General features: G+C 39.6%; 4 protein-coding genes across 4 annotated transcripts; 1 reads left to right on the top strand and 3 right to left on the bottom strand.

Annotated features, from left to right (window-relative positions):
• Positions 1–22,033: 22,033 nt before the first annotated feature.
• ube2h (ubiquitin-conjugating enzyme E2H (UBC8 homolog, yeast)) lies at positions 22,034–45,789 on the bottom strand. Its single transcript, XM_063500852.1, has 7 exons — positions 45,528–45,789; positions 30,438–30,514; positions 29,361–29,435; positions 29,231–29,270; positions 27,826–27,878; positions 25,833–25,961; positions 22,034–25,671 (listed from the first exon to the last, which is right to left on the bottom strand). Exons 1-7 carry the CDS (start codon positions 45,578–45,580, stop codon positions 25,547–25,549), a joined length of 552 nt encoding a protein of 183 aa, XP_063356922.1. The 5' UTR covers positions 45,581–45,789; the 3' UTR covers positions 22,034–25,546.
• Positions 45,790–46,467: 678 nt separating this feature from the next.
• Positions 46,468–50,420, bottom strand: zc3hc1 (zinc finger, C3HC-type containing 1). Its single transcript, XM_063500985.1, has 10 exons — positions 50,279–50,420; positions 49,648–49,750; positions 49,374–49,524; positions 49,147–49,230; positions 48,901–49,028; positions 48,585–48,724; positions 48,207–48,477; positions 47,836–48,033; positions 47,367–47,579; positions 46,468–47,260 (listed from the first exon to the last, which is right to left on the bottom strand). The coding sequence occupies exons 1-10, from the start codon at positions 50,410–50,412 to the stop codon at positions 47,186–47,188; spliced, it is 1,497 nt and encodes a 498-aa protein (XP_063357055.1). The 5' UTR covers positions 50,413–50,420; the 3' UTR covers positions 46,468–47,185.
• A 1,767-nt stretch (positions 50,421–52,187) lies between these two features.
• On the top strand, positions 52,188–62,825 carry klhdc10 (kelch domain containing 10). Its single transcript, XM_063460503.1, has 9 exons — positions 52,188–52,401; positions 55,210–55,431; positions 55,565–55,719; positions 55,836–55,984; positions 56,468–56,552; positions 58,623–58,689; positions 58,778–58,825; positions 58,967–59,106; positions 60,621–62,825. Exons 1-9 carry the CDS (start codon positions 52,311–52,313, stop codon positions 60,828–60,830), a joined length of 1,167 nt encoding a protein of 388 aa, XP_063316573.1. The 5' UTR covers positions 52,188–52,310; the 3' UTR covers positions 60,831–62,825.
• A 536-nt stretch (positions 62,826–63,361) lies between these two features.
• On the bottom strand, positions 63,362–71,851 carry cax1 (cation/H+ exchanger protein 1). Its single transcript, XM_063460586.1, has 20 exons — positions 71,773–71,851; positions 70,832–71,005; positions 70,475–70,605; positions 69,107–69,221; positions 68,871–68,981; positions 68,730–68,791; positions 68,390–68,566; positions 68,004–68,195; positions 67,498–67,591; positions 66,703–66,844; positions 65,981–66,164; positions 65,786–65,885; positions 65,573–65,691; positions 65,353–65,390; positions 65,133–65,260; positions 64,263–64,396; positions 63,993–64,087; positions 63,792–63,870; positions 63,596–63,704; positions 63,362–63,447 (listed from the first exon to the last, which is right to left on the bottom strand). Exons 1-20 carry the CDS (start codon positions 71,849–71,851, stop codon positions 63,374–63,376), a joined length of 2,337 nt encoding a protein of 778 aa, XP_063316656.1. The 3' UTR covers positions 63,362–63,373.
• Between the last annotated feature and the right edge of the window lie 238 nt (positions 71,852–72,089).

Below are 72,089 nucleotides of genomic sequence, written 5' to 3'. Positions count from 1 at the left end.
AAAACCATTAAAACCAAAATCTAGGCAACCAGGTTTCAGTGTGAGTGCCTGCGCTCCCTCCTGGAGGTGATATGTTTAGTGGTGGAAAAGCTCTCAAAAGAGAAGAGGCAGCGATATTGATTCTCCCCCGTCGGCAGACTAGGCTGCAGCACGAGCTTCAGTGGCCCAGCTCCACAGGGGGCACTGCAGGGTGTGAAGGGAGGGGTTGGTCATTCTTGTTGCCTGGAGTCGTGCAAGCAGACTCTGGGGCAGAGCTTTAATCTCCACTAATCGTTTCTTAATACGTGCATCCCAGGCCCTATGCCCATGCATGCATGCACACACACATACACACAGGGCCATGCACACATATGGGCAAACTACTTGCAGTCCAAGCCCCCGCTTGCTCTAACAAGACATAATCTCCTACCGCTTGCCCATAGGGCTGGACCACAACTTGAGAATGCATCTCTCATCAAGTCGATGAACTCAGTAACCTGCCTTTGAGGTGCTCCTTAGGGCAGGGAACCTTGCTTTTGACCTATGCATGCTCCTCTAGTGTAAAATGGAAACTTTTCTAATCTGTGGAAATGTAATCAACTCACTCTAAATCAATTTCAATTTAAATCTAGGCGTCTTGCCGACATGTTGCTGATGAAGCGTCTTCCCCCATAATGTAGTCTAATAGTCTAATAATGGCCTCCTCACCTTCCCGGCTCACACCTCTGTCCACCTTCAACCCAGACACTGCGTAAGAACGATGATAATCTCATTTCACTAATGCTCAGTAGCCTGCATTAGAACACAGGAGAAGCACTGTCTCAGCTCAACTCTACCCACCCAGGAAACCGTGTGTGTGTGTGTGTGTGTGTGTGTGTGCGTAACAGAAAAAGAGAGAGAGAAATAGAGAAAGGGGCCAGGGGGGCTGTGGGATAGAGGGGGCACTGAAAAATGCGGCGTAACCTGAGCTGCTCGGTCCATCTGGAGAAGGCCTTGAATTGACAAGGGTTATCCCTCAATGCACTTTGCTGCAAAGAAGATCGTTAGACGGAGTCTGACACAATGGATCGGTCTTTTAAAAGTATTTATTTGCATCACACACAGGCAAATATGTATGCTAGATAAACAACTATGCATTTCAGTGATGAGTCAGCAGGTGTGCACACACAATTAAGAACATGTCAAATCCTTTGATTCATGCCCAGACAGTTAGGCGTTATACGTGCGTGATATATCTGTAACACGAGACAAAAAGTGCAGTTAACCTGAATCAGTTGCCCAGAAAATATCAGCCAAAGCTGAGATCCTTTATGTCAAGTAGTATGTATATCGCCACAATCTAAGCACTTACCCACTCTCTGTTTTAATGGCCAATCAGCACAAAAAGCAAAAGAGCCTCTGCAAAGGTCCAATGATGACATCCACGTAGATCAAATATAGCTAGCCTGCAGGCAAACAATACAAATCATATTAGCTAAAGCTGAAGTGTAGGCTATAAAGCAGGATTTAAGCAAAGGCAGATAAAGAGGTTTTAATCCCCAGATCCCCCTGTCACCTACATTAGCAGACCCTGACCCAGATATATGAAGCTCAGTATGGAGCTTGCTTTTTGCGCCAAACTGTCAATGGACTGTTACAGCAAACCAAACTAACATTTGAAAGACTGCCTCACTCTCCACCCTTTCCATTTGGGGAAGGGAGGGAGGAGGGGAAAAGGCTGCACTGAAAAGAGAAGGGTAAGATGACACCGCACGGTTTGCCAATTATGCCATGGAGCTAAGAGAGGAACCCCCTGATGGCTGGCTGAAGGCGGAGGAGCTGAACCTCTAGACATAAAGTGGAGCACTTCGTCCCTCTCACACTGCAGAGCTGCACTCATTTGTCCACTTGTCAAAGACTGACTGATGAACCATTATTTTAATTACATTATCTGCATGGAACAAACTACGAGCTATCAGTTTCTCCATTAAAAATCATGTTTGTCATCATTATTGTTTATTCTCCTGTCCCCCCCCACAAAAAATGATTCTGAAAATCTCAGCTTCTTCTTTTTTTCTCTGATCTAAACTAGTCCAAATGAAATAGTAAGCTGAATATATGCTTTGTTGTCCAAGTACTCAATCCGCTATAAAATGTTTGAACAATTATGCGGTAAAACTGTCAGCCCGATCTTGTGAAGTGGAGAACAAGGTAATACTTTAGGATGCAGTGCTAGACTTTTTCATTGATTGCATTCAAATATCTTGTTTCAAGAAAACACTTACATTGATTTTTTTTCCTTCTTGTTTTTAGAGGTGAAACCGTCTCCCAAAGCTAAAAATTGATTTCTACTTGCCCTTCCTCCTGCATGTCATCTTTTCTGAATTAAAGAAGCCAAACACTTTGGGAGTTTTATCTAGATCCTGATTGTTCTTTAAAATTGCTCGTAAAAAGTTTATACCAAGTCACTGGAGTTTTGAGGCCAGGGTGTGCAGGGGAGGAACAGAGTCTCACCCCACCCTTCACCACCGTCAGCCACTCACTCATTGACTTAAATGAGCTTCAGATGCTTCTCTGCTTGGGGCTATTTTTTGTCTCCGCATTGTTCTCAGCTGGTGGATGCTCTCAGGCAGTAGTTGGCAAGTCTAGAACCACCGGATCCATCTACCTCACCAGTGTGAGTTCTACCATTGCCAAACACCACCTGATAGCTGTAGGGCCTCTTCTTACAAAGTGAGCCATAAACATGGATGAAGCCACTAAGACGAGATGGCATTTATCTGAAGCTGAAAAGCATAGAAAGAAGTGTTATTTTTAAAATAAAAAGAACAATGAAACGATGTGAAAAATAAGCTGACTGTTTCATAGCCCTGCTGTGCTGATATCATCCTCCGGGGTCGTGGTTTAAGACAGACTAGAACAGAAGTGTCAGCTCCATATCCGCCAAAATACATGAAACCAAGGGAACAGCAATGAGAATTCAGAGTTCAATCATCAGCACATTTTAAATAATAAACACCAAATGTATCAATCCACAATTGTGCAAAAGCGATGGAAGTCTGTCTTGTCCTATATTGGCACTACACATAATTGCTCAAAGTATATATACAGAAGCAAAAATGTGCTAGTGCCAAAATGGGCAAAGAAGAGGAGTGGCTGGGGCATCCAAATGCAAGCAGTTGTTGTTATAGAGACACCTAAGGACAGAAAGATGCTGAAGCAAGATGAGCGCAGCACAGCTCATGCAACCGCACCAGAGTCATTACATCACATTCACCCCACCCACAAGCACAAGAGAGAGGAGCCACAGAAAGTAAGCCGCGATAGACGGGCATCGTCATCAAGTGGTTCTTTCTCTGCTCTGTTTATGGCCCTATGGTAATTCACTGATAGTGAGCTCTCACAGTGAATTCTACCAGTGCCATACACAGAACAGGAGTCATTGTCACCCCAACACCAAGGGACAGTCATCAAAACTATGCAAACTAGACCACCAACCCACAAGAGCAGAGCAGATGCAACAGCCTGGAGAGAGAGAGTGAGAGAAGAGAAAGAGAAATGAGAGCAAGTGAAGAAATTATTTTAGAACAGCCACAGCCTTCAATATGTCCGTAGTGTTGCAGTGACGCAGCTTAGCTCAAGACTGACTGCACTGCAGTGGACTGATCCACACACTGAGTAACAGGTCAAAGCCACTGTGCCTCAATGTGAGCAACTAAATATAAGTCTAGTCAATCCTACGAGTGAGCAAACACCCTCTTCTACCTGTTCTCGTCTAATCACCTGTACTCCCGCTTTTAGATTTCTAGGAACAGAGGGCTAACCCTGACAGCATACGTACCTGATAATTACATATAAATAAGCATGTTATGCAGTTATAAATCAACTATTAATGTTTTTTTGGTAAGTCGGATTTTATGTTGTTGCTTATAACATATCTAGAGGACATTTTACAAGGTTTCGTGCAATACTAACCCTGAATCTCAACATCTTACCCATACACAATCAAGCCAAACAAAACGCTTGATGGATTTTGCTCTCTTTAATTTTTTTTACTAAACAGTCAAGCAATTAATATTTGGGAGTGAAAGTCCAAGATTTTTCAGGAGCAGGTGCTGTTTTTTTATTCACACAGAACTCAATCAGAATACCACTTGGATAACACTGACAAAATACATTAGCCACTGCTTTTTTGCTAAGACCAAACAAGGAAACACGTATGCACTTCACTGCTCAGTTATCAAACCCACCGATGTCTTAAACTTAAGTTTGGCACATAAATGACCCTTACATAGATTGATCAGTAATCCCTTTACATCCTGGCTTCTGCCCTCCCCCTACACAATCAACCTGCTCAAAGTGTGACACCTTTAACAAACCTCTTAATTTGCTTGCTGTATTTGTGTCGAGGTGCATCAGTTATGTTATAACGACCCATTCATTTTAATCTTTAAAATCTGTGATAAAATAAATAAAGTTTTCATCATTGTTGACGTTCTTGTTATTTCAAGAGTTTACATGTAACTAGTACAAGTACAGGTAAAAGCTGGCTTGCAGGTTTTGTGTCAGTGAAATGAAAATAAGGATAAATTCACATATTGTGTGGTGTATCTGTGATTTAAGTCTGATCTTTAAAAACAACAAATCCAGAAAACGGCTGCAGTCAGACTAAGATATCAGCAATGAAGTAACTCAACTAATTCAAAATGTCTGTCAAATAAATATGCAAGGCTTCTCTTACAAAATATACAAACAACTGAGCCTATTTCTCTTTTCCTTCACATCGAAATAATAAATAAAAGGGTTTAAATCATGATACTGCAGCTGAATCATAACCTTCAAACCATCTCCTGACCTTGGATATGTTGTCAAAAGCATCTTTGCGCCACAGATAATCCGAATCAGAGAGAAGCTAGCTGTCCTCAGCGCTGTCCTGGCAGGGCCCAGACGCCCCACCCTTGGTTCAGCCATTAGCTTCCCTCACCCTGGGCCCTGCAGTGCGCAGAGCTCCCATTGATTCCAGCGATCAAACCATGTACTAAGTGATTCTTCAGACGCCCAAATGGCTCCCTGAGCTAGACTCCCATTGCCATTTCCTGGAGAAATCAATACCACTAAAAAGCCAAGTCCGAAAAAAAAGAAGAAGAAGAACCTGTGTCCTTTAGAGGTTTGCCTGTGTTATTCCATACCTTAATTAGTTAAGAAAGGAGCTTCATGAGATTTTAGTAATATGTTTTTAAATGAGAGCCTCTTACTCATGGAAGTAAAACAGAGGAAAACAAGGACAGTATTTCTGAATGAAAATGAAATCAGAGAAAACATTACTTATATAATTTTGTTCAATAATTTATTCAAGACATGCAAACCTGCTCTTGTTAGTGATAAATGTAGATTTATCTGGGAAATAAAAAACAATTTAAAAAGCCATCTTGTTTTGATGTGTCGTGAAGACCAACTGTCAAAGGAAAAAACATATGTGAGGTTTGTACATTTGCAATAATTAAGTAGCTTTTCTCACAGACGAATTCCTGATGTCGTCTTTGACAGTTTAATTTAAACCTAAACATGGCGCTATAGTTACATTTCATGAATTCAAACATAGGCCAACTTGTTAAAAATCCAAGATTACATGAGAATATTACCTGAAATGATGTAACACGTCCAAAGGGATGTTTAGGAAGCGCTCATAATTCCCTTCCTCATGATTAGACACGCTGTATATTTTTGAAATGTTAACACTGCAAAGTCCGGACTTCCTTTTCGTTCTGTCATCGTTAATTTAACCTCAAAGCTGCTCCAAAGCCCCTTGTTAATCGCATTTGTCTGAATAGGGAGTCTACAAGTCCTCAACTTCACGGTTATTTCAGGAGGATTTATCACTCCTCTAAGTCCTGCAACAAGATCTAAATTCAGTCTTATGACCTGAAACACACAAAAATCTACTTCAAGTCACATCCAAGTACTATATATATTTTTTACGTTTATATTTTAAGGACCCCTCCCAACCCCCCCTTTTTTGGCCTTATTAGGAATATTGTCCTGTTTCATAACACCACACACCCTGTATACAATCCTAATTACCCTCAGTGTACATGGATATTTTTTAAAGGGAAAGAAAAAAAAGAAAAGAAAAGAAAAGAGAAAAAAATTTCAACATACCCAATTCAGTATTAATCCGCAGGATTAGGTTGAGGTCTTCACTGTATTCTCTTGGTATTGGACGGAAATAGAAGCAGGTGCAACGTGATTACATACCGCAAAGCTCGAGCATCACCGAAAATAAAAAAGAGCCTATTTAATTATCACAACTGCATTAAATTGAACATTTATTTAAATAATATTTTATCAGGTGGCGGTTAAATTTCGCATTTCTGGTATTTAGTCTATTTCATATTAATTTCGACCACGTTTAACGGACTATTTGTGCGGATTTTTTTTAACCCAGAAGAGGTTAAACAAAAGTAGTACCTTACATTAAATTGAATTAATAGCAGTTAAAGTTTTTAAGTTGAAGTATTCGAATAGCCAGATTTATAAAACTACTGATCTGTTAGTAGGGCATTAACCATTCATCTTTAAAGAAAAAAAACAAAGTAAAACAAATTGCAATATTAGCCAAGTATTTTGGTAGGTAACACGGCCTCCTCGCCCATCTTTTCTCATTTGATGTGAACCCTCTCTTTAAGCTAGCCTGTTTATTCGGCTGCTTTATTTAAACTGCTAACCTGTGCGTTTAAAAAACACAACAACAAAAAAGCGAAATATTGTTCGTACCTTCCTCTCACTCCATCGTCGTGCGTCACGAACCGCTCAGAAGTCGGACCCAACTCACATTTTAGTCCTTAACCTATCATTATCATTTAAGGATTTTCCGCTATTAACATTGTGTGGAAGTGACACAAGCCTCCCGTCTGTGTTGCCCGCAGCAGGACTGCAGAATTACAATGAAACAAAAGAAATCCAAGCAGACTCCTGAACTTCCTGAGTATCAAATGTCAATTTCAGCCCTGCGCTCCTCTCTTCTCCTCTCTATCCCTCTCTCTCTCTCTCCTACCGGTTCCCTCTCTCCACACTGAAACCTCCTCCCTTTTACCTGCGCGTCCCGGCTGCACACTTACAGAAAAATAGGTGCCCCGTGCACCTTTTTAAAGGCGCAGACACACAAAGCGGCAACAACACTCGACAAGAATGGAACTACAGCCACTGAAATTCGCCAAAGTTTTAATATTTACATTTTCTGAAACGTCCTTTTGTTTCAAATCTTTACTTGAATCCTACTTTTACTTACAAATTTAGAGCTATTTCTGTGTGTGAAATATGAGACAGGCCCCTACCCTTTAAATGGCATGCGCAAGGAACCGAAAATGGTACAAAACGCACCTCTGTTTGGCCTACCTGCATTCATAACAGTGGACTTTTTAAAAAAATTTTTTGTCTAGGATCAAACCCAGCTTCTATCCAGTCTCCCTCCTCCAGGTTAGAGTTGTGAGCACACATGCAAGGAATTGCCCGGTAGCAAATAAAAACACATTTTTCAAGCATCTCTTCCCACGAATCAAATAATCCAACCTTCACGAGCCTCTCTTTGCTCTGCTGCGTTTGGGGGCCTCTACAGTCTTTTTAAGAGTGGATCTCTCCGAAGAGGAGCAGACCTCAAACAGAGCGCCGTTTTTAACCCAGGGACTGCTGCACTCTGAGTGGATGAGGATTGGTTTTGTCTCCGGATTAAACGATTTCCTGACAAATAATTTGGACCAACCCCCTCTTCTGACTGGGCTAACCCGAGAAAAGGTTGTGTCGGATTCTTCTCCAGCTGGAACATGGAGATTATTCTATTTTGTCCCACAGCCCGCGTGGATTTTAAGACATTAAAATATGTTTAGACAGTTAAAAAAATAGGAATGAGAGGAAAATTGCAAATTTAAATTGGGCCTTTCTGACCACATGATAGGAATTAACATTTACAGAACCTGACTATTTTTTCTGCATCTTAGCATTTTTCTGCAATCTTAATGCAAACACGTGGGCTAAATTGATTTTAATCAGCTCTTTCGTCCTTTATACATTGTAATGTGAATTTAAAATTCAATATTTATTGTAGGCTATATTCGAAAAGTAGGATATTCCTCTGTAAATGCTTTTTAAAAAATCAACTACACGGTTCCTCACCGGCCTGGTGCCTGGCTAATGGCCTGCAGGCCTGGGTTGCTATATAGATCAATGGTGCACCATCTTTTCGAATCTTTTTCTACCTTTGCAGCACATGCAGACCACATTACTTTCCCAATGAGAGAAAGAGGGATAAAATAAAGGCATAAAGCAGTGCATCCGCTTCCTTTTTCAGTGTTTCACATTCTGTTAAAAAGTGAGCACAATAAAGAAAGTAACTGATGTACCAAACGTAAGATTAGGTGCTGACTGACATGGCCTGTGATGCATTTTCAGACATAAAGCAACCATGCATCAGATAGACTTTTTGGGACATCTATCCCAGCTCCACCAGCACCCCCTCCCACACACTACCACCATCCCGGGATTAGTTTTAGTCGGCTGAGGCTGCAGTTCTTGGGGTCGAGATGCTGTAAGATCAAATGACTACGTCCAGATGGCTAATGATTATCAAACACTGCATTTAAAGCCTGCACTGCCGGTTACTCTGTGCAGATTGCGTAACATTTCCTGTCCGAGGATAGCAAGAAAAATGCCTTTGCTGTAACACCACTGTAGGACATAGCAGGTTCTACTTTTTTCTTTTCTTTTTTTAGTCACCTACATTATAGTTGATTTATAAGTTTCTATTTATTATTCCTTCCAGTGAAAACCATACAACCTGGCGAACCTGATGTGGGCCTGGTGTCTTGATGCATCTCTGGGCCTTTAGTGGGCCTCTGATGTCGTCCTCATCCTCCTCCAGGTTTTACGCAGAGCTGCACATCACTGGAGTGTCCTTAGTTCACTCTTGGATGCCTAATATATGAGGGCCAGTACTACCCATCGTCCTCTCCGATGGCCATACAGAGTCCATTTACCTGCTGTTGATAATGAGGCAGATAACGAAGCAGACAAAACTCGTCTAATATTTAGAGGTGATGGAACTGGGTCTGGTTACACTCCTTTCAGAGTGAGTAGCGACAGTGAAATTAATCCTCGGTGACTCGTCGTTGGTGCTCAATTGATGGAGAGCATGAGCACGGAGCCCCTCACTGGCTTGAAGTGGTTTCCACCTGGAAATTCTGAAATTGGAGCCCCGGATCATCTGTGTGCGAGGTCGGTAGTGTATACAGGAGACGAGCAGCACTCGATGAATATTTAAAATACTCATTTGGTTCTGTGCTGTCGTGCCGAAGCCAGATGAAACAGGTGCCAGCGGAGGGATCGGATGGAGGGGTCTCTGTCGCCTCCCGTGAAGGGATTCGGGCCATAGGATGAAATAATAATAGGGCAAGATTTAGTCTGTTGATCGAAAAATAATAACTGAATAGATTAAAATCAGGATATTATCTCTCTCTCTCTATATATATATATATATTTTTTTTTAAAAGTGTGTTACAGGAGAAAATGCTGATTGATCTTTTATATCATATACAGTCATTGCAATTATTGTTTTTTATCTTTATTTGCTGGGTATATTGGATACAATAATTACATCTTAGTGATATAATTGCATTTCAATTATATTAAATCATGAGGATTATGACAATGATTTGTTCATTCTTTTTGAGAAAATATGAATTTTCAACCTAATTGTTCAGATGGGGGATCAAAGCATGCAACATCATTATTCGGGAAAATGTTAATAACCCGAACAAAAGGTATATTTTTGCAGGAATGTTCAGTTTTGCTTAAACAAACAAACAAACAAACACAAAAGCAAATTGCAAAAAAATAAACTGGCTTAGATTTTAAGTCCTGCTATTTTTTTTAATCATTATTATTATTATTTATAGAAAGTAGAATGTACTGTTATATCATCTATATATATCATCATGTATTTGCACCACCTGTCATCACTAGCACTGTTTCTCTGCTGTCTTCTCCTGCTTTAGGCTCTGCAGAACAAGCAGGTGGAGGTGGTGGTGGTCTTGGTTGGGGAGGCGTGTTAATCAGCGGCTCATCTATTAGTAAAGACCCAGCAGCATCATTGTACTGCTTGCTGCTGTTGCACCGGCATCACTGCCACCTCGTCCACCCCCTGCCGTCCCAGTGAAACAGAGCTTGTAACATGAGAGAGCACTGCCTGCTACCTAACACCAACACGAGAAACCTGGTACTCTGGCTCAATTTATTATTATGTGTATGCTTTAAAAAAAAATCATACATGAAATCTAATACAAATCTATTCATGTTACAGCACATAACAATACAAATTTCTGCTCTTGCCTGTGAACTTATTTAACCATAAAGCTGGAGGCCTAAAGTCACAAAAAAGCATACACTGTCTCTTTTATACACATAGATTGGCTGAAATTGCCTTCGTTAGAGAATGTACACACAAGGCAGGTTCACTGCTAAAAGCCTTGCTATGGAAAGTGCTGTAGCCAACAGTGATTGATCATAACTTGGAGCAGACAGTCATGAGTCTAATGTGAAGCCTCGGGGCATCGTAATGCCTTAAAAGGCCACAGAGGCACAGGACACCTGACCACCCTGCTCAGCGTGGACCAATCAGACAGCTGGTGAATGGCTTTGGCATTACGTCATGCAGGCCGCAGTTTGTCTTGACCAACGCACTGCGGATAAAACAGAAGCTTTAAATATTTCATTGAGGATCTCAGGTTGCTGGACTTCTGGAGGTCAGGGCTGTGTGGAGACATAGCCTCGCCCTCTTCTCCCGAGCTGCATCCTCCTCCTTTTCTGATGCAGGAAAAGGGTGTCGGGCTTTAGAAAGAGGTTGAACAATACTCCTTAGCCATATTGCATAAAATGAAGCATGTAGTGTGTGGGCCTGTCATCATTTGTCATCAAAGCTACTGTTACTTGGAATGCCCAAATTCAGATTTAAACTAACACATCCTAATTACCAGACATGCAAATATGCTGCTACAAGATGTCAGATTTTCACCCTGTCAATTTTATACATAAAGGTGACATTACTCATCACTATTACTCATAACCTTGACAAATGTCACCTTTTAGTTTAGACTTCAGATTTGCATGTTTTACAGACTGTGGGTGTGTTTAAAAGATAAGGTTTCTAACATGCAAAGATGGCAAAATGAGAGACACAAGTCAGTTTTAGAAGCTTTTGTTTTTCAAGATTTACTCAAACTAGGGATTACAAGTAAGGTCAGCTTCTGTTGCCCTTTCTTTTCTTTCTTTTCTTTTCTTTTTAAATCTTTAAATCTGTCATGTAGCTGAAGTGCAGTAGCCTATTCATTTGCTGCAGAACTCCTTGATGACAGTCAGGATGTGGAAGACTTGGCTGCTCACCAGGTCTTCCCTTATTACAGCAATCTTTGTGTGGCAGAATCTTTTTCATGTTTTCTGGCTGTGCTGGCACACAAACACCGACCTGTTGATCACCTGACTGACATTCCAGGCCAAGATGAAGACCCTCTAGGGCTCCGACACGCTGCGGCTTGTGGCCTGGCACTGAATATACAATACAGGAAAAGAGAAGTGTATGCAGGATGTACTGTAAGGCTGTTTGTAATTTATAGTTTGTTTCTACATAACCTAAAGAAAGGAAATAGATACAGCAAATTTACAAAAAGAAAAATGAACACAGAACCATAAACTGGAGAGTAATTTCGTGGCTCTGCACTGCTACTGCAATAAGGACAGACATGAAGGGAGAGCAGATTGCTGCGTGACAGAATACATTTTTCAGAGGAGAGAGGATTAAACAGCCTTATGTCACAGCATTTATTTTCTCCTGCTGTGATTATACAGAGCCGGTTGCAACTGAGGACAAAGGATGGAGCAGGAGGCGGCGCCCTCATCTGGCCTGTTGGCGGACACTGCACTGAACTTTGAGACTGCCGTAATAGCAAGGTTAATCGCTCAAAGTTCAATATCTCCCTTCAAAATAAAACCCCAATCACTATAGCTCTAACATTCTTAGCAGCTTTTGCACAGATCAATTAAGTATTTAATACTAACTGATTTACACAACGAAGCCAAACCTCTCCACGTCTTCCTAAATTTGAAAGAGACTGATTCTTTACCCATGAATAGCATTCTTAAAGGTAAACATGCTCCGTAGATCAAGTGCTGTGTGTCTGAGGTCATTCGGCAAGACTGGGGTAGTAATGTGAGTCTCAAGTTTCACAGTACTCACAGAGACTATGACAGACTTTAAGTACAAACATGATGGGGGGTATCAGACACAGGAGTGCAGTTCGACACTGACACCTAGTGGAATAAGTTGATAGTTAAAGTGGACCTGTTATACTATGTTATATTCTATTCCAGCTTAGGCTCTACTAAAGTGACTTAGCATGGTTCACAGTTTAAAATGAGCCCTCTTTATCTTATAGTGTTCCTTAGCTCAGCCTCTCATCTGTTCCTTTAAGTCAGCCTTCCTCTGATTGGCTGCCCCTCCTAATCAAAAGGTTTGGCAATTTGTCCAGAGCTGAAGGTAACTGAAGGTCTGGACTTCCTAAAATACAGTTAACTATCAGAATAGAGTTACCTGGGATAAATGTGAAGTCATGTCCTCACTCTGAATAATTCAGACCCTTCCTGTTTAAAACTTACTACTCTCTTATGTTGGTTTTAAAACTCACATAAATGCCAAATAGAGGCAAACTTCTTCAAAATCTAAAACAAACTAAAATCTAACACTGAGAAATAATTCCTGTTGAAAGGCCTTGTTCGTGTTTGCATATCCAAGGTTCTTGTACCTATTCCAAAGCCTTCCTATCCATTTATTATTGTCGTTGAAAAACACTTTTCATTCCCACCTTTAAGTCAGATGCATTGCTTTATATCCAGGACTTTGCGATCCAACCAAAAAGCAGCAGTTTTTATGATCTGCTTCTATTGAAACCTTTGATCTCCCACTTTGTTGCCATGTCTTATCATGTCAAGTGGACCTTGAGAGGAAAACCTGAAGTGAGAGTCTTAGACGGAAAGAAAGAAAACCGAAAACTTGAATCTCATTCTCCTGTGCACGATAGATGTAATACTGATGAAGTTTATAACCAGCCTCAATGATTATTTGAAGTATCCAGACACATCTGTGCCATAAGATGAAAAAAATACTGTTTTGAGGCTTACATATTATGGTGTTTAACCCCAGATGGACACGATGGGCTAGATGGAGACAAAGTATTCTTTTTGTGGCTCTTCAAATTGTCTTCTGTTAGTATTTGTATAGGATACAAAAGGAAAACAGGGGTAAGACATGCAGCAAGTGGCCCACGGTGGACTTGGAGCCTGGATGCCTTATTGCGGCTCCTCCAACCTATGGCCGCGGCAGGCTAAACATGAGGACACAGGTGACGCGCAACAATAAACGCATAAAATACACTCCTGTAACATTTGCTCCTTTATTCCACATGCACCGTCCAATATACAAATCAGCACATGGGATCAACTTCTAACCAAATACACAAATGCACAGGCTGCACAAACAAATGACTGCAACTCACAATGATGGCACTAACTACTATGCCAAACTAAAACTTTTCTTTGGCATCAATTAGTTCATAACCATACAAAACCATGAAGTTACAGACAAAATCTATCAAATCGCTCAAGTTGCGGTCAACAGAAAGTTTTGCCCCATGCTCACCCTACCTTTCTGCTCATCAACAGCAGGTGCTGTGAACAGGTGAGTGCAACCACATTTATCCTCTACCACACCCATGAGACACGCCCCGCACCCGTGCACCAATAAAGTGAATCTATTTAAACCAACCCACTTAGACAGACAAAGAGCAACTCATATGGCTCCTACATACCGGCCCCTAATTATTTTAGAGCAATAATTACCTCATACTTACCATGTAGGAGACATATTGATAATCAAAATCAATCCTTTATCAAACGTTCAAAAATACAATTTCAATTCAAAAATAATGAAATACACATTAATACAAATAGACATTTGAAAAAGTCAATCTTCATGACTCTTCTGCTTCCTGTAGAAGACACACTTTAGTGATCGGCCTGTCCAAACAACCAGTCTTTGTTTTAACACGAATCCGACGTACAAGTCCTTTACCGTCAGAAATTGCTTCCACAACTCTACCAGTCACCCAAGAGTTACGAGGCGCAGAATCATCGACAACGATAACCACATCTCCAGGAATGAAGTTCCGTCCGATTCTCTGCCACTTCTGACGCTCTTGAAGCTGGGGCAGGTACTCCTTAACCCAGCGCTTCCAGAACAGGTCAGACATGTACTGTACTTGCCTCCATCGACGTCGTCCATACACGTCCCCCTTCTGGAACACTCCTGGTGGCATCAATGGCTTGGTCTTAAGCAGTAACAGATGGTTAGGAGTCAAGGCCTCCAAATCATTAGGATCAGTAGAGGCTTTGGTTATTGGCCTACTGTTTACAATAGCCTCTGCCTCACAAAGAACTGTACAAAGGCCTTCATCATCCAAGTTCTGCATTTTCAAAACAGAATTTAACACCTTCCTGACAGACCTTATGAGACGTTCCCAAACACCGCCATGATGGGAACCAGCAGGAGGATTAAAAATCCACTTTATGCCCTTTTGCAGCAGCATCTCATGAGTCTGTATCTGATTCCATCCTTCCACTGCCTCTTTCAACTCACGTACACCACCCACAAAGTTCCCAGAGTACACTTCTTCCATTGTAACCTCCAGGTCCAGTATTATGTTATTTCCTCTGGGAATATTCCTGTCCTGTTGCTGTCGGTTGCCACCAAACATGAACTCAGAATCACCAAAGAAGCTGGAGAAGATATTACTGTGAGAGCTGTGGTGACCCACTTTGAGCCTGTGCTCTCCATACATGTCATACCGTTTTCTTTTCTCCTTATGTAAGAGGACCTCATAGGCTGCCCCCAAGTCTGCGAACTTGTCCTGGGCTTGCGGGTCGTCTTGCTTTCTGTTGGGATGTAACTGCAAAGCCAGCTTTCTGTAGGCCTTCTTGCTGTCCCTGATTGATGCACTCTTGTGTTCATTTGCATCAACAACATGAACTAAAATGGCCATTTTAATCTCTGGATCGTTAAAAGAGATCTTTCCAAAATCAAGGTTCACTGGCCAGTTAATTTCTGGTTCAGTGAGAAACTTTGGCCCTGTTAACCAGGAATCATCCTTGATAAACATCCGTTTAAGGCTCATAGTTCGCTGTTCTACGACCTTCTTATTATTTGGCATTTTTACATGATTGCACCTAAAAGGTAAACCACCGGTATAATGACCATCAACCAACTCAGAGTCCATCACTGACTTCATAAACTGCTGATCTTCTCTAGACAATGCAAACTGTTCATCCTGAATACATTCTGGAAAATCAGCCTTCATTTGACGTTCCCACAAGTCATCCAATCTTGCCACGGAAATCCTATTGACACTCACATCAAAAATGTCAGTCTTACGATCCTCTCTGAGAGGACCATTCACTGTCCAACCCAGCATAGTTTTTACAGCATAGGGACCTCCGTACTGACTTCTAACAACCTCCCATGGCTCTAAAGCCTTGGGCACATTGGTCCCGATCAATAGGTCTACCCCGGAATTTATCTCCAGTATGTTAATATAGCGCAAATGTGGCCATCTATTGAGATCTTCCTGTCGGGGAATATTGCATTGATGAACAGGCATGCTTTTCTGTGTAAATAAGTCAGGCAAGTCACAGTAGTGATCCAAACCCAAACCAGCTACTTCCAAATCTGAGACCACATAGCTACTGACCATTTTCTCCTGACCCATTGTCCGCAACAGAATGCCGGTTTTCCTTCCTGAAAGATTCAGCCTGTTCATGAGCCCTTCAGTACAAAATGAAGCTGAGCTCCCAGGATCTAGGAAAGCATAAGTTATCAGTGACTGATTACCTTTCTTGGACTTCACTTTAACTGGTATTATGGCTAGAGCACTATTTTGCTCACCGGCCCCAGTAACACCACTGCTTTGCACAGCACATGAAGGACCTTCATCTGGTGGTTCTCCCCCTCCTATAGTTTGCACCGAAACACTTACCCTCTGCTTGGAGTGGATATGTAAGAGTGTGGGGTGTTTCTGATTACAGACTTTACACAAGAGACGTTTCCTGCAGTCCTTGCTTCTGTGCCCAATGCGCAGACAACCAAAACACACACCATTCTCTTTCACAGTGCAACTTTCTTTCAAATGAAGGACACGAATCCAACATATGTCCTGCTCCACAAAACAAGCAAACCTTGGTCACAACTGAACCACTCTCTCGCCTCAACGCTGGCTCAGTCTTCCCTTCCACCTTGGCCACTGTAGTAGCAAAACTACTCTTCTTAGCCTTAGGGTAAAACTGAGACTTAACATTCCTTGCCTCTTTTCTGATGGCTGTTGGAGGATCCTGTATATCTCCAAACAATGGGTCACTTGCGATCTTCACTTGCTTTTCAACAAACTCAACAACATCGCTAAAAACCACTTTACGTTGAAACCTCTCCTGCAGATCGCAGGCAACATTCCTCCATTTATCCCTGAGCTTATAAGGCAACCTTTTTATAACTGCTTGCATATTAGCAGAGACATCCAACTCATGCAAGGACTCAACGTCTCCCATTGCATTGCAACATTGCCTTAATAAAAACCCATATTCCTGCAAAGCCTTCACATCATCAGATTTTATAAGTGGCCATTTATTGACCCTTTCAATGTAGGCAGCAGCAATTTTCAACGAATTGCCAAAGTTCTCCTGGAGCAAAGATTTAGCTTTAGCATATCCATACTCAACAGGCATATACTGACAGCTTCTGACCATTTCTCTTGGATGGCCTCTAGTGTATTGCTCAAGAAAATATAAACAATCCTTAGCACTGTGAGCTTGACTCTCCACCATGTGCTCAAAAGCTCTCATAAATGTTTGATATTGCAAAGGATCACCATCAAAGAACTGAATGTCACGCCTTGGTAGCAAAAACAGAGACTGCTGCTCAGCCAATAAAGTTGTAATTTCATTTTGTTTCTGCAAAACGGTGACTAGATGATCATGACCCTCACTACCTTGCTCTGTATGTCTAAAATGTTTTGATTGTGTGTGAGACTGCGACATCATCCGAGTAGTCGAAACTACACCCGGAAATACTTGTGGCTTCGTCTCTGACTGTTCCAATGAAATGACCTTGGGCTGAAAAGTACTTTTAACCTTGGGCCTTACATCCAAAACCGGCGCTTGATGATCACTTGCATCAACACCCTGATAGGGTTGCTCTGGTAACACAGGTTTGAATGTCGGAGCATTAGGATTTAAAACACCTAAACGCCCCTGCTCTCGTTCTAAGTACGAATTCATTCCATCAGATTTATCATTAACGGCACTTGAGACTCGGGACATCTCAGAAGCTCTCAAAACATTCACCTTTGCTGCTGAGGCTGCTATTTCAGTTTCTAAGTCAAGCAGCTCCTTTCTTTTCTTAAGCTGTATTTCTTGTTCTTCCAAAGCATGCTTTTCTTTCAACAACCTCTGTCGAACAAGAAGGGCAGCCATGTCAGCCTCTGCCGTTATGCGTGCTGACAAGGCAGATGAAACCATTGAGCCACTGAGTGATGATTTGCTTTTCCTACAACTTCTGTTTCCAACATTAGAGATGCTATCACTTGGATTAACATCATCTATTGCAGCACCTTTACCAGCATTGCCGGCGTGCCTAGAAGCAGGTAATACATCAGAGGAATCAACACCAGGTGGATTTAACTGAGGCAAATCAAGCTCAGACACTTGATTTTTACTCTGAGAGTTTCCCTTTGCATCATGAAGCCATTTCTTTATCTCCTCCATAAACTCAGTATTATGTGCTCGCACACTTATGAACCAAGCAGTTTGTTTTTCTTGCTCTTCTTGAGGAAGCAAAGGAAGCAAGGTTTCATGCAGACAAGTTGCCTCATTAAGCAACACAGACAAATTCTCTAACTGAGCCTGAACAGTGGAAACATTATCCTCAGATTGTTTTAATTCTTTAATCACCTTTATGACCTTTTTAATTTTATTAATCTTAGTGTGACGTTCTGTTTGAAGCCTTTCAATCTGACTCTCCAAAGCCTTAGCAGTCGGTTTCAGCTGTCTTTTCTTTCCATCTTCATCAACACATTGTATTAATTGGTGTGTCTCCATTTTTCATCAAAGCATTACAAAATCCAAACGCTGAACTGCATCTATGCCACACAGCTTTATTCCACTTGATGACATTCACCTCATAAAACCTTGGACACACACAATTAACAGGAGCAATATCCCCCACTATCTGCCTATTAAACCTAACTAACTCACCCTAGTCTTCCGTACATACTAGCGGTGGGTATTTATGTACCTCCATACCGTCAGCTGTGAGGAAGACAAACTGTCTTAAACACAAACTGCGGCGGTACTCCCAAGCCAATGGCTTCAGCCGCCTGATGCACAATAACTAGAAAGCAAACCAGTACAATGCCTAATGCAGCTGTACTACTAAAACCTAACAGGGGAATAAGACTCCTAAAAGAAATCTGTTTTGTGTAGCCAAAGGCTTCATCTAAAAGCTGCGTGAACAAAGGCAACTGCAAACTACAAAACTCTCATCAATAAAACTCATCTATATATAAATAATCCAATAAAATCTACAAACCGTTTTCTGTTGACAAATTATTGCGGCTCCTCCAACCTATGGCCGCGGCAGGCTAAACATGAGGACACAGGTGACGCGCAACAATAAACGCATAAAATACACTCCTGTAACATTTGCTCCTTTATTCCACATGCACCGTCCAATATACAAATCAGCACATGGGATCAACTTCTAACCAAATACACAAATGCACAGGCTGCACAAACAAATGACTGCAACTCACAATGATGGCACTAACTACTATGCCAAACTAAAACTTTTCTTTGGCATCAATTAGTTCATAACCATACAAAACCATGAAGTTACAGACAAAATCTATCAAATCGCTCAAGTTGCGGTCAACAGAAAGTTTTGCCCCATGCTCACCCTACCTTTCTGCTCATCAACAGCAGGTGCTGTGAACAGGTGAGTGCAACCACATTTATCCTCTACCACACCCATGAGACACGCCCCGCACCCGTGCACCAATAAAGTGAATCTATTTAAACCAACCCACTTAGACAGACAAAGAGCAACTCATATGGCTCCTACATGCCTCATTATCCTCACAGCGTCTGGGTCATCTGCTTGAGCTTAACAGCACACTGTTGCACATCCATGATCCAAACCACAACTCCACCACAACCCAAAGGTGCTCTAGTAGAGTGAGATATGGTGATTGTGGAGGTGAATTTAGTACAGTGAACTCAGTGTCATGTTTGTGACACGGCTGCTGGAAGCACCATGGAACAGTTTGGGCATACATCGATGGACATGACCAGCAACAATAGTCAGGTAGACTGTGGCATTGGAACCATGGTCAGCTGGTACAGAAGGGTCCGATCATTACACCACCAGCAGTCTGAACCAGGAAGGATGGATCCACGCTTTCCTGTTGTTCACGCCGTAGCCTGACCCTACCCTCTGAAATTAATCAATGAAATCTTTATTTTGAACCATTCTGTGTGTTAATCCATAATGAAAAACAATTGTTGATGCAAATTTAGGATCAACAAAAATGATTTTTTTTTAAAAAAAGCACCATATTCCAATGATTTTTTGCACCTTTACTGTTTGAAAAGCTCATACATATAATACACTCATCACACCACACTGGCGTCAACAATCATTCCACGTTCAAAGTCACTTACATCACTTTTGTTCCTCATTCTGATGCTTAGTTTTAACTTCAGCAGGTTTTCTTGACCATGTCTACATGCCTACACTGTGTGCACAGTTATTAGGGAAGTGAGTATTTTGGCCGTATTATAATTTTTATGCATATTTTCCAACTTCAAGCTGTATAAACTTGTGTGCTTATTGGATTTAAGCATATCAGGTGATGTGTATTTGCGTAATGAGTGAGGGTGTGGCCTAAGGAGATCAACACTCTATATAAAGGTGTGCATAATTTTTAGGCAGCTTCTCTTCCTCAGGCAAAATGGGCCAAAAGAGAGATTTAAAGGACTCTGAAAAGTCAAAAATTGTAAAAGTTCTTTCAGAGGGATGCAGAACTCTTGAAATTACTAAGATATTGGGGGATGACCACAGAACCATCAAACATTTTGCTGTTTTGCACCCAGATGGATGGGCCCGTGGCTGGATCAGTAACAGACACAGAGCTCCACTTCGACTCAGCAGGGTGGAGGTGGGGTACTGGTATGGGCTGGTATTATTAAAGATGAGCTAGTTCAGGGGTGGGCAATCTCAGTCTACGAGGGCCGGTGTCCCTGCAGGTTTTAGATGTGTCCTCCAACCAACACAGCTGATTTAAATAGCTAAATTAGCTCAACATGTCCTGAAGTTCTCCAGAGGCCTGGTAACGAACTAATCATGTGATTCAGGTGTGTTGACTCAAGGTGAGATCTAAAACCTGCAGGGACACCGGCCCTCTTGGACTGAGATTGCCCACCCCTGAGCTAGTTGGACCTTTTCGGGTTAAAGATGGCCTCAAAATCAACTCCAAAACCTACGGCCAGTTTTTAGAAGAGACTTTCTTCAAGCAGTGGCACAGGAAAAGGTCTGCATCTTTCAAGAAGACCATGATTTTTATGCAGGACAATGCTCCACCACATGCATCGAAGTACTCCACTGCAAGGCAAAGGCGTTTAGGATGAAAAAATAATGACATGGCCCCCTTCCTCACCTGACCTAAACCCTATTCCAGGGGTGGCAAACTCCAGGCCTTGAGAGCCGGTGTCCTGCAGGTTTTAGATGTGTCCTTGATCCATCACAGCTGATTTAAATGGCTAAATTACCTCCCCAACAATAATCACCCTCAGACAAAGACCATCTATACACATTGAATGTTTTATTAAAAAAGAAGTTATAACAGTTTATTTTATACACAACTATTTATGAGGTTATAAGCCTATTAATAGAGAGCATCTGTCATTTTTGACAAGCATGCCCACTTCACAATGGAAAAAAAAAACAAAAACAACAAACAAAAAAAACATGAGGGCAGAGAAGGGAGAAAAAAGTAAAACAAAGAATGGATTTACTGAAACAAACCAAAAAAAAAACCAAAACCCTTTTGACTTTTAAACCCTCGAGTATCACACACTAGGTACCAAATACATAGTTTCTATTAAAACAAAACTGCTGTTTTCCATGCTGCGTGTGCCTGCTAAATCCCCTGACGGCAGCAGTCGGCCAGCGCAGGGAACAAATCCACACAAGCACAAGACAGGATGGGAGGTGAGCCTTGACTCCACACCAGAAGCATGCAACTGCTCGAGGAGATACAGTCAACACATGGGGGAGGTGACTTTACAGGATGAGGGTTCCTGTTCTTTGCAGTTGTGCTGATAAAATAGAGAAAGGGCCTTGGAAGTCTTGTCTACAGATGAATAGACACTTCACTCAAATCCTTCATCCTTATTGTATGCAGCAGGTTCTGGGAGAGGATTGTGGTTATAGTTGTAGGACTGTAGCCCAGCTCTGGACTTCCTGTGCAGGTTTGCAGTCACAATTGTGAGGCTCTGTGAATCCTAGCATTTAAGATATAGATGTGCGGAGTCTCTGTTTAAACCTGCAAGCTTGTTGTCTGAAAGAAGTGAATAGGGAAAAAGCCAAAAGGATATGAAATAAAAGCAACATAAAATGCTTTAATCTTTAAAGAAATAATCTAGAATTCAAGTTGCAGTGCGAAGTGTAATCATTCACTGGCTTTAGGATGTCTTCTTTAGTTCTTAAGTTAAAGATAATTCAAATTTTTAAAAAGGCAGCTATCAGTAAAATAAGACTGGCCATTGAGAAGATTGTTTACCAGAGGAACACCAGGCCACAGCCGAGTATATCATCAATTTATTGCAAATAATCCTGACAACCAATCTTATGATTTTTTTTTTTTTTGGGGGGGGGGGGGGGGGGGCAAAACAAAAGAAGATAAAAAATTAACTGTTAACTCCCTGTAGCACTGCTGCATCATAATGTGCCATTTTTATTACAATTGTCACCTTGGATCTAGTACATTATTAGTACAATACTGCACAGATGTCAAGTAAAACAAGATTTCTGAGTTGCTTGTTACAAAAAACCCCCAAAAACTCTTAACATGAAATTCTTATCAGTGTAGCTGAACCATAGCTCAACCAACAGGGACCAAGTTTAAAACCCTAAAAAAAAAAAAAAAAAACCAAAAAACCCCCCCAAACAAACAAACAAAAAAAAAAAAAAAAAAACGTGGGTCCCTCTCTGTTCAAATACACAATTTTTCTTTTTTCTTTATTTTGCTGTATGGGGGGGGGGCAAACAAACACACAAACACACACATACACACCATGGGTAAGGTTTAGCTTTTGATGTGCATCACAAACCTCACCACAAAATAATGTATAACATTCACTTTGCTTTCAACTGCCTTGAATGTGTCAACTATAGCAAAGGTTAGCTCTGCCGAGAGCTACCCCAAGCTGACATTCAAAACTTCCTCAGGGCGGATTAAAGAAATAACAATCCCGGGTTCAAAGCGGTCAAACTGATCAGATAAATTAAAAACAAACCATGGAGGCGTCTGCATTCAAAAGAGCACAGAACTATGTTATAGATCATGCTTATAGAGAAAACCCAACGTCTTGAAAAGGGCTGAACCACACTTTTGATTTCAGTACAGTTAGATCTATCAGGCTCACTACAGGTCATCCTAGATTGAAATCTCTCTCACACTCACACACACACACCCCTGTACAACTCTGAATCTGAAAGACGATGACGAGCAGGCATGTTTATGGGGCATCTCACATATAACCACAAAACAGACTAAGAATCAGATGACGCATCAATGCTTTATCAGGTAAGTATACCAAACTATGTAACGCTATCTGTAATACAGCCATGTAGCAAATGTTTAGTTGAAGTCGGTAAAACTAACTATCGTGACATGTCAAAAACACTGCTCAACAAACATTAGCATGATTTCCATCCTTTCAGTATCACCTGGGTGAAAATGTTAATCACTATCCAAGATACAGCCCAACTAAATTTCAAACCTGAGCCATACAAGTCTAACAATCCTACATTAGCACAAATAAACCCTAATGCAATTCGCAGCCCTGGGTAATTCCCCTAATTGTCAACAGACTGAAAATTTAGACGTCGAATCAAAAATTGCACAGGATCAAACCGCAGAAACAGGAGAAGACTGTAGGTTAAAGCGATGTGCCTTTCTAATTTTTAAAAGAATGACCTTCATGGCTTTTTGAAGATGTGGTTTTTGTGGACTTCCTTTTTATGACGAGGCACAGAAGAGGGAGTCGAAATCAGAGGTGATGAGGTGACCTCCCAAGTGAAATTCTGCCTTCAATCTTTCACTTGGGATCCACAATCCGCCACAAAGCGACCAGTGATTCTTACTGCAATCTACGAAGTGAATACATTTCAAGGTTTTCTAGGTAGTCCGTCTGCTGCGTTAGCCTCCGTGAGCAACACTAAGTCAGTGTTTTTGGGTTAACACTGAATTTTCATGAGGCTACAGAGAGGTGTCTTTTTACTGTACAAGGTATATGCTGTACAAAAAAAAAAAAAAAAGATTAAAAAACAAACCAAGCGCGCTGACCACCCCCCAACTGGGGGGAAAAAATGGCAAGAAATTAAAGTACGGAAAGGAAAAAAAAACAAAAACACAAAAGTGTCAAAACTCAAAAATGTGACTGCAATTCCTTTCCACGCATCATAGATGGACATCTTCATCCGCCACAGTGAGTAACACAAGGTGTGTTCCTTTGTTTGATTTTAAAGTTAGGAACTCAGATCTGTACAGTTTAGTTATCATGTACAGGGCTCGTATTTCGTAATCCAAAAAGAGATTCTTGTAAGCAGACAGTCCACTCGACACCACCGGGGTTACGTACCAGTCAGACCAACATGGAGAGCATGCATTGGAGCAAATCCCGAGTAACAGTGGAATGTGAGGAAGACTGATACAACACTAACCTCAATAGGGAGGGGGACAAATTACTTTTAAATTTCACTCAGATCCACTCAGTAACCATATGACCATTTTTGTTGCTTTTTACTGAGATTAAAACAGACTTTAGTGCTGTTCTTTTTAAAAAATATTTATATAGTCAGAAAAGTTCCTTAGGACCAATAACGCTACTAGAAATGTGTTTCAAAAACACAAATACAGCTGATTGTAATACAGAGGCCTCCCTTCACAATGACACAGTCTGGTGCTTGTGTGTTTGAGGTGACTCCTGATGTGGAGTATAAAATGCATATGCACGGTCAGATGGTTAAAGTGTAGCTCTGGTCTATTTTCAGTTCCCAAAATACCAAGAGAGTCTGACCAGAATGCCCACAAAAGAAAACCTATATTAGAGCTACCTTCTGTCTTCACTGCCTGTGTGCACTGATCTTACATGTACAGTTTGTGCAGCTAGCATACATTGTACAAAACAGATCTTTAGTATTGTTGCTTATAATGCATTATGTTGGATTCTCACATTAAACATGTAGTTTCACATAGTGAGGACATTACATGAAAAGCCTGCTCTAAATGCTCGCTTTGATACGTTTTTGTTTTCCTACTCTTGGCTCTACATGATGTGCACGGCTCTGGCTAGGAGCACAAGAAGCTCCGCCTGCTGTTTATCATGGGCAGCCAATCATAAGGAGCCTGACTTAAAGGGAGAGCAGCTAAAACAGGTCAGCAAACATATACAGGCAGCTGCAGGTCAACAGAGTAACAAAGAGCTATGTAAGAGTAATGTAACAGTCCATGTAGAATCTGAACTGAATGATAAAAACCCCCAAAACTATTTCATATTCTCATAATATGTTTTAAGAGATATGCTTAAGAGGTATTCCAGGTTGATTTGTTAGCGTCTATTGGCACTGCACTTCATATAAAATGTGCTCGGACACTTGTGTGTCAGTGTGTGCATTTAAAAAACAAAACAAACCCCCCAAATATGTGGTGATGTACACCAGAGAGGGCAAGTAAGACCTAACCTGCTCTGATGGGGACCAACTAACAAAAATGGTCAGAGTCAACTGGTATTATGGGAAAAGAAAGGAAATTATATGTCACTGAGGTCAAAAGGGAAGTTTTATGAAGTGGATTTGTGTAGAGAAATCAGATGTTCACATGGAAGCTTCTTAGATGACGCACCACACAAATGAGCAGACTGACAGGCAGAGAACGTGGATGCGTGTGAGGAGAAACAGCTACAGAATGGGAGGGGAGGTCAAACACACCAAAGGCTATATATCCATAAAAATCCTTGTTTAGTAGTAATAATAATAATAATAAAAAATCAAGTTGTTTAAATATGAATATTATAAGTCTGCTTTCTCATGGTTAGGAAATCAAATATAGTCTCTGTGGGGGTTAGGGGGGGGGGCAGGGGGCAGGATAGGGGAACCCTCCTATTACTACAACTCCATGTCCTGGGCCTCGTCTTCTGAGAAGTCAGACATTGAGCTTTCAGATGAAGAGTCGCCTGCCCCCTCTTCCTGCTCCTTCAGAGCCTCCTCTGTTGCATATTTCTGAATGTACTCTGCGGAAGAAATAGAGAAAACAGATTTAAAAGGTGAGATGGCTGGTCTGCAATAAAAAGGAAAATACCTCCTGAAAGGAAAATACTTCTACAAATTTATATTCTGCTGGATACAAAAAAATATGGATTGCTGCAGGCAGCATATTTTCATTAGGTTGAACCTTTGATTTTCTGCTTGTACTCCTCTGGCCGATGAAGGTACATAGCAGCTGCATCTCCGTTCAGGGGATCAATGGGGTTTGGGTAGGCCAGCAGCTGGGGCAGGAACGACTCAAAGATGTTGGTCAAATCTGAAAGAAAAAAAAAACAAACAAACAAAAAGGAAACATTATCACTTTACCCAAGGAAAGAAATTAGTTCTTTCTAGTAACTTAGCAACTATTTTGGTAATGCATCAAGCCAGTTGTTTGAAGAGTTGTTTTAAGCCGCTCTAAATGGATGGGGTGAGAGTATCATAGCTTTACATGCAGTTTTATGTACTGGTTACAACTGAAGTTCTAGAGTCGCCAGGAAAACCTGATTTAAAAATGGCGCTTTAGAATTTTTTTTATTTTTTACAAATAATTCTTAAAATGTTGTTTTCCTTTTCAAGTTACAGATCTATCATTCATGTTTAAAGTTACATAACACTGCAGCTTCATTAATCCACACTGCCAACATAATCTGGTTTATCCCAACAAAGCCCTTGGAAAAAAAAATGCTAATTCACATTAGATATGGTAAACCAAGAAACACAGAAGTACACTTACCTACATTTTTACTGTAATAATGATTCGAGATGCCTGGTCTGATGCTCTAATGTGCGCATGCATTAATTCTGTGTTTCACAGTTTGGCTGTTGACTGGCTATTAAAAACTCTCCAATACTCTCATTGTGTACCATGTCTCTCCACTGTATACTCTACCATTGCCTTGGAAAGTGGACTGCCCCAACTCCAGGTTGATAGTTTTAGGGTTTGCCCCCAAAGCATGTAACCTTATAAAGCTCTCCGATATGAACTGCTGTTCATTTAATGGCTGTTATTTTCAGGCAACTTGTAAATGTAACATCTAATCTGAATAAATTTGGTAAAGAAATGTCATTCCGTTATGTGCCCAATAAAAATCTGGGTGCTCTTGTTGAGTTACCATATCATAGCTTAGTTTAGCTTAATTTAAAAAGGGACAGTTGGGGATGAACTCGAAATTCTGAGCTTAATAAACTCACACAGGAAAAAACAAATAAAAACCAAACCAAACCACCAGTTTTCACTAGGTCTCAGCTAGTTCTCTCAGAGCTGAGGGAGAGTACAAAACCTGAGATGACACTTTCATCTCCTAGGTGTCACTGTTGGGTCCATTTATGTAAGGAAAGCAAACACTCCCCCAGTTCTTTTCCACTGTTTTTGGTGTTTACAAGATTAAATCAAATTCTTTTGCTCCCTCTTCCTTTGTATAGGCTCATTACACAATGCTTGGCTGACTGGCCTATTCCTGTCATTTGGCTTATTTCTGTGTGGTTTGTTTTGTTGTTGTTTTTTTTTTAAAACATCCGACACAACAAAACCTACAGTAATCCACACAAATACAACATTCGCTGGAAAATAATTAAGACCGAATGAATTCTCAGTTCATTTTTATTGGTTCTGTAAATAGCATTTAGGGTTTCAGTATTCTCCTGAGTAGGAACATGAGCTAAAATAAATACCAAGGGATGCCGGAACATCTGCTAGGTATATTACTGTAAAGTCATTTATACTACTCAACAGCTATTTTAACCCTGTGAAGTGGATGTTATGGGAAATTAATGGGGAATTTTACTGAGAGATGGGCACAGGGACGTCAGGGAAGCAGGGAGACCAGCAACAGTGAGGGAAAGTAACTGAGTATAATTGCTCCCATCAAGTATATGTGGGCATGTCTTCCACAGCTGACAGATAATAACTCACTCCTGTCGAAGGTGACTGTTTTCTGGCCTTGCTGGTTGAGAGTATTACCTTGTTAGTGCTCACTTTTCCCCACAGTAAGTAGATTAAAGAGCAACAGTACACCATTTGCTAAAGAGGAGCCGCCAGTATTTATTTTGTGCGGATGGCACTGTGTCAAGTTCTTCACACATAATCACACGACCCTCAGAGAGGGAACTCAATACAGACACAGAGCGTAGTCACTCACCATAAAGGGCTGTCCATGTCTGGTTGATGACATCTAAGCACACCGTTCCTGATCTGGGAAACAGAGAGGGAAAAGAGAGTTGCAGGTTAAAAGGCCGAAGGCAGGCAAGGAGGAATCTGTGTATGTTGCTACACAGAGTTTTTTTCTTTTTTCTACAAAAGGGCCATCCCGTTTTGAAAATGTCTTCACGTTTGTTAAGAGAAATGCAAAATTAGATGCAACAGGTGTACTTCCCACCAGCTTTTGAGCAAACTGTGGCCATTCAACTGTACATTTCCTGTCAATTCTGAAAGTTGTGAAATATCATGTGACCAGAACGGCCTGTCCCTACTAAATATATAACTATAACCAAGTCGCTGTGTAAGTTAATGTCAAGTTTCAGTAATTTAAGCTTTAGATTGTTATTGTTGACATATTCCTAGCCACAGATCAACAGTTATATAAATACACTTATTACAGACCTTACCCACTGGCCAATAAAATGTTTCTATTAAACTTGCCATCATTTGCTGATGAGAACAGCCTGGATGCCCTGCTATTTTTGGTATTTGAAACGCTACACTGTCACATATGGGGAGGAGGCACAAGTTTTTCCTGCTCATCAAGTCCTCCCACGGACCCACCTTTATGGACTGTTCAGTGGATTTACGGACTCAGAAAAACAAAGAGCTTGACCGAGCAGGTACAAATGTACTTACCAACATAAGAAAAGAAAAACACAGCAATTCAGAATTTTTTGGTCAATGTTAAGTTTGGCCAATATTTTTCTGCTTCTCTTTTTTGTTTGTTTTTTGCCATCATTTTTTGGTGCCCAAAGATTACTGGAAATCACAGTGAAACAGTATTACTGTTACTTATATGGTGCTTTTCTTTATTTGACCACTCAAAGCTAGTCCAATCCACCGTTCATCTTTGTACAAGCGCTTTGAACCTAACATTCACACACTCGCACTCTTATAGATGCACCTTGGGGCAACTCACAGTTGTACAGTGTCTTGCTAAAGGATACTTCGACATGCACACTAGAGGAGCTGGGGATTGAACTACCGACCTTCCGATTGGTAGATGAGCTACTCTACCTACTGCCCTTTCAATATAACTCAAACATTTTCAGCTGTTAATTTTGTCGTCTGTGAACATTAAGCAAGCATAAAATGAACGTGATGGCCATTGGCACTGCTATAACTGAGGTAGGTTAATCCTTTTCACATTTTAACATGAACATTTTCAAAACAATGAAAATAGAAGACTTGAAACAAAACATAGCAAAATACTTATGAATTAAACCAAGATTTTTAGTTTCTTATATTAAAGGCATGACAACATACAAATATGAATTCTTGAGCTTCAATACTTGCATTAATAGTCTGAAATGGTGCAGCATACATGACTGAAATCAACTTACGCTTCATCAATGTTGGGATGAAAAATCTTGTTCATGAATCCTGAAAAAGACATGAAATAACTTAGGACAGTGCTAAAAACTAAAATTAAGATGAATAAGTCTGGATGTAAAGTAGAGTTAGAGTTCGTACCTATTGATGGTGATTTGAATGGGTATTTATCAGGAAGATCTACTCGCACTTTCCACACGCCTCCCTCATACGGTGCTGTACATAAGGAGGGGACACATAATACATAACAAAAGAACAAAGCTGAGTGCAGACGACAGACTTTTATTCGCCTCAACATCATCTTCCATCCTTCGTGTATTTAAATGGATTTAAAAACAGTGTTATAATCAATTTTCTCTGCTACACATGAGCTTCCCTCATCACGTCTCTGTCATTTTATACAGTAATGCACTTCAGCCCAGGAGAGATCTTTACTTCCAAATCACTTCAAATAATACGCTGACATCAAAGAGGAAGCGACTCGGATTTTGTGGGGGTGTTTGGTGCTTGCCCAGAATAGCTGTGTGTAACAGGACCCTCATGTGCTGTGCTGAAACTGAGAAGCACATACATGACAGATAACGCACATGATGGTTGAGCAGCAATGGGCACAACAGTTCCCCTTTATTTGGCATTGTTTCGAGGCAACATAAACAGGGTCAAACACACACTTCCCCTCTTTGCTGATGCGTAAGTGACAGTGGTTTTAGTGTGACAGATGTTACAAGTAGCATATGAAAGAAGTATTTCCTGCTGATGAGGCCACACTCCTCATCCAAATTCCCCTCAAGCCTGTTCAAGCCTAGCTCCTTTCCGTTTTACACTTTGTGGCCTCAGCTCTAGTTTTGCGTTTTGCGTTTCTTGCCTGCTGTGAAAAAGCTCTTTATGTTCTAAACAAAGAGACTGACTGATACTCCTGCAGTGGCTGCTCTCACAACCACATTTACTGTCACTTCATGCTCTGGAAATCAATCTTAACATCTCATTTGTTTTTATGGCGATGGCACTCATGTTAATAGCTGGTTTAAAATACATTAAAATGCTTGCTTAATAGTACTGCATTCAAGGAAAGAAAAAAAAAGGAACCCTGGATGAAAATAACCCCTTAATTATTTTAGACCATGTTACTGAACAAGAAGAAGGTCTCAGCAGCAATATTCAAAATGTCTGTGGAATGAGAAAAACCCCCCAAAAACAACTGAAAGGAGAAAATCTTACTTCCTTGTGGTCCAAAAAACTTCACTACAAATTCATTGAGTCCACTGAGGATGGTGACTTCATGCTTGCTCTCGATGCTGTAGGACAGTTAAGGAGAATTGCTTCACGACAGCATACACATAAACAAACACAGACCTGCAGGACTGATTCTTTAATTTGGCTTCTGTAGAAACAGTCAGTGAGCTGTGGTTGCTTCCTGTGTAATATATCATCACATATTTTCCTGCATGGTAGACAAATGCACAAGAATAACCTGACCGGTTTCCTCTCTCCTACCTGACATGATTGTCTGTATCACTGTGAATTATGAAGATTAAAAAGAGGAATGACAGCTTTTGACAAACGATAATAATTTAATTGTTTTAATCCATAATCCTGGAGAGGCGTTATCTATGGCAACTAATAGCTCAATGCCATGCCCCTCGGGACACTGAATTAACATCAGGATGCCGAATGAAGTGTTCACCCATCCTTCATCTGCTAACTATTCCAAGTCTCTTTTCCATGTGTCACTCTCCATGAGCACCTTGGCTTTCTAGAACTTGATATTACCACACATACTTCTGACAAAACACAGTACTCACTGTACGCATGTGTACAAACTGAAATGCTAATTTTAGTCACTTCTCATAGTTGTAACTGATGGAGCTGACAGCCCAAGAGTCCAAAATATACAGTTAATACTGGTAATATCAGAAAAGGAGGTTTCTATAGTGTCATATATTGCTGAAAAAAACTATATATATACATATACATACACACACACATATACATACACACACACATATACATATATATATATACACATATATACATATATACACACATATACATATATACATATACATATATACATATATACACATATACACATATATACATATATACACATATATACATATATACACATATATATACATATATACATATATACACATATATATACATATATACATATATACACATATATACATATATACACATATATACATATATACACATATATACATATATACACATATATACATATATACACATATATATATATATACATATATACACATATATATATATATACATATATACACATATATATATATATATACATATATACACATATATATATATATATACATATATACACATATATATATATATATACATATATACACATATATATATATATATACATATATACACATATATATATATATATATATATATATATATATATATATATATATATATATATATATATATATATATATATATATATATATATATATATGTATATATATATAAATATATTTTGAGCATTATTGGTGCCTTCATAGATGTGAAAGCTACCCATGTGAGCTGCACTAATGCTCCCAGGGAGTCTTTCACACAGTGGTGAAAACCTCCATGGGATGCTTTTTATACCCAGTCATGTCACTAATGAGCCCAATTAGCTATGAGATGTTTGAGATAAGATGTATTTTTAGCATTCCAGCTCAATGTTTTCAGCCTAAACTTGTTTCTGGGATCAAACTAAAACAATATGTATACATTTGATGTGTTGTCTGAAGTTTCATTTACAAATATTTGCAAAAACAATGATTTCCTGTTTTTACCATGAGCCAGGTTTTTTTTTGTTTTTTTTTAAGAAAGGTGTTAGTAAAGAAAAACAGCCTGTGTCTTCATGTGGTACTCCAGTCGAGGAAGAGGAAGAAGGAGGAAGAGGAAGAAGGAGGAAGAAGAAGGAAGAAGAAAGAAGAAGAAGGAAGAAGAAAGAAGAAGAAAGAAGAAAGAAGAAAGAAGAAAGAAGAAAGAAGAAGAAGAAATAATAATTATCACACTAGGCATTCTGGATCACCTAAATGTGACCAAAGGAGATCATAATACAAACACGAATCACCGTTTTCCACAGCAAACAGAAGCAGCTGTCTTGTTGATCCTGATTTAGTGTGGATCTAATTAGCAGCATCACTGACCCCAAAGGGTTAAATCAAACTGAAGGTTATTTTAAGTTCTGGTAGAGACTGCTAGGAGCAGATTGAATCTCTGGCTTCAACAAGGAAATGTGTCATTTTCAGACAGAAGATGAACCTCTCTGTTCTGACTCGCACTGGAGTCAAGTAAGCATTATGAGGGTCTCCAATGCAAAATCCAAGGCGAACTAAATACTCATCTAAAGGTCACTAGGAAAACATAAACAAGCCCAGTGCCTAAAGAAACAACCCCTGCATCATATTTCAGTGCTCACACATGCATAATTCCTTATTTTATTCTAGTTCTGCTCTTTATCTAAGGGCATTTACACATCTAAAAGCTATATAAGATAAAGCAGCAGTGACAAGGAACAGGACGATACAGACTGTGTGTGTTGTGGTATGGAACAGAAACCGTGAGGTGTGGTGGGTGATAAGCGAATTATGGGGCTAAAACAACAGTAACTACACTGCACACTGACTGAAACTGGCCAGTCTAACTAGGAAGGCAGAGAAAAATCGACCCTGCTATATGATGTCACACTTACCTAAATTACAACCAAATAGAAATGCAGATGTAAGGGTCCTGATGACCTATAAATATTAAACTGTTGAGCACGTTTAATATCTCATAGAGTAAGATAATGCTAACAGACACCACTGACATGTAACTTGCTTTCATCCAACTAAAATCTATCAGTTTTCATCTAATAAGGAAACAGCAGTCACATGTAGCCACAGATTCACCCAGTTTCAGCATCTGTCAGCAGCAGCTTCACCCAGACCAAGATGGATTTGAATTTCAATGACTGTGGTTATAATTTCTATTGGAAAATTAAAAGAAAAAAATATGATTCACATGAATGCAATATAAATTCCAGCTTTTTAATTTAGGCTAAAAAGGCTAACGTGTAGAGTACACTTGACCCACTGACTGATTCAGTTAACCTAAAGATGAAAGAAAGAAGAATCTCGAAGATCTCAAAGAAGAATCTCTCTCAGACACAAGCTCAAAACTAATATCACTTAGATGCGATTCTTTCCATCTGTCTGGTCTAACCTAATAGCCTTTTCTACCCAATAAATAACTATAAGTCTCGGTTGACAACGTTTTCACACTACAGAAAAGGAGTTTGGCATGTCTGTAAGAACAGAGGGAAGTTGTAAATTCCCCAACTGTTTGATGGATTGAGATGGAATGTGAAAAACACAGCCAACCAACTTACTAGCTTAACTGAGCTCAACTCTAGATTTGTTTTTGTTTTTGGTTTGTTGAAGTCGACTGTGTTCAGATTTGGCAAATAAGTCGAATAAACAATGTAAACAAGCACAGAAACACTGAGGAAATAGAACCTTTGCAACATTTACATGTGTATCCCTTTAAGAACATGTGACTGATTTGGGTGCATTTAGTTGTAACATGAGATACTTTGTATCCTTAACATCTTGAAAACATGGTAAAACACACTTGAATCACAAAAGGCTCTAAAGGTATAAGCATGCAGTGTAAAAGTGCAACACACTTAAATGTTGCACCTCATCTTAAAAGGTTATAATATGAAGTGCTAAAATAAATAAGCTGATAAAAGGGGAACTAAAATATAACAAAATAATTTGTCACCCAGCATGGGTAAACCCAAATACCCAAACAGAATTAATGGAAAAAGGACAATTAACTACAGAGTTATATCATTACTTGTCCCACCCCCACGCAAAGATCGCCTGTCCAACCCTTCACCTTGGATTTATATAGTTAAAATCACATAAACAGGTAAGTCAATAAATATAATCCAACACACGGAGCCCAATCAAGCTAGGAGAACATACATAAATCCACACAGATCACAGAAAGCCTTGAACTGTAACCTAAATTCCTTTGTTAACACAGTGTCACTACCAGACTTTATTATAAGGATATACTGACTTCAACATGCCAGCTCACTCTTTAATAACACAGTGTTAGACATGAAAAAAGTAATAAAAAAAAAAAAAGGGTACAAAAGAGCTCCTCTCAGACTAACAATTACCTTGTTACTCCAGGACTAAGGTCAATGTTGTCCTGATATTTCTTCTGTAGCCTATAAAGCACATTTTAAATACTTAGATGTAAAAATATGCAGTAAATAGCATTTACAGTTGTGGTCTAGACATGTCTTGTTTTCTTTCTGGTCCATTCAGGCCTCTATCCCTGCCTGACCCCGGATCAAAATATCCCCTCGCAACCAGCCTCGTACAGAAGTACAGAAAACAAACACGACGGAGAATCATAAACAGCATACTGTCAAACAATGTGGCGTCAAATATGCTCAAACATTTCGCTCTTGGAGACAGCAGTTGTTGATCTAGTCATGGGAGGCACTGGCTATTTTCAAAGCATGTTCCTGTCTCTTGCCGTTTTTGAACAGCAGGGGTCGAGGAAAAGCCAATTCCATTCATCTGATCCAATTCATATGTTGCATCAAAGGATAATGACGTGCAATCAAATCAAACTGACTGTACAGGTCAGTTATTTACAGTTTTGCCTGAAACTACCAGGATTTCAGCCTTAATTACATAAAATGTGACTTGAGCTTCATCCAAGTCAGAATTATAAATCACATGCAATCTGACTAAGCTAATAACATGCACACTGTTTTACCTTACACGTCATCAACATGCCAGGCTAGAAAAAGTATGCGATCCTCTGCACCAACAATTCGACCACAAGCACAAACAAGAGTCAGAGAGTTTGGAAGTTTAGATGTGCCCTTACCTGTAAATGAATGGCATATAAAACCTGCTATTGGAGATCGAAAGACTAAAGCAGCAGCAAGTCTAAAGACTTGGGTTTCATCAATCTATAGTAATATTTTCTAGAACAACCCGTCCTCCATAAGACTGAAAATATTTTCTACCTGGGATGTTGCTTTAATTCCTAATTTTCCACCATGCAACCACACTAATGATTTCCATCCACCATTTGTTCTGCCTGTCATATGGACAGCTAGCCATTGTAGCTGCTAGCGATGCTCGGTTGAGTCATTTAATTACCGCGTCACAGATCAACAGGTGCACGTATCTCTACCTTTGTAGCCTGGTGTGCGTTTTTGTCTCAAGAGCAGAAACATGTAGCGGATGCAGTTTTCTTTCATATTTGGTAAAGCACTGTGCTTTGTTGGAGGATGTTGAAGGTTGTCCCTTTTAGATGTTAAATCTTTGATGGAGGCTAACATATACAGTGGTGTGAAAAAGTGTTTGCCTCCTTCCTGATTTCTTAGTGTTTTGCATATTTGTCACACTTACATGTTTCAGATCATCAAACTAATTTTAACATTAGACAAAGCTAAACCAAGTAAATATAAAATGCAGTTTTTAAATGATGATTTCATTGATTGAGGGAGAAAAGTCATCCAAACCTTGGAAAGTCTGGAAAGGGTTAAAAGGCTAAGTCTAAGGCTTTGGGACTCCAGTGAACCACGGTGAGAGCCATTATACATAAATGCAGACAACTTGGAACAGTGGTGAAACTTCCCAGGAGTCAACATCTCATCCAGGAGGTCCCAAAGACCCCAAAACAACATCCGAAGAACTGCAGGCTTCCCTTGCTTCAGTTAAGGTCGGTGTTCATGACTCCACCATAAGAAAGAGACTGGGCAAAAATGGCTGCATGGCAGAGGTCCAAGACAAAAAGCACTGACCAAAAAGAACATAAAGGCTCGTCTCAGTTTTGCCAGACAACATCTTGATGATCCTCAAGACTTTTGAGAAAATATTCTCTGACGAGACAAAAGCTGAACTTTTAGGAAGGTGCATGTCCCCTTACATCTGGCGTAAAAGTAACACAGCATTTCAGAAAATCATCATCATCATCATCATACCAACAGCAAAATACGGTGGTTGTAGTGTGATGGTCTGGTGTGATGTTTTGCTGCTTCAGGACCTGGAAGACCTGCTGTGGTAAATGGAATCTGAATTCTGCTGTGTACCAAAACATCCTGAAGGAAAATGTCCGGCTATCTGTTTGTGACCTCAAGCTGAAGTGGACTTTGGGTTCTGCAGCAGGAAAAACACACCAGCAATTCCACCTCTGGATAGCTTAAGAAAAACAAAAAACAAATCGAAGACTTTGGAGTGGCCCAGACAAAGTTTTGACTTGAAGCTGATTGAGATGCTGTGGCATGACCATAAAAAGGCAGTTCGGGCTCGAAAACCCTACAATGTGGCTGAATTACAACAATTCTGCACAGACAAGTAGGATAAAATTCCTCCATAGCGCTGAAAAAGATAGCAGCTGTAGTGGCCCAACCAGTTATTAGATTTAGGGGTCATTTTTTCAGACAGGGCCAATGTAGGGCTTGGCTTGGCTTGGCTTTCCCCCCCCTTAATACTAAGAAATTGCATTTTGTGCCATCTTGTGTTATCTTTGTCTATTATTTAAATGTGTTTGATGCTCTGAAACGTTTAAATGTGACAAACAGTTAAAACAGAAAATCAGGAAGGGGCAAACACCTTTTCACACCACTGTAGCCCTTGCTCTCAGACGTGTCCAGGCTCATCCAGCTGTTGTGCACACAAGGAAACCTAACATGGCAATGCTATAGCGATATTACACCTTTATATAACTTCAAAATTTAGACTGGTATTACCACGAAGGATATGACACAGCACTAGAAGAAATGAATGATTGTCCTAAAATTCCTCCTTATCATTAGGTAAGAATCGGACTTCGGAATGTGGTAAAAATTATAGAAAATTGTTGAAGCGAAAGGTTCAGAGGCAAGATGTAAAGTAGTGAAGTGAAAGATATCAAGCTACAAATTCCTTTTTCAATGAAAAACTTACAACTTAGAAAGAGAGTACCATATTTATATTTCTTTGTTTGGAGATGAGGAACTCTAAGTCATCTCTATTTTACTTTCACTCCCTCACACACAGACTGTAGCAAAAAATATACAATCAAAGGCCTTGGAGATGAAAGGCAGGAAATAGAGCAGCTGCCCTCAGGGTGTATGCAATAGGTAGGCTTCCTACACCGAGAGACAAATATAAACGACCAAAAGAAACACACTAGATGTAGAAAACTATTATTTCTATGAATACAAGCTACAATTTGCAGAAAAACAGACAAAAACACAGAAACAGACAACAAAGTCAATGTGACCAACAAGACTGTTCCTCCTGTTTAAAAATGGATTGAGAGACATGAATTATGCATGTGAGCACGTGAGACCATGAGTGTTTACTTCTTTGAAAATCTCTGCCAGCATACAACTTTATCTGTACATGTGGATTGTTCCTGCTAAAGTCCAATCCTGTGTTTAAATCTGGATGTGTTTGTGCATTCAACTTTGTATGTATTACTGCACCGCGCCGAGCCGAGCAAGATTACTGTGACCTCCACTACACTCTGCTGCCTGAAAACAGAGGCAGCTACTGTAGCACAGCAACCATCCTGCCACTGCAGGCAGAGCGAGTGATAGGCAGGGTGTTTCTGAGAGAGAGTGATTTAATCAACTCCACACCAAACAAACGCTGTTCTCCCCTTGCAGTCATCATCACAAAACCTCACTGACCTACAGTCTCCCTCTTACCCTGAAGTAAACACTTTCCCCAAGTAGGGCATTTTCCGATATTGCTAATTAAGAAAAGACATATAAAAAAAAAAAACCAAAACCAAAAAACAAATGTAGCTTGGTGTTAATGGGGATTTGCAGCCTGAAAAAACAAAACTAAAATTAAAATACAAAACAAACAACAACAAAAAAAAAACCAAAAACTAAACCCCAGCTCATCGACTCTGTAGACAGATAATCCTGTGAATACATGGTCAGCTAAAGAGGAATGAAAATGAGAACGGAACCAAGCCTGCAGCTGCAATTCAACTAGTCTACAGATGGCTCAAACCCACCCTTGTATTTACAAGAGTGATACGACACAGAGTATCTTTCCACTCCCATTTTATATCTAACAAGATGTAAATAATTAATCTATATAATATGTAAACTTGCCAATTGCTTTACTGGCTCATAAAATGACATGAACTCTCCGTTAAATCTAATCCAACGCAGAGCACATTAAGTAAGAGTTCTTCAGAGTGTCTGCAAAGTAAAACAAGCCAAACAAAAAAAGTCAAATCAAATCTTATTATTATTATTATTATCATCATCATCATCCACTACTTAAACAATCCTGTAGTGATATACACCAGAAATGCCGGCTAATATGCTTCCACGCTTGTGCGCCGAGGCAGACTCTGCTCACCAGGTTACAAAGATTGCAAGGTACACGACAGGGGAACTGAAGTACACAGTGAATCAGAACAACAGCAACATAAATTAAAGAGTAAACAAAGGATTTTACTAATATGAGAATTTGATTTGCACCAAATTCATTTTGATTCAAATTGTTCCAGAAACTGTGAATGCTGTAGGTAAAAACCTCTGGTGCTACAATGTTACTGATAATTCGTTTCAAACTACATCAGTAATGTGGAAGCAGATAGGTTAGCCTTCTGCTTATTTCATGTCTTTCCAACATCTCACTAAGAATAGAAGGAATCTCTGTGTCCCTCACCTTCTCTCAGTGTCATTTTTTTTTTTGCATAGTTTCTCCACTTTATTATTGGGCATTTTTAACCCCCTTTCTAGACAAATGCAGAGAGCGAGAATATACCACAACAGCATTATGGCTCACTCCACCAGAGCACTTGGAAAAAAAGCTATGTTAGCTTACCTATCTCTCTGCTTAAATAACAATCAAAATAAGCTGGCTCTTTGGGACCAAAGACGATGATTGATAATTATGGTAAATGAAGATGGTTGTTACTAATACCAGATGTCAAAACGTTTAGTGAACTGCATTCCTGCTATGGATAAAATATGTCACTATTTGTTAAGCTGCACACTATACTTTACTACTCTAGTTATTTTTACATGCTAATATGTGCTTCTTGCAAGTACAGCACCTTTGGGGGGGTAGCAAACATCAACATGGTTCTGAATTTAATATTTTATATTCAAAAGTTAATTTTTTTCATGATATAATCAGACTAAATATTCTGTCTGTGTTACTAACTGAAAAAAGACAACCATTTAACTCATGGCCATATGGTGATCTATTTTACACTGTAAAATTTATAGATAACAGCCTAACATGCAAGCTGTTAGGCACACAGCTAAAAAAAAATTTTTTAAAAGAGGGGGGAAAAAAATGGTTAATTCACATTTAAAAGGCTAAACAATGCAAAAGGTACATCTGCTCAATGGTAACAGGTTGTACCTCGGACAGGCGCAGGTCTAGTTGTGCTTCAGAAAAACAAAGAAGCATTCTTTTACACCCACCACAAAATGAGCATGTTGGAAATGCTGAATGGAAATGGCTATCCTTTGGGGGTTTTTTTGTTGTTTAAATCTCAAGTGTGGTGTTATTCAGCAAAGCTGGGCTTAAGCTGTCTGTTTTAGAATCAGCTCCGGCTCGTTCTGAGACATAAAGAGTCTGAATGCTGATGGAGGACCGGTGTGTGGGGCCCGTGCAAAAGAAAATCTTGCAGCAGGCTTTACATATCAATGGACATATGCCCCCAAAGGCCTGACTCAACTGAAATCCGAGTGTAAATGTCTGGTACTGTTAAGCGGCGCACTCACTGGAAGGTGGATGGGAAATAAATTAAAAATAAATATGTCTATTTTATTTCTGCTTCAAAGATCCAAGGTCTATAATTTTACACATTTAATAGGACTGCTTTCTCAAATATGCACAATCATTTGCTCCTGAGAATAATAAACCTTGGGCAAACCTTTTAAACATAATACAGATTTCAAATTTCACGAGATGTAAAAGCCATCTGAACAAGACAACTTGCACTTGCAGCAAAATTGAATTTTTTTTTTTTTTTAACCCTTACTCATTTAGTAATAAACCGTAAATAGCCAGCTCAACATGCAGGAGTTAGCCAAATGTATTATTCACTTTGCAATGCAGATTTAGTTTCCATGAGATGCAAGTCTCAATATACCAATGGCTACCTCCCAGTGTGAGAGCCGGAGGAGCTCAGAATTGAGCAGACTAAGTTCTTTGTCTTCACTGGTGAGAGATGAGAGCCCACCCACTGCAATCAAATGTGAATCCTTCAGCTGCTCCTCCTCTCAGCCCTTCACTAAATCAACAGTCTATTTACAGCAGTAGTGACAGAGTCTGTGTGTGCGCACGTGCATTTGAGCTACGTGCATGCACATACAAATGAGTTGATCATTAATGAACACAAAACTGAGCCAGTGCAAGAAAAACAATGGCCTGGATCTGAAGCAGCAGTCTAATGAGAAAATCTAATAAACAAGATGTGCTGCTTATTGTACAGAGAAAAACACAAAAAAACTCAAGAGACATTTTCAGGAAATGGCTAAGGTGAAATTCGCTTTAGTTAGAGAAACACGCGGGGTTAATTTTATCAACTTGACACAGACGAGAAATGAACAGCAGCAGATTAGCACAGCGAGGCAAGTATAGGGTGTGTAAGTATAGGTTGCATTTTCTTTTGATAAGGGCCTTTTACTTTATATGCAGGCTAATTTCGAGCAAATAAAAGCTGCAGTGGTTTTATTGCAACATTTAAACAAGTAGATCCAGCGGCTCTGGCCTACATGACCAAACTTAGTTACCCCATTGTCACTCCTTTGATTTTCCACACTAAAGCACCTCTGCATGTGAGTGACAGAGCCAAGCTGAACTCCCAAATGCTAGGAAAAAAAATCATGCGAAACAAAGAGAGGAACTTCAGTCCATCTGTTTTTCCAAGGGAACGCAGCCATGCGTGCAGGAAGCTTCGCTGTATGCACTATGGGATTAACAGTGAGGGCCTCAAACACCCTACTGTCAGCGATGCCTTGCTCCTGGACCCCCAAAACAGGACTGTCAATCAATGTGGCGCCTCCTGAATAGTAGGGGCCTCATACACAATTGACTTTGTTACCTTGCATTCATTTACAAAGTCCTAAAAACGATAAAAAGCAGGAGCTCGGTTGGATGATATGTTTTAAATACACCTGCAGTGACACAAGCAAAGTTATGCACCAAATGTAAATAAAGATAATAAAAACTGTGTCAACTGATAGCATCATGCATGCGGTTCAACACCCACAAAATCTTGACAAGACTTACATTTAACCGAATTTTAAATTCGATTCGATTTTTTTTGTATGCTTTCAGATATTTTGCCTTTGGGGGTAATAGTATGGTGAGTAACTGAGGCAAAGGACAACTGTGCTTTACACTTTTTATACCTACAGCACGTCACATTATCTTGCAACCACAATGAAAATAAAATTGTGGTTAGCAAGTTTTCTATGAACTTCTTTGTGTCAACTACTGTGTAGTTATTCCAGCCCAGTAACAAAGCATGCTGGTAGCTTATGCAACTTCCTCATCAGACCAGGGCATTCCACATTTTGCTCATGGGTTCATTGTGCCATCCATTTAATCAGTCAGGAAAGAGCATACAACTGCTGGCTCTTTCCCTGCAATAAACTGCATCTAGTTAGTTCAGTCCAGCAATAATAGCACTGAGTGCAGTTTAGCTGCCCGTGACTGTGCGACATGGCCTGACACAGCAGCAGGAGGTAGAGAGGGAGGGGTGGGTTACAGGGGCTTCTCTAAATGGGAAACACAAAAGAACCTACTGCTGATGCTGTCCGGATGTCATTCTACATGGGCACAATGGGCCAAAAAAACTAAGCAGAGAGGAGATAAAGCTCAGGATTGGTATTACACTTAGCAAGGGAGGAGGGATGCTTTGGAGAGGACAATCAAAAAAACAAAAACAAAAAAGTCCCATGAATCTGGACAAGTGAATAAATCAGATTGCTAAAGGTTGACTGCTGACTAAAAAGTTACTTTTAAAAAAAATAATAAAAAAAAAGTCTAAAAATGTGAGCTGTCCTTGAAAACTGCAAGTTGGGAGGTGTGATGTGCAACACCTTTATCACCTGATTCAATATAAAAGGAGGTATATGCTAATGTTGACATCAGGTATTATGATGAATACTGGGGCAGATTAAAGCCTCTGACACCCCTCTTCGCAACTCTTAGCAGACTTGAATAAAAATTGCTGGTGGCCATGCTCCAGAGAGCCCTTCCAGCAGGAACTCAAAGGTTGAAAAGTACAGCTGGGATGTCATTTTGAGGACATCAGATGTCCTAACATCCCCTCTGATAGAGCGAAATTTTATTTACAGCAGAATATACACCTCAAGTCTTTACATCTCATATTAATTAAATTTTTAGCACCTAGAGAAGAGACATTTTAAAACTCTTCTCTGTTGGTTTCCCATTTTTAATTAAATAAACAATTCTGCAGTGTGTTAACCGAAAGACCAATTTTGAAACAATTACATTAGATAAATTAGAATTGTCACACATAAAGATGTCCAAGTCTTATTGTTGGTCAATTATATGCCAAGCAAAAGCGAGAGAAGTCAATAATAAGAGCCTTGTTAAAATGACCTGTTTTAGCATGCACAATAGGCTTAGTGCTATGTAATTCACCTGTGCTCAAATTCCAGGAGCTTTCCACCTGAAAGTCTTTGTAAAACAACAAGACCAATAAAAAAAAATATATGCAAATAACAGCACAACTTCCTACACAATATGTGCATTCAATCCCACACAACAGGCTGAATGTAAAGCTCTTAGAAGTGACACACTGTGCTAAGCTCCTTCAAGAACATTGTGTTCTACACCAAAATCAGCCCGACCGAGACCAAGACAGAATACCAAATGTCAAGAGGTTATGCAGATGATAGGAGATTAATGTTAATTTAATGTTTAAAAAATCCAGTCTGTCAAGAAGGGGTCAATAAATATTGTCTCATATTGTATAGGAGGGAACGAACTAGCAGGAAGACTCATTACAGTGGAAAGTCAGTGTAAACTAACGCTTAATGTCTTCTCTATGAATATTTTACAGAATTGTACAAAGAGTAGTAAGTACTAGCATATAAAAGCAGGCTGCAGAGTATTGGCTGGTTTGGGACAAAGCTTAACTGAGTGGTGCTACATGTTAAGGTCATTCTGACATTCATTTTCACGAATTCCCGCACGGCCTCCGTTCTAGATTCACAGCTCTCCGGTGGCCAAAGCAAATTAATGTGCAAGGCCTCTCAGAACCTGCCTCTGTCTAAAAGCCAGTGCGAGTTTCAGGTTTTGGTTACACCAGGGGGAGATGCATTGATAGCAAGCACAGAAACAGGTTCTTATTGATAGTTTAGAAGAAGGGCCTACTAGAATCTAGAGACCTGCCCGCTCAGGATCGAATCCAACTCTTTAAGATCTACATTTAAAACACATATTGCTGTCATTCTTAACACTTGCTGACCACTAGTCTTGGATGGTATGTTTAAACACACAGGTCACTGTACAAAACTGAGCAGGTGGTATTTAGCAAACCTGCTCTTGCCTGTCAGTGAAGTAGCTCAAGAAGGAGAGGGGTTTTACTACACTCCAATGCTTTGTGTGTGGGTGTGTGTGTCCACACTACAACCCTTACAACTCTGTTCTGTCTGTTTCAGCACCCTGTCACAGTTGCAGCACCTTACACATAAATGGTGTCGAGCGGGGGAAGAATAAAGTTCACATACTCATCACCAATCTCTGACTGCAGTAAAAAAAAAAAAAAAATGCTATAAATAGTATTCAAAGAGTTATATATTATTGGTCTACAAGCAGAAATAACTCAATTAAGCCCAAGCTTGAAAACAAAAACAAAACAAACAACACAATGTCAATATTTTAATTTTTAAACTATTAGTTTGAAGCTGTTGGGGTAACTTCCCCTTGTTTTTGGTTTAATTCTGACCAGCCCACTTCTAACCCCATATTTGCAAAGCTTTTACTGCCATCCCATCAGCTGTTCTAAGTCCCTCCCTCATGTGGTTTCCGGCTAGTAACAGGCTACCCAATCATTAAGCTGGCTTCCACTGTGCTGGGACAAAAACAAAACTACTTGTTCATACTGTTCTTTCTGGAACATTGTATGGACTGGAAATCTGACGTTATGATTCACTTTTATAACTGCTTCTGTCAGCCCTGAGTGAAGCTAAACAAATAAAGCAGTGGTGCAAGAGTAAACATGGTGACGACGACTTGAAAAGCAGAACACACTAGATGCTGCCAAAAAGTTCAAACATTCCACAGTGAAAACGACTGTAGGGGACTTGACACCTGCTGTACCACGTAACAGCTGCCATACTCAGTTCCAGATCCAGTATGTCCAAAACTACACGTTAACACCCATCGAAAATGAGACAAGTTAGTACTGCATGCATTTGCCTGTTGACACTGAAGTACAGTGAGAGACACTGATCAGGTGGCCATTTTGATGCTGAAATTAACCAACTGACTAGCACGCCAGTTCAACAACGCTCGTTGCAGGTCTTCTTGTCAAGTGGCAGATGCAATAACACACATACCAAACCCTTAGTGGGGTTACAAAGCAAAGCTAGGTAGACCCAGATCGCTATACACGCAGCAATAACGCCAACGTCTTGCGACTAGAACAAAAGCAGCAGCGTTTTCAGTTGGGCTTACGTTATGTAAACAAGGTTCTGTGTAAGCGTGTGAAAGGGGCAGTTTGAGTTTGATTCCCGTCATAAAACAGAGGAGTGAACAAAGAAACCAAATTGCCACAAGGTGTTTTAGGTAGTCTACCTCTGCTACATCTGTTGGTGGTGTAGCAAAACATTTCTGTATAAGGAGAAAAACGTCGGCGTCTGTGCGGATATTGCAGTAATTTTCAGAGCTGGAGAGCAAGCTCTAGACAGTTAATGTTAGTTACAAAGAAATAATATTGCGATGAAAAAAAAAATGCCGGAAAGACCTGTGACCGATCTGATTAGCTAATACAGCTGTCCCGATAAGCGACTGAAGGTTCGCAGGACAGAAATAGCTAACACTTGGCTTTGCTAGCAAAATGTTGTTTACACAAAACACCAGTCATTCACTGTGAAAGCATTTTCTGCTTGAGGGGGCTTTCAAGAAAAACAAGCAGCACCAATAAATAGAGTTCACTCATATAACGTTGACAAACTGTTCAGCACATAGCTGACCAGACAGCGATTGAGAGACTGTTGTTTATGTTCAGAAAGGATACAGTTTCACCACATCGGTATCCATTCGCCTTTTACCCGGACTTGGAGACGACATTTTTGCTTCTTCCACCGCAGAACACCAGTGAGAAAGCTGAAAGCTAGCCCCCCGGAACGCTAGACAGTCTAGCAAACGGTACTATCCGAAAGTTAACATTTGCCTCCAGAAATGCTCGCAGCGAGACGTCTTCCCACTTCAACGTATCTCTGCCCTAATGAGTAGCTGAGCTGTCTCTAGACCTCTGCCGTTCACTACCTCTCAGCGATATGACCATGGTTCCGACACAGGGATCCCTCCGCGAGTGACGTCATATTATGTGCGACCCAAACGTCACCATAAATGGCCATGTTTGTAGTTTTATCCAAAACATCATTGTTTTAAATATTTAAGTTTCATTTGGAAACACGCACATTCCTGTTTTTACAGTTAAAAACAGATATATTGGAAAAAATATTTCAAGATATTCAGGATATCCTAATTGCTCGAGCAGTGGCTCAGCTCCACCAGATTACCACCCCCCACATGTTGGCTGTCAGGACTTGCACCCCAAAATGTCTGGCAAGACTGACAGTCCATTTCAAGAACAGTGAATGTTTTTTGGGGGAGGGGGGCATCAGTCTTGTGATTCATTTCCGTTAACTGACCAAGTTCCCCCAGAGTTATGCGAAGTTGAAATATACCTAATATCTTATTTATAGAATACAAATAAGACTTAATCTAGGGAAAGAATAAAGAAAATGGTCATGGCTAAAAATACCACTTCTACAAGGCCACAATACCTATCCATCTATCTATGCATAAATACATGCATGCACATAAACACACTTCAGCAAATAAAAATAAACGTAAAAAAAACATTCCAAAAAAATCTTTGTGACTGGCCTTATCTTAAAAATCTCAGAAGAACGACATGCAAAGTAAAACAAACATTCAGAAGAGCAATTTATTAAACCCTTTTAGGAGCGTCTACAAAGACAAAGGTACATGCAAGAGAGTGAGAACTGCATCGGTAACGAAATATCACAGAAAATCAAGAATTTCAAACCGGGTAGCACGGATGAGAAAAAACAAAACATCACTACTCCAAAAAGATTCTGCTCTCTTCGAGGAGAGCTATTGTATCCATCTGGTGTTTAAGCAAAACAATACACATAAGTACTTCCTCACAGTCTTTTTTTTTTTTTTTTGCTAATCTGAGGTTAATGTTTACTGCTCTTGCAAAGAACTCAAAATACGATAAAGGTAAACATCATCTTTCCAGTGTAGAGCCATGTGGCCCTTTCTCATGATCTTCTATATTCCACAAAAATCCAGACCATCATGTTGTCATCAAGGACTACCAAAGCAGACTTTGTGGTCATGTGGATGGCGGTACACATCCCAAATCTTGTGTAGCCGAACTGAAATGTTTTTTAAAAAGCCACAGCATTCATTCATTCACATTTTTTACTGTTTACTGAGAACACATTCATTTGTCTAATGACACAATGAACCTTATTTGTCCTTGACAAACACTGAACAGAAACAAGACCTCAATTGATGGCTTACATTTAATAACACTTGACTCTCCTGTCATTCGTAATATGGATTCTGTACCACAAACAAGAGTGGAGGTCAGTTAATCACTTCAGTGTTGCAATGCTGTTTTTGTTTGCAAAGAGTCTACTGAGATGGGGAAGAGGAAACCTGCCACTGTCGGAATATAGCAAACACCCTTTTAGATTTGTCACGAGGGCCCTGGAAGAAAAAACAAACAAACAAAGCAAAAATCTGTATAAATCTATCATATACATGTCGATGACTCTTTTTTATGAAATATAAATATTTGAACTTTTTGTCTTGCCTGTGCTGGACTGCCTTCGTCGATACTGGAGTTCTTCTTCATGGGCATGAGGAGGTCCAGAGCAGCTTTCCAGCCCTGCTGATAAAGTCCTGAACCTTTTTCTGAAAAAGGGATAGCCCCAGGATCCACATTCTCCTTTCCTACGGAGATCCAGGGACACCATTCCCTGTGCTGAGCTAAGGGGTCAAATACATTCTTGGGCAAGGGCCCATCCTGAAATAAGAGATAGTAAGTCAACATTTGTATTATACACCTACCCTTAAAAAAGGGAATGTTTGTCTTTCATGTTTTTAATTTAACAAAAATTCTAACTGTAATGTAAACCAAACAAAATACTCAAATTACTCTTGAAACACTGGCTGAATAACCAGGCAGGACTGTGCGGATTCCCTCAGATAAAGTCTGATGCCATCATTTAAAAAAAACAAAACAAAAACAAACAAAAAACCTCAGTAATGTTAGTTCTTACTAGACCACCAGCTGATGAGAGGCACAGGCGCTTTGGAGGCAGGCTAGTAGTGCCGTCAGTCCCTGAGCCATCTCCCTGTCCTCTACTGCGAGTTGCGGGCCTCTTGCCCCTTGTCAAAGGGCTTGGCAGTTCTTCGCTGGGGCTAGGTGAGTCTCTGCTCCGGGCACGCAAGGCCACTGGGGAGGAGGTACCCTCTCCCTGTAACATACACCAAGACAGCATAGAAGCAGTTTAGTATATTCTGAAGTTTACATTCACTTGTTCTAATTGAACGGATTAATAAGCTTGCATCATAGCTTGTGCACAGCGTGGTTTAGTGTTTTTCCAGCTAGTGGCACAGCTTGGGAAATCCGCCTGGTCCTCCTCCTTACCTGGTCAGAGCGGGTGGAGTCCTGGCTCCGCAGCTTCATGCGACAAGGAGTTGTAGCAGGGCTCGGTGAGGTGGAAGTTGAATGCTCTCCCTGACCATCATTTGGGGTTGCTGAAGCAGGACTCGTTGCCCGAACAGGGGTGCCCAGTGTATTTGTTGAATTGTCTGCTTCACCTCCCATTCCTTCCATCTGATGGAAATTCCACAAGCCCACCTTGCGCATACAGTAGGAGCAGGTGAGGATCGGCAGGCTCATGGCGTGCAGAGCAGGACTAAGATGGAGAAAAACACTTTTTTTTGTCCCATGTTTCTAAATTTTCACCCAACTTTTAATGTCAGCATATGACAACACTGAAAGGAGTTTCGAGTTACATCTCACCTTGCTGCCCAACCGCAGAGAGAAACAATACATGCTGCCATCTGGATAGCCAAAGGCTCAGAGCAAGGAGTCTCTCCCTTTCTTTTTTGTTCTTCCTCAATCACCTGCAGCATACTGCTGATAACGTCCTCTGTCAAAGACTGCAAGGAAAGAGTGGCCAATAAGTATAGGTGAACGAGTGACTCAGACAACTGTTTCTATAATCTCAACAATGCATTCTTTTAAGTGTATTCTCTAATGTAAATAATATGTATAATGCTTCAAACAGCACTGGAGTCAGTATCCTAAAAAGGCTGAAGCCCTTCTGCAGCTTCACCATAGACTTCAGCTGCTCCGGTTTCATTGCTGGCAGCTGCTGTGCAAGGAGACAGGCGCTCTGGAAGCGCTCCAAAAAGGCAGCAAGAAGTGTCGATGGTTCACAGGCTGGAACAAGCCAGAAGCGCTCTGAAATAAAAGGAACATTTACCATGATCATTACATGGACAAAAAAGAAAATCAAAGTTTATTCAAGGCAAATTACTTTTGCTGATATATACGTTTTATGCAAAATGCTTGCTCCCACCTGGACATGGAAAGTCAGGCCAAGGACAAAACTTTTCATGCTGTGTCTGAAGCTGCCTTGATATCTCTGCAATGCGGCTTTCATCTGTTTAAAAGAGGAGATGTGACTCAATTTAAAAACAAATTTTGGCAGCATGACAATATCAACCTAACCTTGCCAAAAAAATAAATAAATAAATGTTTGTCCTCTAGTGTTGTTATTGTGCAGTTGCTTTAAGTTTCACTCACATTTTTCAAAGTCTAAAGTTGGCTGCAAGGATGCACATAGGAAAGCCTGGCAGCTGCAGCACTTGAGCATATCACAGCCAACACTGATCCAGCCATATCTGGCACACATCAAAGGGGAAAGTATGCGTGGTTTGCCTGCCCATTTCAAACAGTGCGGCGCTAAGGGAAACTTCAACTTACATACAGCAAGGACATGTAATAATAACAACATAACAACATAAAAACAAGAACTAAGACAGCTCATACTGATTCAAAATGAGGGAAAAAAGGATATTGAATAGGATTCCACTCTTGAGAAAAAGGCTTCTTTGTTCGTTGCTTCACAAGGTGCTTGAGAGTTGCCTTTCACTTCCAGCACATTCAAATCCCCTTGTACACTGAAATCATCAAAAAGGGGAAAACACATCTTCAGTATGCACAGTTTTATTTACATGATTGATAAAACAAATATAACTGGTTAAAGCTATGCGTACTTCACGTTATATGTTTCCTATTTTCATTTTATAATCGCACACTACTGAATAAAATCGATTCGTTTAACCTAATGATGGAAGCAAAACAGCAAACTTGCAAAGTAGGGAGTTACTACCAAACTTAAGGTCCCCACCCCCTCTTATCTCTAACTGTACACAGTGGCGACAATTCAGATGCTACCATAACAAACTTGCCCGATGAATACAACAATGAGAGCAAAGAAAGCACAAAGGCGTGCCAGTTCATACTGCTGTTCCTAGCTTACATGCATCCAAACCTGCGGAATCTCGTCCGTCTTCTCATTATGCTGACTGAATGAAGCTAAAAGTGCAGCTACCAAGCTAAGTGGCTAGGCAAACTAGCTAGCGTCAACTTGTTCTCCGTCTTTTTAAATTGAACCATGAGCGCTCTCTGATTAAAAAAAATCGCACCTGTTGGAACCCACGCCTGTTGACGACACCCCCTCATTGAGAATTTCACGAACTTTTTCCGGGGAAACAATAGCAGACTTGTTGTGATTAGAATTGCCGAGACGATCCCCACGACTGCCGCCGAGAGTCGCCATGATCGGCTCTGCGGTCCCACGGAAAATACACCCTGAAACCGACAGTTCCGCTTTGTGATGCTGCGAGACCACAGCGCCGCAACAACATCACTTCTTCACCGTGAACATAATTTAAATTTCAGAAGCGTAATTCCGTAAGGCTAAGTTCATAGATTGACTGTTATTAGTGTTTAAATGTAAAGAATTATTTATTTAGTATTTAATAAAAAAAATTGTGATTTAAAATATACTTTTTTGTGTGTTTTTAAATGTAGGTCCAACATTTTATTTTTACTTTTTAAATTTGTTTCCATGTATTTGATTATGGATCTTTTGTTAAATATTGTTATCCAGATGCAATAAACTGCAATAAATATGCATACAAAATTCCCCCTTCTGAATTTATTGTTTTGGGCAATATTACACTATAAGATTAGTAATCCATTAATATCTTCTGCTGTAGTTTGAAGTGGAGGCTTCTTAAGACTCCATATGATGCTGTGTAGTTTGTTGTAGAATAAAGAGCTACATAAAATAATTTCAAATAAGTAATAGCTCTAACACAAATGTAATGAAAACATGAATATTTTCAACTATAAGGTATGCTATATAGACAAAAACAAAGTCGCTTTGAAGAAATTCTTATTTGGTGGAGTTTTGTTTTGCAACACATCCCACTAGATACTGTTATTAGCTCAATTTTTAGAATATTGCATCACCAGATAGTAGGAAAATGTGTCTCTGTTCAAGCCAGCACAGTTCTACTTTACGATCTGGAGGCATTTGAGTAAGAATGATGCGTTCTGAGGGCCCAGCATTGTCCCATTATATTTTCATCAAGGAATTTTGGATAAAAGCAGAAACATTTTTGTCCCATCTTGCTTATCTGACCATATTTTTAACATTATGGAAGAAAATACTAAAGATTTTAGTGATTGAAATTATTGACTGAAAGTATTAAATTAAATTTTACATACATGCCATCGCCTACATCACCTGCTCACTGATTTTCAACTCTCCTCCTAATCTAGTTTCCACATCTCTCACTCTGTCTTTATGATCTGGGTCATCAACTTTCTAAACTCTGTTTTTACTACAGCTCTGCACATCACCTTTGTTCTTGAAAATCATTACCACTCGACTTATTCTCCATTCCTTAGGCATGTTCTCCAAGACTGTATTAAACAATCTGGTCAAAAGCCCTCTGTCTTAAACATCTCCTGGTATGTCTTTAATAGCTGCCCCCAATTCTTACTACTCATCCTCTGCACTTCCTGATTCACTAACTGTATTTTCTCCAACTGAAAGCACATGAATAGAAAACAAAGTAAGACCTAAAACTGAACCTTGTGGTGCACCACAGGTGATGTGATCTCTAGATAATGAATAGCTACCCATGGTGACAGTTTTTTTAATGGTGTGTTTGTTTCTCCCCCCCAAACATAAGAATGCCACTTCATGTTCTAAATGATAATCTGTCTCCACTCTCAGTTGTTAAAAGAAGGTAATTGGTAACCTTGACTAGGTCTGTACAGTGCAACCAATAACAATAATATTTTTTTTCATTATTTGTATTTTTAATATATATATATATATATATATATATATATATATATATATATATATATGTATGTATGTATATATACATAGCGCCTGGGAACGCCTTTTGGGCCATCCACACTCCAAGTAAAACTGTTGTGTTGTGGATACGTACCGGCAACCGCCGCCCCGCCCACCTCTAATGACGCAACGTCCTAATAACGAGTCCAGTGATTGGCCAAGTCCAATCCACAGCGGGGGGAGGTAACGTTTGTGGATGTCTTCCAAACTGACTGGAACGTAAAATGATTCTACGGCTCTTATGAGATGTTTTTATTTGACTTGCCATTCTCCGTGACTGGATTGTAAAGGGGGAGACGATGTCGGACGCCGAATGTGCTCACAGTCCAGACCAGCTGAATAAATTCCAGAAATTGACAGGCAGGCCGCCGCACGGTGTGACGTTAGCAGGTCGGTCAAAAACATTAGCAAGATATGCTAACGACGTTACGCTTTACCTGGACGTTATCATGTTTGTACAGTCAAATTGAGTCTGTGTCATTTACATCAGCTGCTTGTTACTTTGAGTCAGGAATTTTAAACTTTGCCTTTACTCGTGATATTTTAAAGCATTACATTCAGGCTAGCAACATCCCGCAATTCTGTTTGATTATCTTTTGATGTGTTGGGTGCGATCCTATCTAAGCTAACAGGAGAAAATAGCACATAATACTTTTGCATAGAGCTTTATCGTCTGCAGTGTGCTACAGTAAATATTCTAATATCGGCTGGAGTGGATTTCATGGATTTAAGGTTTTATTTATAACAATTTGAAGGTTTAAGCTTTGTGTGTATCTGTGGTTTATGCTGAGGTTTGATAAAATATTTGATGGTTTAAGCGGATCACAGAGCCATGTCCACTAACAAGTTTCAAGCTCTCATTAGGTATGTTTTCAGTCATGGAGAGATTTGTTACATCTCTATTTTCAAGCAAAGTATAGAGAGGATAACTTCAGTATAACCTCTACTGGCCAAAAAACAAAAAAATAAAACCCAAACATGTCTGAGATGATCTATTGTGTGTATAAAATTTTCAAAGAATAGACTGCTCTTTGGTTGCTAGTTATTTTCTCTTATGCCTGTGGTAGATCCTAAGTTGAGATCCTGTATACTTTTGTGTTTTACAGATACAAGCTGGTCAGGAAAGGGAAATTCTGCAGTACAAAGACCAAAACTGGTCACTCTAACGGATGCTGACATAGATCTACAGAGAAATATTATCTTGATGACTGATAAAATACTTATATTGTAGTTTTATTGCTCATATGAAGTTTTACAAGACAGTAGGAGCAACTAGGTGCCATAGTGTGCCTGAATAGTGATGAAACTACAGTGGGTAGAAGATGGACTACAAAACGCACATCCTCCTTCACCACAACATGTTCTGACCCTTTTGTTTTATGGAGGTCTTATAAAAGAGAACAGTCTGTGGAAAAACTCATTGTAGGCTTAAAAAGAAGAAAAATCTAGGGCCAGGTGTACTAACGTCTACAGCAGCACAAAGCCTTCTTTTGACATTAAAAAGCTGCTGGATTTACGAAAGAGACTAAGTGTCAGTATGTGAACAGGAGGGGATTTTTTGAGGCTGGTATTATGCCAAATGTATTTGTATTTTCACTTTCAGGAGGAGAATATTTAAATGAGTCACACCAGTGTAAATTACAAAGTCTTCGGAACACAATTTACTGCAAATTGCACAAACTTTAATGCTGGGGAAAAAAAAGAAGTTGTTTGGGAAAAAAATTGTGTGCATGTTTAGAGGCAAACCCCATTTGTTGAATCTGTAACCAATAAAAGGTTTGGTGAGTTAAATTAATGCTTAAATGTTGCAATGTGCTATTAAAACTAAAAGGCGAAGTGCACATTCACGCACATGGGATAGGAACATAGCAACTGAGATGGCTCATCATCTGACTGTAAATAATGTTTTGTGGTCTTTTGCGCATCGTACAGGTCAGCTGTTCCACACAGATTTCAGGTTTATAGGGTGGCACAGTTTTTAATAATGCAGTTCTCCTCTGGATCAATCTTGCGCTGCACCTGAGTCCTAATCATTAGAACCCTTTGCACAGTGCTGAGAAATAACTCTTCTATCAGAAGAGTTATTTCTTAACTCTTCTTATTTCTTAAATAACTCTTCTATCAGAAGAGTTATTTCTTATATAAAAAGCATTTTCATTTTCATTCAGCCTATTCTCATTTATCATGATTGCCTTGCTGTTTTCAGAGAAAAAAAATTATATGAAACCTGAGCTTCCTTCCTCTGGATTTTTAAGCCACTAATTTGCATTCTTTCTACAAAAAGTTGTTTTTTCTTTTTACTGAGGTGAACTGGCTGCATCTTTATATATAAATTACAGCACATTGTTAGTAAATTACCCTGTAACTGCAGCTTCACAGTAATTTGCCTCAATTAGTATATCTATCCAATAGCATATAAGAAATTAAATGTAAGAAAATAGGATTTTTTAAAAATCTTCTGTGTAACTCCTTTCCTCCTCTCTGTTAAGGATTTCTGCGACTGCATTAAAATTCCCTCCATCCATCATGTATCCGAGCTGACCTGTTGTAAAAATTATTTATGGTAATCCTAAAGACTGCAATATAGCAAAGGAAATTACTAATGAATGCTGATTATACTTAACCTTAAGCACATTCTTATCAGTTAACATAGATCATAATCTTGAGCGTTCTTGGTCTAACGCCTTTACGTTTCTTCCCAAGTTCCAGTAAATGTCATACAACAACTCTTGTAATGCAGAATTTCTCATAGTTATGAATATGAAAGTTGACATGTTATGTATATAACCGGTGGAGCATTAGTAAGGTTGGATCTGTAACTAGTCTTAAGTTCTTGACTTTTTAGATGCATATGCAGGTTATACTCTAACGCTTTAATTGATTTAATTGCTGGGTGATATGACCACGGCAGTACTTTGTATTACTTTTGGATAATGTTTTTTATATAGCTTTGCAATGTCACTTTTTTTTTTTCTGTCAGTTTTAAAAAAAATTTTTTGTTTTATCTGGTTAAGCAGTGTCAAAGTTCAAATCATGCATAAAATTAAGAGCAGCATTTAGCTCAAGTAGTAGCTTTTTGCACGTAGAAGGAAATGATAATGGTTTGAGCAAAGTGGATAAGAGACAATCTTTTTCAGGACGGTACTCCTCATCGTCATTTTTAGGCTTTGATTGTTTTGGTTTTTTTTCTGTTTCCAGGGCATCGCACACCACCTGCCCGCAGTGGGCACCGCTGCGTCGCTGACAACACTAACCTGTATGTGTTTGGTGGGTACAACCCTGACTACGATGAGTCAGGAGGCTCAGAAAATGAAGACTATCCACTTTTCAGGGAGCTATGGAGGTATCATTTTGCAACAGGCTGCTGGCAGCAGATCCGAACAGAGGGCTACATGCCCACAGAGCTGGCATCAATGTCAGGTGAAGCATTGTGTATTTAGTACTTCTGAACATTTTACTAGTGTTTACACATTGTTGGTATTTCATACCCCCAAAAACCCAAAACCCAAAAACATGTATGAAAATCAAGTTTGGTGTTGCTGTTTTTCTGCAGCTGTTTTGCACGGTAACAACCTCCTGGTGTTTGGGGGCACCGGAATCCCCTTTGGTGAAAATAATGGCAACGACGTTCACGTTTGTAACGTGAAGTACAAACGATGGTCGCTGCTCAACTGTCGAGGGAAGAAGCCCAACAGAATCTATGGACAGGTAGCCACAGAAATCAGTCATCCTCCTTTCTGATGACCACATTCAAATTAGAAAAATTTGTACGTTAAATTTTTGTTTCAGTGTTTTATCTGCCATTTCATACTTTCTGCCTCCAGGCAATGGTTATTATAAACGGCTTCCTGTACGTGTTTGGAGGGACAACAGGTTATATCTACAGCACAGACCTACACAGGCTGGACCTGACCACAAGAGAGTGGATCCACCTTAAGCCCAACAACCCTCCCGATGACCTGCCCGAGGAGCGGTATGATGATACTTGAGGAGTTTAACATTAGGGGTGGGGGGAATATTTTGTGTGGCAATATTATATCAATACAGGGAAACCAAATATCAATATTTTATAAAATACAATAAATTTCTCTGGGAATACAATTTATCACAGTGAACTGCTGTATTATCAGAAACAGATTGGATATAATTGCCACTTTGACCCCATTCAATTGCCGACTGATTCCGTCTTATGTCAACATTTATGGCAGGTTATAGTGACATTGTTGGTATGCTTGAAAATCATTTTGCAACCAAAAAATAATTATTAATAATAATAATAATTAATTCAACTTTGAGGACGTAATTATATTTTTTACTGCAGTACTCTGTACATTGCAGAATCTTAAAAATTACAATAATATTGTATCGCGAGTGAAGTGTTCTGATAACATCATATCTCTTTCCATCTCTACTAGTATTAAAATGTTAAAATTCCTTGTCATGGTGTGTTTCACAGATATAGGCATGAAATAGCACATGATGGACAGAGGATCTATATTCTGGGAGGAGGAACTTCCTGGACATCATATCCTTTAGATAAGGTACTGTACCACTGAAAGATTTTATATACCCTCAAGTAACTTGTCACCAAAACTGAGTTCCAGCTAAGGAAAATCCATTTCCCTGGTGTATTCATAGTCTTAGTCTAAAGTCTAGTCTTTTTTTGAACTCCCTAGGATTTGTTTAGTGTGCCAATGGTAATAAGAGAAGAAACAAAACTCTGGTTTTACAAAAAAAAATAAAAAATCTGTACACTACTACTAAAAAAGCATATAAAAATGCTAGCATTAGTCATTGTTTATATACAGTCAGGTCCATAAATATTGGGACATCGACACAATTCTAACATTTTTGGCTCCATACACCACCACAATGGATTCCAAATGAAACGAACAAGACATGCTTTAACTGCAGAGTGTCAGCTTTTATTTGAGGGTATTTACATCCAAATCAGGTGAACGGTGTAGGAATTACAACAGTTTGCAAATGTGCCTCCCACTTCTTGAGGGACCAAAAGTAATGGGACAGAATAAGAACCATAAATCAAACATTCATTTTTTAATACTTGGTTGCAAATCCTTTACAGTCAATCATAGCCTGAAGTCTGGAACACATAGACATCACCAGACGCCGGGTTTCATCCCTGGTGATGCTCTGCCAGGCCTCTACTGCAACAGTCTTCAGTTCCTGCTTGTTCTTGGGGCATTTTCCCTTCAGTTTTGTCTTCAGCAAGTGAAATACATGCTCAATCGGATTCAGGTCAGGTGATTGACTTGGCCATTGCAAAACAGTCCACTTCTTTCCCTTCAAAAACTCTTTGGTTGCTTTTGCAGTATGCTTTGGGTCGTTGTCCACCTGCACTGTGAAGCGCCGTCCAATGAGTTTTGAAGCATTTGTCTGAATATGAGCAGATAATATTGCACGAAACACTTCAGAATTCATTGTGCTGCTTTTGTCAGCAGTCACATCATCAATAAATACAAGAGAACCAGTTCCACTGGCAGCCATACATGCCCACGCCATGACACTTCCACCACAATGCTTCACTGATGAGGTGGTATGCTTAGGATCATGAGCAGTTCCTTTCCTTCTCCATACTCTTCTCTTCCCATCACTCTGGTACAAGTTGATGTTGGTCTCATCTGTCCATAGGATGTTGTTCCAGAACTGCGATGGCTTTTTCAGATGTCGTTTGGCAAACTCTAATCTGGCCTGCCTGTTTTTGGGGCTCACCAAAGGTTTACATCTTGTGGTGAACCCTCTGTATTCACACTGGTGGAGTCTTCTCTTGATTGTTGACTCTGACACACATACACCTGCCTCCTAGAGAGTGTTCTTGATCTGGCCAACTGTTGTGAAGGGTGTTTTCTTCACCAGGGAAAGGATTCTTTGGTCATCCACCACAGTTGTGTTCCGTGGTCTTCCTAGTCTTTTGGTGTTGCTGAGTTCACCAGTGCGTTCCTTCTTTTTGGGAATGTTCTAAACAGTTGTTTTGGCCACGCCTGATGTTTTTGCAATCTCTCTGATGGGTTTGTTTTGTTTTTTCAGCCTAATGGTGGCTTGCTTCACTGGTAGTGACAGCTCTTTGGATCTCATCCTGGCAGTTGACAGCAACAGGTTCAAAAAGCAAACAGCACACTTGAAATGAACTCTGGACCTTTTATTTGTTCATTGTAATTGGGGTAATGAGGGAATAACACACACCTGGCCATGGAACAGCTGAGAAGCCAATTGTCCCATTACTTTTGGTCCCTTAAGAAGTGGGAGGCACATATACAAACTGTCATAATTCCTATACTGTTCACCTGATTTGGATGTAAATACCCTCAAATAAAAGCTGGCAGTCTGCAGTTAAAGCACATCTTGTTCGTTTCATTTGGAATCCATTGTGGTTGTGTATAGAGCCAAAAATGTTAGAATTGTGTCGATGTCCCAATATTTATGGACCTGACTGTATCTGTACTTCTACGCAAAAGCTGATCAGATGAGTTGGAAATATTTTGAATTTATCAGTAGAAGTGTCTTCCATCTTGATAACTGTCCAAGTCTGTCATTTTCACTAATGTCACTTTTTTAAAATGTTTTTTTTTTATTTTTTTTATTTATTTAAGATACATGCTTATAATCTGGAAACCAATTCCTGGGAGGAGATTACAACTAAACCTCATGAAAAGATAGGTTTGTATACTTCACATCATGATTAACTGTAAGCCTGTGCTATCCTTAACAGTAGTGCACTTTACTAAAATATCTGTGCTTTTGACAGGCTATCCTGCTCCTCGAAGGTGCCATAGCTGTGTGCAGATACGCAACGGTGAGGCCTGCTATACCAAAGAACATATTTCTGTATAGCCAGTATCACTTATTAAGTACTGTAATTTCATACTACATCCTCTCATTCTAATGTTTTTATATATGAATCAACAATTTTCTTTATCTGCTTTTTCTATTGTAGATGTATTTATCTGTGGAGGCTACAATGGGGAATTGATATTAGCTGATCTGTGGAAAATCAACCTTCAGACTTTCCAGTGGAGCAAACTACCAGCAGTGATGCCCGAGCCAGCCTACTTTCACTGTGCTGCTGTTACCCCAGTTAGTACAATACCATTTCTTTGGATCAGTCTAAAATTCAAAGTAGCAAAATTACCTTAGTACTCACCAAACTCAGAATATAAATGTATACACAGAAGGTGAAATTACATGTTAGATAAGCTGGTGTGGGTTCCTGGCATATACCATATAAAAAGATGGACAAAGACATGGTGACGTCACTTTCTGGTTTGCAGATTCTCTCTGTAAAGCCTCTAGCTGATGCATCTGTTTGTAAATCCAAATATGGCAAACTGTGAGGACAGTGCTCACAGCAATCTGTCCATCACAGAGGACTGATGTCCTAAAGCACAGCATGGTTTATCAAACCGTTTTACAAAATATATATAATTTACAAAGTGAATATCATTCTGGTATTAATAAATGATGAAACTGGTTATTTCATTATGTAAATATTTGTACTATGAGGAAAATATTTACAGAAATGTTGTAAATCCAATGAAAAGCAGGGTAATTTTCTTCTTTTAAAAAAGAGGGGAAAAATGAGTCTTATACAGTCATCCCTATCCTGTCTGTTAGTAAATATGGGGTTTTAGGCTTCACATTTCAGAACTCGAGGCTCCTTGACAATTTTGACATTGATGCACATTATTGACCAATTTTGGAGCTGTAGTAACTACAGAGGGAAGAAGTTCACGAGTGATGCCATGAAGCTATGAGAACGAGTTGTGGAGGCTTGGTTAAGAAGAGAGGTAACGATCAGTGAGCTGCAGAATGGCTTCACACCAATAAAGAGCTCTACAGATGCAATGTTTGCTTTGAGAGTGTTGATGGAGAAGTATAAAGGAGGAGGACTTGCACTTTATGGATTTAGAGAAAACATTAAGATAGGGTACCAAGAGAGGATCAGTATTACTGCATGAACTCAGGAGTTGCAGAAGTATGAGAGGGTGCTGCAAGACATGTGGTGAGGTGTGGGAGTGATAGATGGTTTCAATGTGTGGATGAGACCAGTGATTGGCTCTAAGCCCCTTCTTGTTTGCAGTGGAAATGGACAAGCCAGGCAGGATTCTCTGTGGACTGTGATGTTTGAAAATGACATTGTGATCTGTAGTAAGAGTAGTGAGAAAGTGGAAGAGAGCCTGGAGAGGTGGAGGTATGAAATTCAGTAGATGCAAGACAGAATACATGTGTCTGAATGAGAGGGAGACGGTGAAGCTGCAAGGAGTAGTGAAGGTAGATGAGTTTAAATACCATCCAAGGCTACTGACAGAGAGGTGCAGTCAAAAGAAGATGATGGCTGTTTTTTGTCTATATTTGTGGACATCTAATTTTGTTTTTGATGTTCTATGTTATTATATGGAACCGTCCTCTTAAAATAAAAAAAAAAACTGCTGGTGATCCAGAAGGTGCAAGGAGAACATAATGAAAAGATTTTGTTTGTTACCAGTTGGATAATCAATGATGACATTGAGGAAGTTTATAAGCCTGAACCTTGTTAAGCTGTATACACTGTAAAATGTACCTTTTCCCCCTCTCTTTTGTTTTGTACCCAGGCTGGCTGCATGTACATCCATGGTGGTGTGGTGAACATCCATGAGAACAAGAGAACTGGCTCTCTGTTCAAGATCTGGCTGACTGTGCCCAGCCTGTTGGAGCTATGCTGGGAGAAGCTCCTCAAGGCCTTTCCCCACCTTTCTTCACTCCCCACCATGCAGCTGCTCAACCTGGGCCTCACACAGGAACTCACTGAACGTTTGAAATAGACTTAGCGGAGCAAGAACACGTAAAATGGAAGGGACAGCGAGGAGAGCGGCTCAGTACAAAATCGAATTCACAGGAAGTCTTAGGGTGACCCAAGCCCCGCCCTGCCCTCCCGCCTGACGTAGCCTCGCCTTAAAACCAAAAACAATGGGATGCCTTTTTGTTTTTTTCTTCCTTTTTTTGTAGTTAAAGTGATGAAGAACAGAGTATATGTGGAATGTTTTATGGATTTTACTCAAGACCCTGTCCCCCCACTGGTCCCTGCAATTGTGTCAAACTAATACACAGTCATGGTTTTCATCAAACAGCTGGAAATGGTTTATTTTGCCCCGGCATGAAGTCAAACACTGTTTGTTTGTTTGTTTTTTTTGTCCAAATTGGCATTATCTGGTAATTTTAAAAGTTCAGTGTGAATGACGAATGCATGTATATTAAAATGAAATCACTTTTTATGGGGGAGGGTGGGGTAGCTTCGTGAACTGATGTTGCAGTTTGCACATTTTTGTCTTACACATTTGTGGACATTTGTTTTTTTTTGTTTTTTTTTTGTTTTGTTTTTTTCATCTTTAAAAAAAAAATTCTCCATGCAGAGGTGAAGATAGTATTGATATCAGTCTGAAACAGTGGCAGATGGTGGTTTGTTAAAGAACCATGGCAGTGTTTTTTGCACATTTTAGCCAATTTAATACAATTCTCTATCTAATATATAATTTTCATTTCTACTGACCTGTTGTAGAGTTTTAGATTATTGTGAATGTTTTTGTGACTTCCTCGCGGGCCTTTTTATTTCACTTTACTCTCTAATGTTCATTGATCAGCCAATTACAATAACCTTTCTCTCAGCTTTTAATGTCAAAGGGGATCATTGCATAACTTTGACTGTAAGTAATCTTAAATTTCCGTTTTCTCCGAATTATTTTTATATCTTAAAAAAAACAAAAACACATGCCATCTGCCTGGGATAAAAAAGCATTCAAATCCTAAAAAATGAAATTAGTGCATGCCTTGAAAAGAGTCTTATGTTATTTGTGGTGAATTGCCTAAAACATGCAGAAACACTGTGCTGTTCATTGGCATGTAAGGAAGTTTAAATGCTGGTTTTGCCTGTGTCTGGACCTCTGTAGTTCCTGTATTGTTCATTATACATCATATTGCTGCCTAGTCTGGAGATGAAATTGAAGCGAGGTGGGTATGTTCAAGATAATTTATTTTTTTCCCCGTTTCATTGTGTTTGCTTGCAGGTTTCATTTGTAAACCAAACCATGCTATACATCACTGTGAATTTGGTGCTTTTAAAAAAATAATATAAATATATATTTAAGATGCTTATATTTGAATAAAGACTTGATTCTGTTTAAAATTTTACTCCCTCTTTGTTTAAGACACATGATGCACAGGGAGTTGCTTCAGTAGCAGGCTTACACGAACATCTGTTTATACTGCAGTGCCTTTTTCCCAAACTGATATTGAGGTTTGACAAATAGAGGCAGATATTTGCATGTTTAGACAAAATTCTTAGACTTACAAGTAAATTAAAAGTTATAAAAGTCCCATAATTGCATATTGTGACATGTTGCTGGCCAAGATTGTAATTTTATATCCTGTAATCTTAAAAACCAAGTGTTTAAATAAAATATGTTCATGTTTACAGATGCCAAATAATATTCACCTTCAAAATGTGATTACACCAAGGAAAAACTTTTTTTTTTTTTTTTTTTTTTAAATATACATATTATGATGGGATGTTGCCAGATGGTTTGGTCACATATGCATGAGTCTGCCTGCATTATTTTTACCTTGTTCCTTTTTCTTCTGCTTTTCCTGCTTGCTGTTCCAAATTACTGGTGCATGATGTCATTACCTTTTTTTTTCCTTTTTTTTTTTTTTTTTTTAATATTAACATCAAATCGTTACTTTGGGACACAGTTTTACAGGTGACCCCGAAAATGTTGTACACTGGGCTTGTATGAGTGTCGTGTTAAGAGGTCTCTAAATAAAGGTGTTCTGTAAAGAGCTCTCTGTCCCCCCCAGCTTCCTTTCCTGTACTAATGCTTAGCATGACGCACACTAGAATTATCCAGTGTAAGACTCTTGCATGGATCGTTGCTGCCACTTCTATTCTTTTATTCAAAGTGCACAATAGATCAAAGTCATACATCCCTGTATTTGTTGTGTTTGTGAAGCTGAATTTGCCCAAATGCTAGTGAATAACGTAATCTCAAAGGCAAAATATCAAAATGAAAAAGCTGAAAGATTAATAGTCAAAATGCAAAAGTACAGAAAGTTTTTTAACGAATATGTTTATTATATCAAATATCAACAAGATGTTACAACGATTAACAAGAAAAATACCACAAATTGACATTTCTATCCAACAGCAAAAACCTTTTTTAAATTACAGACAGAATTGGAATATAAAAACAAATATTCACTTTAATCTTCAACATGACATTTCTGATCCCACATTTTGTGCTTCTGACCCGACACCACTAAAGATTAAGAAACCTTTTAATGTGTTTAATTTTCAAAATTACTACTTGTTACATTAACACGAGTGTGGAGAAGGAGCAAAGAAGTAAAGGGCCAAAAGGATGAGGTAGACCACCACTAGAGCCGTGCCTGCAGACAAGACAACGAGTGGATATAAACAAGATATCTGACATAGAAAAAACTTTGACAAATGCACATATGAGAAAGTCCTTGATAACATCTGATTCGTGCAAAATTAATACTTACATTTCCGGTATTATATTCTGATATTGCTTACCTTGAAAGTAGTCACATTTCCCATCCATGAAGATGTAATTGACCACAATTACACTAAAGATGCTAGCCCAAAGATGAATATCGCTGAACACAAGCATAAAGCCAACATCCTGGCAGGAAGAGGAAAAAATAATATATATAGCTTGAAAGTCATAACTGGAATTATCACAAACAAAATAAAAATCAATTTAACTTACATAGAATGCATTAAAGAGGATGAGCAGTGGAATCTGGATCATGCAGACCTGCACAGCAATGCAACTTCCCACTTCAAGGCTGCAAAGAGGGGACAAGAAAAGTTCAATATTTTGTGCATTTCCATTACTCCAGATTAAAATTGAGCCCATCCAGGTGGGTTATAACACATGTGATAATATAACGGGATGGTGTTATCAAACCTGAGACTGATATTGTTTTGCAGTGCAAAAAGAATCCCATTGACAATCTCAGGAAGCTCTGGCACCATGGCCAACACCGTGACCCCAATGAAGTACTGCAGCATAAGCAGATAAGCAGTTAACTTCAGCATTATAGTATTCAGTCAGCTTTAATAGCAGGTTTCCACTTCATTCTACATGCTACAGGTGTATTGTTCTATAAAGTTTAGAGTTTTTCATTTTCCTTTACATTTTCCTTATTAAAAAAAGCTTAATAATGTATTGGAATACCTGGGAGATGGAGGAATGGGTCAGAAAGGGCTTAATGTTTTCAGTGCAGAGGTCAGCACAGCAAGCCATCAGCACCGTGGCAACAATCAGCACTCCAAGAGCCCTCCACCGGGACCAGTGGACAACATGGTGACCTGCTTGTAACATCCATACAATGAGTTCATTGACAGGTTTAACAATAAGTACTTATGACCTTAAACCGTTAGTGCCCTTTATTTCATTAACTTAAAAAAACAAACAAACAAACAACAAAGAAAACCCCAAATCATTATCATTGTAAATATTAGATTGTAATATGCTCTCTAGAGGAAAGGCTCTTTCAACCAAACAACATTTCCAGATCTACCCACAGATCATTCCACATAGTCAGTGCATAGGGACATCCAAATATGCATTTTATAAGGTATGATCTGCATTCTTGTTCCCCTCTAAAAGCCAGAAAGAAAGAAAGGCTTTTTTTTTTAATTGCAGCTGTCATGACAGATTTCTTTTCTGATGTATTAATTATATATTTGGTTGCAGTTTTATTTAAGATTTTCCATAACACAGCTAGGTTTGCATTTCTTTTCCCCCTAGAAAACAATTTAATGCAATTTCCTCAAACTTCACAGGCTTTTACATGCAAAACTGCCTTATTGCAACACTGCATATGCTTGGTAATAAGGAAGGCAATGAGCAATAAGCATTTTGCAATCATTTCACTTTCCTATTCCCAAAAAGATTAAAGAACTGCATGCACAACACACCTGTTGCAACGTGGCCCATGGGCAATAATACTGGCATTAATACATGGTTTGGTGACAAGTAGATGGCCGGTGGTGATCTCACCAGTGTGGTTGGAGGTGCTGGTACCCTCTTGTGTGTACTGACCGTGTGCATGGCCCCCGTGACCATCGCTGATATGGATGTCATAAATGTGGGAATGGGTCTTCAGTGTGAAGATGAGCCCAATTAGGTATGCAGCAGGCAGAAGGACAGAAATTGTGTACATAAGAGGCCTGCAAAAAAAGAAGAAGAAAAAAAAAAAATCACTCAAAACAATATCAAGCTGATTATATTAAGTGTTGTGCAATCAAGCATCAAGACTTACTCAATATGGGACAGAATTAAATGGGGCTCACTTTGACTCTGTTGTGAACACAAACAAGATAAGAATGAAAAATCAACAATAAAATAAGATGCAACATGTTGCCATGTAAAAGCCTAAAAATTGAGTCCTTCCTTTTGACATTTTTAAGTGTACTTACTGAGCTGATCTATAACAAAATACCCTATAACTCTATAAAAAAAAAGAAGCAGCAGCCACCCACCGTGTCATAGTGACAGTTTTTACAGACGAAGGACACAGTGGCATTGCCGGGAACATCGCTGCAGCTTTCACACATCAGATTACCAAAGGTCTTTGAAAACAGGGTAGGTGCAAACACACCTAGGGACAATATTGCAGCATGGAAGGGGTTTGGACTCAGGTTTTGGAAGAATTTTGTTTCTCAGTTTGTTTTATGCACATCTGCCATCCTTACCTCCAATGGATATGAAGAGCAAAGCTGAGCTCACTCCAGCTGAACGGCTGTTAAATCGTTGCTCCTGGTGTTTAATACCCCCAATGATCATACATATACCCTGTGCAGTTAGAATTTTTATGCAATGAGTACAGCCATCTGCTTAAGACATCTAATTGCGAATATAACCAATGGGCACAATTCATCTGCTCTTACTGGTATGAACAGTATACATCCAAGAAGGGTGCCAGTTAACGCAGCTTTGACAACCTCTTCATAACATTTGGTGGCAGCACGATGCCCCTGAAGCAATGCCGTGATGTAGAATGTCAACTCTGTGATGGAGCCAAAAGTTGCGTTCACCACCGCTCCCATTGCGAAGTTACACTGTGCAGAAATGCTGCAGGAGGTATACACAGATACAAAACAAAATAAACAAAAAGAACTGAAATGTTATATGTAGTTAAGAGTTTCTAAAAATGTTCAGTGGGATTAACTTGCTACATACTAACACATTAATTCATAAATTCATAGGCAGCTAACCAGCGAGCCCCAGCTAGTGCCATCTGGTGTTTTACCCATGCAAGCAGGCAAATTTGCTATTGTTGTAGTTGTCAGTGTCACTCAGTTGTCTATCAGAGTGTTTCTTGTCCTGTGGACAGACCTCAATTGCGATAATCTTGGACTGCTGTGCAGCCTCTGAGTTTAAAAATCCTCCACCTGCTGCAGGTTCTGGTTGCGAGCAGGAGGAGGACTATCATGAACAGCTGCAGTCCAAGACTTGCTTCACTGCCTCCTTGTTGTTAGGGAAAACAGATGAAAGGAGCTGGGGCTAGATAGTTACCAAAGGTTTAAAACAATTAAATAAAAGGAGTGAAGTTTAAATTTCACCCACTATAATTTTTCATCACTTCAAAAATAAAATGAAAGAATTTTACCTGGCTATTCCCATGCCAATATAATAAGACAGGGGAATAATGGAAATCATGGCTGTAGCAAACTTTGTCTCAGCTCTGAAGTAATTGTTTTCTTTGTCAGTGTAACCAATGATCAAAGTGATAAATACCAACGGAAGCAGGTCTGCAGTGGGCATAGGCTTAAGGACAACAGACAGACAGTGGATAGACCAGCAGTAAAAATACTAGTGGCTATAGTAGAACATCTTTTTGCAAGTCTGCCCTGAAAATTCATACAGTTACAGAAATCTGACAGCAGAAGGGTTAATATCATTATGAAAATTCACTGAATGCAAATTGTGAAAAAGCTTTGAATTACATTTTGTTAAAAGACTGAATCTGTGGCTCTAGAAAAGCTATAAAGTAAAAAAAAAAAATAAATAAATAAAAAAAAATGCATCAATTATATCAAAGTTGCCAAATTTCAAAGTGTCAGAGACTGTCACTAGCTACAGCTAAGCTATGAAGACGAAAGGCCTATATCATATCTTTCTGAGTAAATACAATTACAGCATAGTTTAGAAAATTATTTTGCCTTCACAAGACGTTTAGTAAAGTTGACCTCTGGCCTTGACTTTGTGGTCACAGTCACCAAAACGTTTCCTACATTTTTAGCCGATACATCTGTGGTATCAATTCTACAATCCTTGGATTATCGTGTTCACAAAATTGAGTGTCACCAGAGCGCTTGGCGATCATCCCCCAGGCCTTTCAGGCTGAGGATTAAAAACTGTGACTGAGCCCCTTACTTTATGTCTAACAACTTAAAAAGGATACTGAGGGCGAAAATGTTGATACCGTGGACTGTGTATTTGTAGTAATGCATATTGAAAGCTTGATAACAGCATAAGAGGACTCTGGTTCCACATGCCTGTGTCTGCAAGGGAGATCGTAGAAGTAAAAAAAAAAAAAGTCAGTAAACATGCATTAAAAATGATTAGCTCCAACATTAACAAGCTATACACAGTTCAGTTTTGCTGAACTGTTTTGATCATACTTTCACTTTGAGGCCATGTGAAAGCTGAAAACCTTTTTTTTGTGATATGGTTCAATTGCTCTTTTAAAAAAGGAACAAAGTGTCACAGACAGCATTAAACACATGCTACCACATTTAAAGCTTGTGGGAAGTACAAAGGATCATGGCTAATAAGGCGGCTGTAAAAAGTAACAACACTGCGGTTGGTATTTTGAAAAGCATAGCCATTGTGGTAATGGACGGGGAAATCCTTCACGCATCCTCTGCCTTGATATCTACAACATCAATCTGTGTTTCAGTAAATAACCTTGTCCTTTTCCAGTGTGTGGATGTGAAGGTCCTCTGGTGCCATGAGAAGGACGCCTGTCAGTATACGAGCGTTGATTTTTGCTACTGGGATGGTGAAGACAAGCAACCAGGACAGCACACAGGCGAGGCAGTGCATGACAGCCAGGACAGGGTAACCAAGTAACAACCAAATGCAAGTGCTGACACGACACTGTGGAGACAGATTAGGACTCATGGTCAGAAGCTTACATACACTCGTCATGCACATGAAAGTTGTGGCAATTTTGGAATTCTAATTATTTCTTTGTTCTTTTTCCCTCAGGTTGTATTATGTGTAAACTTCTATATAAATATTTCAGAACTGTGCACAGCACCACATAACTGAGGTCAGTATGATTTTCTTACCCACTGCTTTGAAGTATTCTTTGGTGGCAGTTCTGGGACAGGGATCTGGATAGGTGGGGGTGAAGACACTAGGGATGCAGAGTCTTTGTTCACGACAAGGTCCTCACTGTCCCTCTCATGAGGAATAACCTCACAGTTTGGAGGGTTCACAGAGAATCTATTAAGTACATTATCAACCTGAAAAAAATTAATAAATTCTTATTAGAGGATTTTAACTGAATGCTGTTATTAAAACCTATTTATCCTATTAAAAATCCTGATTTTTAAACTTAAAATAGCAACTCTAGCGTCTACACAGTATCAAATTTAGCACACAAATTACATTAAAAGGCTTCATTACCTTCTCAATACACTTCCCAAATGGCCAAATAAAGTACCACGCCAAAGTGACACAAACTTTTCCTAAAAGAAGCAACTTATTAGCATTATTTTCCAGATTTACAGAAAACAAGAGTGCTGCAGTTTTATAAAGAATACATACCATAAGCAGCACCTGCCACTGTCAGAAACATGACAGCAGAAATGAGGATGTAGATTAACGCTATCCACCAACCAAATAAAAATACATAGCACACATTCCCAAAGATTACCACTGAACCTGAGAAGAGATAGAAATCACAAATGCAGGTTAGTTCTTTAGTGTAAGAAACACAAATTTGCATGTACGAGCGTGCTGGAGTTAAACAGAGTTCTAATATGAAAAAAGGCAAAAGGAACCCAGGCGTTCTTGAGCCTTAACAATGCTAAGGTCAGAGTGCAGCTCTTTCATGATCTCCGATTGGTCTTCAATGGGCTTCTCCGTTACACTGGCCTTCCATTTTCTGAAACCAAACTGAAGAAATAAAGGGGGATTATTGTTAAAAAGAAAAACATCTGCAGCTTTGACTGTGTGTATTACACTCACAGGTTCATAATTTCATTTGAGAGGGTCAGTTTAATTTATTTACAACTTTACCTATGTAGTCAACAACTCAGGGGTGTGGACTCAAAAACAAAAAGCTTTAGCGTCATTCTGGAGATATTCCGAGTTTTTGTTTTACATGTAGCCATTTTTAAACACAACTTTACCACAGTTTAGAACTAATGTGAAGGACCAGTTTAGACGGGACTAGAAATGAGTATTTCAGAGGGACAGCTCAAGTTGATTGGTTTGGTGACAACGTTAGAGGCAATCTGCACATGTGCCGGGAAGTGGACAAAGTATATTAAATATGGAGCTGCCATGCAGGAAAAAAAGAGGATGACCACATACAAAGCTCATGAATGTGGTGAAAGACATGTAGAGGGTTGGCGTGACAGAGGTGGCTACAAGAAGCAAGAAGCAGAAGAAGAAAGAGAAGACAAAGAAGAAGTGTTAGCGTCACCATTTGTTTTGCTGTCTTACAAGTGAAACTGAAAAGAGTACATAAATGTTTACAGCTTTATCGTAATAAGCAACCACTAATGTCAGGCACATCACCCTCACATCATGCTAACACTGAACATATATTTCCTATTCTTGTGTGAACATTCCTACCAGCGTAAAAATTAGCCCACTAATCCTCAATCATAAAGTAAAAGCATCTCCTGTCAGGAAAAACTAGCAGACCATAAATTGCTGTTAACATCTTTATTAGGTTGAGTATGTTTTTTGTGCTACACAGTAACATAGATAAGTAGCAGAAGAAATGCCAGGACAACAGAAGAGCTGTTTCAGGCAGTTTAGCAGCGTTTTCCATCACAGTGAGTAAAACCCCTTTAAGCCTGCATGGATAACAGACTACAGGAGAAGAAAAGGGACCAAAACACAACCCCATGTTTTTCTGCGTCACTTCTGATACCTCAAACGAATTGGCTGGCTATCACAGAACCACTAAAGTTTATGATTACTAGAAATGAAAGATTCGGTGTGATTACATTTCTAAATTCTTGCCCTAGACTCATATTAAACTTACTGCGAAAGCTGTGCATCCTTTTCACATGTGTATTTTAAAATGCTTCAAGTCCCTTTTCTTTCCTTTATGAATAAAAAGTGAGAAATTAGGTGCCGTAGTATGTAGTAAGTATTTAGCACATAACCACCGCCCTGATCGAGTGGTTTCCTACCTTGTAGTTGTTGGCCTCCCTGTGTGCCTCCACCTCATTGTCAACTCTGATTGTAGTCCTTGTGGTGCACTCATGCCATCCCTCTTCTCCATTGCGTGGTGGAGAAGACCGGGCTGAGGTGACATGCCCCCCTGTGCAGATTTTTAAAAAAAAAAACAAAAAAAAACTTTTCTACCCTGTTCTAATTTAAACCTCTTTATATTTTAACATTTCACATGTCCATATACACAAAATCTTATAACGCTTCAGCCATGTTGGGAAAGGTAGTCTTGTTCATCCAGAACCAGCCAACTAGAGTTATTAAATCCAGTCAGGTATCTGCTACTTTATTCTAGTTTCAGCTAATGTCATATTCACCTCTATGGACACCAAAAAAACATTTTGGGGTGTAGTGGCAGAAGTGGTGTCCAGAAGCATCTGGGGAGGGTGTATCTGCAGGGCCTGTCTCGAGATGATGGGCCCCAACACAGAGCCTATCAGTTAGGGAGAGTCGCCGTGGATATCGATGCTGTTCTTGATGGACACAGGTCTCTAAATATGGAAACATTATAAAGAGCGTGAAGTATGGTTTTCAGAAGAGAACAGCATATCAGTTCCATTCATAGTGTGTTAGTTGACCAACATCCTTCCATGAAAATGTGTGTGACAAACACAAACCTCCTGAGAGTCATACAGTGTCCATACAAAACCCATGCTCTCAAAAGCAATCAGTCAAGACTGATTATCAGTGCACTGCAATGCAGCGCTAAGAATCCTGCTGGGCTTTCAAATTAAAAAAGGAATGCATACTGGTAATGGTTCATGAAAAGCAGTTGATTTAATGGTTGGTAAAGTGGCAAGTGGAAGGCAAAGATTAAAATTAACAGCAACTACTGCAAGAAGAAAACAGCAGAAAGCATGTGAATTTTTCTTTAAATCAAAACAGAAAAAAATAGGCTAAACCGAATTAAAGTGAGCAGTTGTTGCCTCTAGGAACGTTACTAAACACCATCCCAAGGAAGCATCATATGACCTACATACATACATACAATACAACTGTGACCATCAGGCTATCCTCCACAACGCTATCTGTTTAAACATGAAGGTTTAACAACAGCAACAACGTCGTTTTCAATAGAATTATAACCACAAAAATACAAACTGAAATTAGTTTTAACTTTTGTTTTTAACCGAAGGTGACTTTAAAGAGCACGTGGAACGCAAACTTGACAAAATACTCAAAACGTCATTTTTTAAAAGTCTACATGAAAGGATCTGCGCAGGTGTGGAGGAGCACACGCTGAATAGTTTGGTCTCACCTGACGATGAATCAGCCTCGGATATTCTTGGTAGGTTTTCCACATCACCCGGTAAAAGTAAACAGTTTTTGTGGGACATTTTGGGTTTTGTTTTTTTTGGTATGACACTTTATTTTCCGAGCGTTGCTCCTACCCTCTAATCCTCTGGACTTGACTTCCCTCCCTCTTTATTCTGTGCAATCCGAGCGGCTATTGGCATTAGCAGTCACCCATTAGGACGAGGTCAAGTGGGCGGTGGGGGAGGCGGACGGGAAACAAGTATTATATTTTCTGATATATAAATACAGACAGAGCGCCTAACTTTATTTTATTTTTTC

This window comes from Pelmatolapia mariae, linkage group LG17 (genome assembly GCF_036321145.2).
Source record: "Pelmatolapia mariae isolate MD_Pm_ZW linkage group LG17, Pm_UMD_F_2, whole genome shotgun sequence".
Taxonomy (NCBI): domain Eukaryota; kingdom Metazoa; phylum Chordata; class Actinopteri; order Cichliformes; family Cichlidae; genus Pelmatolapia; species Pelmatolapia mariae.
This window is presented reverse-complemented; position numbering and strand designations above follow the sequence as displayed.

Coding starts and splice junctions, on each gene's coding strand:
- ube2h (XM_063500852.1), bottom strand. CDS start 45,580: ATGTCGTCTCCAAGTCCGGGTAAAAGGCGAATGGATACCGATGTGGTG. Junction 29,436..30,437: donor GTTTTTTGGACCACAAGGAA/GTAAGATTTTCT, acceptor CCTTATGTACAG/CACCGTATGAGGGAGGCGTG. Junction 25,672..25,832: donor GTACAAGCAGAAAATCAAAG/GTTCAACCTAAT, acceptor TTTCTTCCGCAG/AGTACATTCAGAAATATGCA.
- zc3hc1 (XM_063500985.1), bottom strand. CDS start 50,412: ATGGCGACTCTCGGCGGCAGTCGTGGGGATCGTCTCGGCAATTCTAAT. Junction 49,751..50,278: donor ACAGGCGTGGGTTCCAACAG/GTGCGATTTTTT, acceptor TGATGATTTCAG/TGTACAAGGGGATTTGAATG. Junction 48,725..48,900: donor CGGAGCAGCTGAAGTCTATG/GTGAAGCTGCAG, acceptor CTTTCCTTGCAG/TCTTTGACAGAGGACGTTAT.
- klhdc10 (XM_063460503.1), top strand. CDS start 52,311: ATGTCGGACGCCGAATGTGCTCACAGTCCAGACCAGCTGAATAAATTC. Junction 56,553..58,622: donor CATCATATCCTTTAGATAAG/GTACTGTACCAC, acceptor TATTTATTTAAG/ATACATGCTTATAATCTGGA. Junction 58,690..58,777: donor TAAACCTCATGAAAAGATAG/GTTTGTATACTT, acceptor TGCTTTTGACAG/GCTATCCTGCTCCTCGAAGG.
- cax1 (XM_063460586.1), bottom strand. CDS start 71,851: ATGTCCCACAAAAACTGTTTACTTTTACCGGGTGATGTGGAAAACCTA. Junction 70,606..70,831: donor TTTTTTTGGTGTCCATAGAG/GTGAATATGACA, acceptor AAATCTGCACAG/GGGGGCATGTCACCTCAGCC. Junction 69,222..70,474: donor GGGAGGCCAACAACTACAAG/GTAGGAAACCAC, acceptor TTATTTCTTCAG/TTTGGTTTCAGAAAATGGAA.